The 61,897-nt window shown below is 40.8% G+C and overlaps 1 protein-coding gene across 1 annotated transcript; it reads left to right on the top strand.

The window, feature by feature from the left end:
- Positions 1–30,210: 30,210 nt before the first annotated feature.
- On the top strand, positions 30,211–54,023 carry LOC145402925 (uncharacterized). The gene is made up of 4 exons (XM_080274821.1): positions 30,211–30,327; positions 31,441–31,550; positions 51,798–51,962; positions 53,897–54,023. Exons 1-4 carry the CDS (start codon positions 30,211–30,213, stop codon positions 54,021–54,023), a joined length of 519 nt encoding a protein of 172 aa, XP_080130947.1.
- The last annotated feature ends 7,874 nt before the right edge of the window (positions 54,024–61,897 follow it).

The raw sequence follows: 61,897 nt of genomic DNA on the forward strand, positions 1-61,897 counted from the left end.
TAAATCGCTAAGGAAGAGGCGCTACATTACAGTTTCAAAGGTGCTACATAAGGAAGCTTCAGGACCCCTCGGTTAATGCCCTTCGGTTGATGTCCTTTGGTTAATGCCCTTCGGTTAATGCACTTTGGTTAATGCACTTTGGTTAATGCCCTTCGGTTAATGCCCCTCAGTTAATGCCCTTTGGCTAATGCCCTTTGGTTAATGCCCTTTGGTTAATGCCCTTCGGTTAATGCCCTTTAGTTAATGCCCTCTGGTTAATGCCGTTCAGTTAATGCCCTTCTGTTAATGTCCTTCACTTAATGCTGTTCAGTTAATGCCCTTCGGTTAATTCCTTTCAGTTAATGATGTGCCTAGTGGTATGGTAGTTGTGCGGTGTGGCGTGATGTATGGTTTGGTGTGGTCTGGTAAGGTGTGTTGTATGGTAAAGTGTGATGTGTGGTGTGTGTTGTGGTGTGGTGTGGTGTGGTGTGCTGAGATGAGGCTCGTTAAAATCGTTAAAGTCTACGGGAGTAAAACATCTTGTGTCCGAAATGCTGTTAGTGAAGGACAAACGGACAAGTAAAGCTCGCTCCTAGAGATGCTCCTGTATCTTAAAAAGTGTCATCGCAGCGAAGACACTGTTATACCTTTTTTACTCCAACTTGGCCTAAAATTGCCATATCTCCATCGTGACTGCCGAGTTGTAACGGTAAATTAATACCAGACTATGATGCTAGTCATGAAGAAGTGCTATGGAAAGGATGCAGAGGAATAGCATCATCTTGTTCTGCCATGCAGTTACGAAAACAAACTGCATGAGGAGGAAATCTGGGCCAGGTTAGAGTAAAAAAGGACGATAGTATTTGTTTTGTATTTATTTATTTATTAACGAGTATTTATAACCTTTTGGAATTGGTTGGGTTAGATACAGCCTTCAGTAACCCCTTCACTACTGCGGGGCTCTCATAAGCTGAAGAAAATCGTCCTGTAAAAAAGAAAGAATGACGCCCTGACGGTGAGGGACTTGATGGCATTTGTTATCACGAGCGAGCAAGCGTGGCGAAGCGATGTTAACAGCTGAGAAATGAGCGGCCCGACACAACACGGCCCGACCGCGATGGTTTTCAGAGGCTAATAACTTATTTACTAAGTGGGAAAGAGAAGAGATTCTTTCAGCAGGTAAGAGATACATTCAATAAATTTTGTTCTTAGCCAGCCTATATATTTACTCATGAGACCAAAGAAACCTCTTGGAATCCCAGCTTTCCAAGGGAATGTACCGAGAGCTTCAACTGACATGCTCCACTCTGAAACAGAATTAAAGCACTATGAAAGTGAGATATGCGAGTATGAGTTGTTTTTCACTTCCATATGGTGTGTGTGTGTGTGTGTGTGTGTGTGTGTGTGTGTGTGTGTGTGTGTGTGTGTGTGTGTGTGTGTGTGTGTGTGTGTGTGTGTGTGTGTGTGTGTGTTTGTGTGTGTGTGTGTTTTATCCTTTGTTTTCAGTTGTGTGTATGTAGGTGAAAGTCGTGGGAAGGAAGGCTGTGTGATGAATCCTGTCAATAGCCCCACCGATATGACCTCCTTGCTGGGGGGGGGGGTGAAGAGAGGAGGAAGTGGACGTAAGGTGGGTGGGGGGAAGGGGGGAGGAAGTGGACGTAAGGTGGGTGGGGGTGGAGGGAAGGCGTAGGGTGGGGGTGGGTGGGGGGAACGTAATAATTCTCAAAGGTAGGCGAGATGAAACGCTGGATGGGCGAGGGAGGAGAAAACTGGGGTAGGGAAGGTGAGGAGTGGGGTGAAATGAGGTAGAGAAAAGGGGTGTTGATGGTGCTCTTAAGGTTAGCTGGGAGGAGTGATAGGGAAGAAATATTGGGGTGATGTAGGGGAGCGAAATTTGGGGTGATGTGGGGTAGAGAAATACTAGGGTGATGTGGGGGAGAGAAATATTGGGGTGTTGTGGGGGAAAGAAATATTGGGGTGATGTGGAGGAGAGAGATTTGGGGGAGGGGAGTAGTGGGTTGGGGGTTAGTGGGGTAGAATGGCAGAAAAAAAAACTGAAAATTAAAAAAAAAAAAAATGTAAGTTTGTGGGTGGACTCGCAACCTACAGATCCCGGGTTCGATTCCTGGGCCTATCACGAGACCTTTTGGCGATATCTCTAAATTCCTTGTTCTCACCTGAAATTAAAGTGGGGACCTGGATTGTAAGGAAGATGGTTGCGTGGCTGAGGGGAATGTCTGGGTACTTTTCTTGTCAGTCACCGTTGGATGAGGGTTGATATGGGGAGGGAGAGAGAGAGAGAGAGAGAGAGAGAGAGAGAGGTGGGTGAGCTGACATAACCATTACTCCTCCACCTGTCACACACACACACACACACACACATACACACACACACACACACACACACACACACACACACACACACAGCTGAGATGTTGATTTAGCCCAAGGACCAAATATCTGTAAGCCAAGCGGGTCAAAGTGCATCACTTAACAAGCGTCCAAACCCCTTCAATATCACGACATCTTTAGGCTGTATTCCTGCTACCAACTGCTTTTGTTTAACTGAGGAAGGACTTTTCAAACGGCAGAGTGTATATATACCGGTAGCCTGTAATTACCCTTCACTTCTACGGGGCTTTTTTTAATGAAATAGCCTAGTAGTGGCAAAGGTAACAAAAAAAAGAAAAAAAAGGGAAAATAAAAAGAAAAGAAAAAAAGGGACTGTACTTACAGTAGGTTGTCATTTTCTACCCTACACCAGAAAAAAAAAATAATTAGGCTTTTCCTGTTTCACGCACCTAGTCCTGTATATTAACCTACTAACCTTTGCGAGGTGTACGGGTCTGTGGTGAGACTACTGGAGGCTGGAGTATGGTAGCCGACTTCCCTTTATGGCACGAACAGGCGTCACGAAATATCAAAGTTTGGAGTGTTCATTAAACTGTTTACACTCACATGATGTCTGTTTATATTGTGCAAAAGAACACAGCAGTCCAGACGCTGTTTAAAAGCTTTCTCCGTGAAAAACTACAGCTTAGAGTATCATTGCAAAAGTATTTCCTTTCTGGTTCTTTCAACTTTTGTCCTATGACCTCAAATGTATATTTCTATTGACAGCGCTGATGTGTATCTGGCTGGCGTCCTCACTGTGTCAGGCGGGCATGCAACAACAGGACGACACACAGACGACGACCACTCTAGATCCAAAACTGGACCTAGAAAACCAAGACAACTTGGGTACCGAAAGGAGCCTAAATAATCAAGACAGACTTGGTGACCAACAAAGCCAAGAAGGCACGGAAAGCCTAGGGACTCAGGGGAACCTAGCGAGTGAAAGGAGAAGCCTGGAGAGCCAGTGGAATCCTGAGAGTCGGCGAAACTCGGGAAAGCCAGGTTCAAAACTGACTCGGGAGGATTCCAGTTTCGACGTGAGCTCCTTCTTCAGAACCCCAGTGGCCTCTAACCTGGTCTCCCTCATCACCAACGCCATGAAAACCGGTGATAAGAGCGACGAGGAGCAGGAGGGCGAGGCTGTGTCCACCACCACCTCGAATATCACTGAGGGGGAGGAGGGGGATGAGGAGCAGACCAACCCCCCCACCTCACACACCGTGGAGGGGGAGGAAGCATTCGCACCGGCTTCGGCTGACCAGGTGAGTTGTGCTGCCTTCGTGAGTGTTTGTTCAGGTGTAGTTTTTACGGCGAAGGAATAATTTGCAAAGGTACGGTTAATGGCGCAATCTGGCAAACAAAGTGCACCTATATGTATAAAAACGCCAGAGAGAGAGAGAGAGAGAGAGAGAGAGAGAGAGAAACGAAATACGTAATCGAATTGTAGAAAGTAAAACACTACGTCGGTTAATTATAAAATCAGTTCTGTCCCCTCTTACCTCTGACCACAATTCAAGTTTCTCACACCATCATCCCAGCCGACCTCTTTCGCGTCCCTCTAGCCTCCCATCCATCCATCCCCGTCACCCCAACACTGCTGTAGCTAATTAGTGAAACAGGTGAAGGAGAAGCAGATGGTGGTGTGTGGCCAGGCTAAGTGTAGGAGTGGAGGGTGGGGGGAGTGGAAAGAGGGGTTTGGGAGGGGGTTAGAGGGTGGGGGAGGGGAAAGAGGGGCTCGGAAGGAGGTTAGACAGGAGGGGGGGGGGAAGAGGGAAGAGAATAGCAAGAACCGAGAGGGAACGGGAAGGAGGAATTTGGGAGAGGGATAAATAGGAGGAAACAAAAAAAAAAAAAAAAAAAAAAAACAGCAACAATCGAGAGGGCGAGGTGGAAGTAGTGGTGTTTATTTTTGGAGCCGAACATTTAAGACAGTATTCTCAACCTCTTCAGTCTGAGGATTTTTTTTTTTTTCATTCTTGCTCCTACCAGACGATTTTATTCAGCTTGGGACAGCCCACAGGAAGCGACAGGGTTACTGAAGGAAGTAATTCATCCCTCTAGGTCGAAAAAATCTCTTGTGATCTGAGTCAATACGTCGGATGTAAGAAGGAAGCTGGAAAGACGTCATCGTACTGAAGGGGATAAAAAAAAAAAAAAGATGGCGGTGTAGTCCAGCCCTCAGTGTTGACAGGAATTTGTGGAAAATGTTATGAAAGTTAGATGTCTCTCTCTCTCTCTCTCTCTCTCTCTCTCTCTCTCTCTTTCTCACGTTCCACTATAACAGGCGAGCTGGCGAATCACACCTTCGTTTACTCAGTTTTCAGAACATGATTTCCTGTTGAATATAAGAATGAAGAAAATTGCTGACTATAGGAATTAATTATACATATACCAGCACAAGGCTACACCACTATAGTGTTTTTAACAACATCGATTATTAGGCCCAGTCATTTATTTATTTATTTATTTATTTTTCTTTGTCAGCAGATGTAGGGAAGACTCATGGCCACGGATGTTGCATGATATTTGTTTAAAGTGTGTGTGTGTGTGTGTGTGTGTGTGTGTGTGTGTGTGTGTGTGTGTGTAAAATTCGAGATATATATGTGTGTTTGTTTGCTCGTATACAGTTCGGGTTGCCAGGTACGGGCAGCAAGCTGGTGGAGTACCTGCCTGATATATCCGACTATTCCATCGACGCCACTAGCCTGGCTCCCCTGGCCGGTGCTGGCGCCGTGGCACTCCTGGCATTGGGGGCACTCTTCGCTGTACCTGTGGCTCCGGTTATACTCAGGTCAGTCACACACACACACACACACACACACACACACACACACACACACACACACACACACACACACACACACACACTTTTATACTACTTAGAAGAGACACATTGTTGTGATGGAGTCTGCCTCGCCTCCCTGCAAGAACATAAGACTTTAATTTGCCATAAATCCCGGGAAATTTGACAGCATATCTTGCTATCATCTCCCCTTCCCTTAACAAGGAGGCCAGTCGCAGCATCAGCCAGTTTTCCTGTTATTTGCGCTGGATTCCCAAGCCCTACATTCTCTCGGTAGGCAGACAAAAGGCACTGAAGCAAGCAAAAGCCCCTGGCCGTCACGATCGGTACACAGTCGGAGGAGATGTAGAGCAGAATCGAGCACAAGCAAGCAGTAGGGATGGCTCGGGTAAAGCGTGTGGCTCCATTGGTTTAGTCGACACGCCCGCCGTCAGGGTAAATATTGGCGCTGCACGATTCTATAGGCGAAAACAATGGGATGATGAGGACGGCGGTGACTGCGACTTTCACCATGATTACAAGAGTTATTGTTGACGTGATCAGAGCGTGGGAGGGAACGGATGCTAATGAGACCGAATTATATCAAGACCACATGTACATGAGACAATTACTCACAAGATATGAGAATAATACTGTTACTGGAAAATATCAAGATAGCAAATCGTTCCGTATTCTCATTCATATTTTGTCTCCGTTTTGGCAGATGATCGTTATTTGTTCTTCTTATTCCCGATGATGTTCTTGCTAAATCTACAAATAAACTGAGGAAATATTGCATATATATATATATATATATATATATATATATATATATATATATATATATATATATATAGATAGATAGATAGATAGATAGATAGATAGATAGATGGATGGAGGATGAATTCTAAATAGATAGATTGAGTGATAGACAAACAGAATTTTATATAATAAACTCTGAGAATTAGTGGTCTGAGGCTGGTGTCGGCTTGAACCTAAGTGTATGGCAGGACCCCCATACTGGGACGTTTTAACCATTAGTCCACGTGGAAATAACAGTGATGATAATAATAATAATAATAATAATAATAATAATAATAATAGTAGTAGTAGTAATAGTAGTAGTAGTAATAATAATAATAATAATAATAATAATAATAATAATAATGACTCGTGCCCCCCACAGACGTACAGGCAGCAGTGGGTGGGCTGGCCTGCCAAGCCTCAGCAACCTCTTCAACTGGTGGAGCTCCCCGGATCCTGTCGCTGAGGCCTGGGCAGACGATTACTACCAGCGCTATGACAACTACTACGACCACAACAACCACTACTACAACGACGGAGGGTATATGGAAGGACAGGTGAGGAGTGAGGGCATGAGGGAAGGAGGAGACATGAGACAAAAGGAAAGAAAGGAAGGAAATGCATGCAGAGACGGAGATAGACCTGAGTAAAGAAAGGGAGGAAGGAAGAGACATGGGGAAACTCCTTCCTCTCAAACCGAGACTGCTACATCGACGGAGGGTATATGGAAGGAAAGGTGAGCAGGGAATGTAGAAGGGTGATAGTCAGGTGCAGAAAGATGATAAGGGAAGGAAGGAGGGGCATGGAGGCACTACAACCAATCCGACCACTACGACAACGATGGTGGTTATATGACAGGACAGGTGAGGAGTGGATAATGAGGGATGGGATGGAAGAGGAAATGATGCGTGGATGTATGAGGGAGCGAAGGAAGAGAGGAATAGGGAGAACTACCTCTGCTACAGCGCTGCGACCGATATTACAACCACACTACGAAGATGGTGGTTGTATGGAAGGAGGGAAGAGGAGTAAGGCATGAAGAAGGGGAAACAAAGAGGAATACATTGTAGACGTTTAGATGGGGGGAAGAACGGAAGGGAGAAATGGAAACAACAGCCACATCTACTATAAGAGAGGCTGGAAACGGGAAGACAAAGATGCACGAAAAGACACTAGGGAAAGGAAGGAGACATGTGGCCGTATAGAAAACATTATGGTACCATGATAGTGACGTATATACACAGTTATCAGTGGTCCCAATGTATAGTTTGTTCACCTTAACTTGGTTCAGGTTTTTGTCATTTTGCAGTATGTTTTTCGTAGCTCAATGGCAGAATAAAAGAGCAACGGTTCTACATACAGTACTTTCCACAACATTTTTTCATGAATAGCATCATATTCTACTGTAGACTCAATCCCTTGTTGGAGTTCAGCATTCAAGATGGAAAGATGCCAATATAAAAAGTGAAAATGGACAAAGTACAGCAACAGATCGCAGACACACAACAATTTGGTAACAGGTTAGTAATTGACCACACAGACACAATTTGATGGTACAGCCCTGAGTAAAAATACGCCGACAGTCCAAAGCCAGAGTTGTATCCTCTCACCTGTATTTCTCAACCCTCCCCAAACGACAGAAACTATCACTCATTTTCATATATTTTGGTGTGTGCTTGCTGCTGCTATAATGCAAAAATAATTCGGGTAACACCTTTCATTGTTATAACCTGAAGTGAAATGTCGACGAACTTTGGTAATGGCGTACCTAACAATCTCACTAACTGTCCTTGTTTCCCCCCAGCAGTGAAATGTAGACGAACTTTGCTAATGGCGTATCTAACAATCTCGCTAACTGTCCTTGTTTTCTCCCTAGCAGCAGCAGTACTACCCTTACGACACCAGCATCAGCGGCAGCAACCCCGACACCACGTACGAGGAGCCCCAGCCCCAGCCCCAGCCCCACCCCTACCACAATGAGGACACATCCACCTTCGCCACCCAATCACCACCACGCAGAGCCAACCCCAACCGCAGGCCGGCAGTGTCCGTGGATGGATATGAATACGTCACGCTAGATCAGTAGGTGGAGCACTCCTGTTAGCATGGTATGGGCGCAACACTCTTGATGCTTTCCACACTCTGGCTCTTCAAAAAAATAAAAAATAAATAAATAGAATAATAAATATAAATCCTTGGACTGAAGGAGTGACCCAAGATCATCACACGTCATAATCTGGTTGCATTGTACACGTTGATTCATTACTGAGACCAAAGAATAATCGAAAAAAAAAAAGGTGAAGGAGGAACCGCATATTACTTTACTCATTAATAACGAAAATTATTCAGCGGCCTCAGACTAGTCTATCATCCCGTAGGTGTCTTTCTTCAACCTTTTCAATCCAATGACGTAACTTTTATTGTTCCCCCTTTGAGACGAATTTTTTTTTAGCAGAAACTTTCCGAAATGAAGGGGATCAGATGCAGTCTCTATTTATTTTATTTCGAGTACTTAGCCCCTTCTCTACAAAAACGTTTGCCCTAAATTGAGAAAAAAATCGATAGTAGTTAATAGCATGTCACGTTCTTGAGCTGAAGAAGTTATGAATCATGTTTCTTTATTTTTATTTATTTATTTATTTTATTTATTTATTTTTTTTTTGAGGGGGACGATTTTATACATGCTTATGAAAACCCAGCGACCGTATTTTTTTTAATGGGGGGGGGATATTTATCTAATATAATGTACTTATGAAAATTGCGACTATTGTTCGTTTATATAATAGACATACGAACAGACTGCCAGGAGGTCCCGGAAAGCTTGCACCGTATGAGGCGGGTGGTGATGTGGCCAAATTTCCACATCAATGGTGAAGGAGAGGGGTTGCACTTCCCTCCTCCTGTCTCCTATATAATCATTACTTTTTACAGGATGCAGGTATCACTGCCCCCACCCCAGTTACCAAGGATAGAAATTACTCTGCAGGTGGTTGGCTATTACTATTACCAGCCCTGGATTGTACTAATATAACAGTGATACGTGGTTACATCGTTATTATCTTGCTATCGTAATGCAAGTTACTGAGCCACAAATATAGAAAGTCCAGACCGAGACTCGCATTATTACGTCTTATTATATATCTCATTTTTCTTTCTGGCTGAAAGCACACTAACCCCAATGAAGGTAAATGGTTAAGAACTGGCCATTTTCTGCCCAATGGTGGGTCACTGGTGTTGATGGCAAGACCGTCTTTGGGGGGATTCCGCTGGGCTGACGCTTCTCCCCCTTACTGAACCCCTGAATACTGACCCAGGTAAGCCCTCTGACCAGGGATATGTTGTAGACAGACGGGCCAACAGGTGAACAAGACCGATACGTGTAAACATAGAACACTGTCTCCTAAAGGAGAAAACTGCAGTACAGAATTACATGGACGCCTTGTGGTTCAGTGGATTAAGGTGACCCAACCTTATATGGCTCATGATGGTTCACATCCAAAGGGTAGCAGAGGTTAACTGCTCACATAATGCTGTTCAGGGTAAAACGATAGGCCATTCTCGCTTTAAATATTAGGACTAAAGAACCTAGCTCCGGGTCCCTACGCTTCTAATAGGGCAACAACAGACCGGATGGCTGATAGACAGATAGACAGAAATTTAAAGAGGCGAAAGAGGAAGAAATCTAGCCAACTAAAAAATGCAACAAAGGGTCGGATTATAGAGAGATAAAAGAAATAAGAGGAAACGAATAAAACAAGCGACATGAGAAAGAGAAAGCAAATAAGCTAAGTGAAAAATGCAAGAAAAGACCGAATGAGAGACGACAAAACGAAACAACGATAGAGATGGAAGAGGAACAGAATAACCAAACTGAGAATAAAACAAATGACCGGAAAACAGCCAAATAAAGACAGAGTACAGAGAAACTAGCGAACTGAAAACATACAACAATGGACCGGATGACAGATAAGTAAAGATACAATAAAAGAAATTAAAGACGAACAAAGCAAGCAAACTGAAAGAACCGGATGACAGTGATAGAGACAATTAAAAAAAAATGAAAGACGAAGAGAACTAGTGAAAAGAAGGTAGAAAAGAAGGTACAAGAATGGATCGAATGAGAGAGAGAGAGAGAGAGAGAGAGAGAGAGAGAGAGAGAGAGAGAGAGAGAGAGAGAGAGAGAGAGAGAGAAAAGAGAGAGAGAGAGAGAGAAGACGAACCAAGCAAGCGAATTAAAACTACAGCTCATGAAAATCTACACATATACCCCACATCACACAGAGCATAGCGTAGACGGGGCAACACTGGGCACAAGTTGTTGGTATTGGGGGCATGAGGAGGCTCGCGGGTGGGCAGGGTAGGCGAGTCCGTTAACACAGGGTCGGGTTGTGGTGTCCAGGCTGGGTTGTGTAGTGAGGGAGTATTTGGGATTGTGATGACGAATATACTGGGATTGTGATGACGAATATACTGGGATTGTGATGAATATACTGGGATTGTGATGACGAATATACTGAGACTGTGATGACGAATATACTGGGATTGTGATGAAGAACAGACTGGGATTATAATTACGAGAATATTGTGTTTTACTATACTTCTTTTCATATTAACTTGGTCCAGATTTTCGTCGTTTAGTAGCTTATTTCACGTAGCTCAGTGGAAGAAAAACACAATACTACGACTCTTCTTCCCTCCCAGAGCACTTCTTCGTGACTAGCATCATAACAAAGGGATGGTCTGCTTTTACAGCTCACCAACTGAGGATGGAGATAGCATTTTTAAGCCAGGTTAGAGCGAAAAGAATATAGTTATTCTCTCTCCCCTCCCTCCCTCTCTCTCTCTCTCTCTCTCTCTCTCTCTCTCTCTCTCTCTCTCTCTCGCTCAAGGCTCCCAACAAAGTAGTCAAGGTCGCAAATCCTCATCCTTGCCACGTCACCTTCACCCTTATATCTCTAACCCACACACCCACTCAGTCCACCCTAGTTAAAATTCCACCCACTGTCATAACAACGTCTTTGGAATATGCTGTATAATTAGTTTTTTTTTTCCTTTCATGTCCGTCACTTCCCTTCCCGATGCATAATATTAAAGAGAATAATCTATGGCCAGAAAAACATACCAGGTTTCCCTCAGCTTAGTAATATTAGCCAGATGTGGATGGTGAGAAGAGGGAGAGGTGATGTATTTACCACCGACTGCACACGAAAGTTATAACTGTTTCACCCCTTCAGCCCGACGTAAATTTTATCCTTGCCCCTTCCAGACGATTTTATGCTGATGAGATGTGTTAAAAATGGAAGGGTTTGAGACAGCCTTCACTGCCCTCTACATTACGAATGGTGGGTCCTGAGCTGGATAAAATCGTCTAGTAGTAGCCAGAATAAAAAGAGACGTTATCGGAAGGAAGGCGCTATTCCAGTGGTCAGCTCACTACTTACGATGGAACAGTGAGTGGAATAGACACTGTGGAAGAGTAGATCTTTTGTCCGTGACTGTATTAAATGTCACAACCTTGAGGAGATTTAGTCCGGGTTGCTATAAAACACAGACAGTTGGAATGTACAGAACCATGGACTAGGAAATTACTGTGTTTGCCATCAATGGATTTCTTGAATCCTATGAGTTCAAGCAGCAATATCGCAATGAACAAACACAATAAAACACAGCCTCTCCCGCTGGAAGTTTGTTACTAAAAGGGAAGAAATATTTCAGCCATGTATTCATTTACCTCATTCACACACATGTGAACACATGTTTACATGCCACATACATACATGCTTACACATGCATATACCAGTACTACACGTAAACATATTCAGATTCAAATGCAGTGCAATCACATACTACTCTCTCTCTCTCTCTCTCTCTCTCTCTCTCTCTCTCTCTCTCTCTCTCTCTCTCTCTCTCTCTCTCTCACACACACACACACACACACACACACACACACACACACACACACATAATCTCAGGAGATACCAAACAATTTCATCATCATCATTACCACTGTTCCAAATAATAACGGGGTGGGGCAGGATCCAGGAACAAGGAAAGAGAAAAGAACGAAAGTGGGAAAATTATCATCACACCAATTTCGTATTGTAGTAACGATGACACTAATTCTGTATTCTATCTCATAAAACCCCCTAGTATACGATAATAATTTGTATCGTAGCTGTATGTACCGTAGGGATACTTAGCGATTGTTTAGCGCAGGTAGCCTAGTTGCTAAGGTTCCGTAGCGGGGTTTACGGAACACTGCACATGACGGAACACATAGGGGAGTGAGATTATGGTGAGGGAAGGGAGGGGGGAGGGGGGAGGAGGGAGATATAGGAAAGAGGATGGAAGGAGGAAGGAAGGAAGGAAAGAAGGAAGGAAGGAAGGAAGGAAGGAGAGAGGGAGGGAGGAAGGCAGGATGATGAGTAAATGGAAAAAAAAAACAGAAACAGGCGGTAATACGCAGCCATAGAAGGCGAGGATACAGAGATAAAGAGCCAGAGACAGACAGATAGGGAACGAAATAATTTAGATACAACACAAAAGCGATACAAAGAGACTGAGGTAGGCGGCGCACACACACACACACACACACACACACACACACACACACACACACACACACACACACACGAGGTGGGTATACAAAAATTTAGAAGAAGAATGTTGGGAAAACTTGAGACTGAGAAACAGAAAGTAAATAATTCACTGTACAGATAAATAGAGGGAAGCACACAAAGAAATAGATTGAAAATGCAAAAAGTAGATAAAACCGAGAGAGAAAAAAGATATAGTTAGATATAAGCCAAAGAAACAGACTGGTATACGCGGAAATGCAGACAGGAAAGGAAACTGAGACAGAGAAACAGAGAGAGAAAGACAGATAAATATACAGACACTGAGGATGGAGGAAGAAAGACCAAGAAATTGAAAGATGCATGCGGAATATTTTTATGCATTACGTAGAGAGAAAGAAGCAGAGGAAAAAAAATAGGGAGAGATATATAGAGTAGAGGAGGGGGGGGGGGAATGAAACAAAGAAACATGTAGAAATGAAGGGAAGAAAAATGTACAGAGACAGTAGGCAGGGAAAACATACAAACAAACAAATAGTCAAGTGGGCAGGTGATCAAGGAACAATCATCAATATTATCATCATCATCATCACCACCGTCATCGTCGTCATCATCATCATCATCATCATCATCATCCGGACCTTTTTCTTCTCACACAAACAGGCATAAAAACTGAATGAATAACAGCACAGAGGGAAAGAATGAGACAAACTGCTAATGTACAGAGAGACAGACAGCAGGAGAGAGAGAGAGAGAGAGAGAGAGAGAGAGAATGTGGTGTCAACATGCTTCCTAACAGATGGAGTGCCTCTCATCCCGTTATCTCTCTCTCTCTCTCTCTCTCTCTCTCTGAACTGCGTGAAATAAGCTTCGAAGGGACGGAAATCTGGGCCAAGTTAAAATGAAAGAAGCAGAGTATTTTTTTTTTTCTTTTTTATACGAAATTTAAGAGACCAGCCATAACCACTTCAGTCCGATGATGTACAGGGTGGTGCATAAATAGCGCTCCACCAGAAATTTAGCTTCCGTGTTGTGGGGGCGGCTCAGTCTGCTGGTGTGGGCGTGGAAGCAGGAAATGATGTGATACAGGACAAGATGCGATACAAGTAATGAAGTGATACAGGTAATGAAGTGATACAGGTAATGATGTGATACAGGAAGTGAAGTGATACAGGTAATGAAGTGATACAGGAAGTGAAGTGACACAGGTAATGAAGTGATACAGGAAATGAAGTGATACAGGTAATGAAGTGATACAGGTAATGAAGTGATACAGGTAATGAAGTGATACAGGAAATGAAGTGATACAGGTAATGAAGTGATACAGGTAATGAAGTGATACAGGAAATGAAGTGATACAGGTAATGAAGTGATACAGGTAATGAAGTGATACAGGTAATGAAGTGATACAGGTAATGAAGTGATACAGGAAATGAAGTGATACAGGTAATGAAGTGATACAGGTAATGAAGTGATACAGGTAATGAAGTGATACAGGAAATGAAGTGATACAGGTAATGAAGTGATACAGGTAATGATGTGATGCAGGTAATGAAGTGATATAGGAAATGATGTGACACAGATAATGAAGCGATACAGTAACCCAACCGTCATATGACAAATAAATCCAGTAGACTGCAGCCTAAAGTTTTCCTCGTTCTGCAATCCACTATCCTGCCTTTAGGGAATAGGGAGGGAACTGAGGGACGTTTACATGACCAGGCAGTGGAGTCGCCCAGTTATATCGGTGCCACCACGTGAAGGCGTCCCTCTCCAGCACCATCGAAAGGGTTAAATGTGCAAGACTAAGGTAGCCTAGCCTCGGGACCTTACACCTCGCAGGGGGTAATGCTGGGCTACCTGTTACCGTTACCCGTTACTATAATTTCTGTTCTCTGTGACGTTACATCAAGCGGTGTCCTTTTTCGTAACATTTGTTCTCCCAGCCGTTAACAAGCGGGGCAAAGATTCACAAAGATGTCAAAAATTCCATGTTATAACTGTGATATTTTTGTTTGAGGGGAAGGGTGTGTGTGTGTGTGTGTGTGTGTGTGTGTGTGTGTGTGTGTGTGTGTGTGTGTGTGTGTGTGTGTAAAAACCACTGCCCGTATTCACAATATTTCTGGCACTTCTATCGTTCACTTACACACCTACCAAATATTCAACAACCATGCTAGACTGAGCACTATATATAAATTTTGCATAACATATATTGATTAAGAGCCTTTATGAATACCTCCCAGGGGCCAGATTCACGATTACAATTATTTTCCAGTCGTAATGAGACTGGATTTTGAGAGAGGAAAAGGAGAGGAGAGTGAAGGCCTCCTGTATTTTCCTATTCATGGTACAAAGACAAATCTTAATTATAAAAAGAAAATTTGCTAGTCTTTTATTATTTTTTTTACATTTTCATACTTTTTTTCCTCCCTCACACCTACAATTTCATACTTTTTTCCTCCGTCATGTCCACCTTTTCATACTTTTTCCTCCGTCATATCTACATTGCCATACTTGTTTCCTCATCTATATTTTCAATCTTTTTTTTCTCATCTAAATATTTCATACTTTGTTCCCCCCTCATATCTACATTTTCATACTTTTTTCCTCCCTCAGATCTACATTTTCATACCTTTATCCTCATCTTAATTTTCATACTTTTTTCCTCACTCATATCTATATTTTCATTCTATTTTTCCTCCCTCATATCTACATTTCATACTTTTTTCCTCCCTCATATCTACCTTCTCACACCTCTTACGTCGCGGGTCATATTTGTTTTCCGCAGGGAGAACAAGGAAAGGTCAGTATTGAATGTCCCCGAGTCTCTAGTTCATCCTCAAAAAAATAATAATAATAATAATAAAATAAAAGTCCAGCTTACGAATGGGAATAAATCGTAAACATCACTGAAAATCCCGGGCCAGAGTAGTTATCAAGGAGGGTAAAATATCTTAGTTACGACTGGAAATAAATCGTAAGCATCTTTGAGAATCCCTTGCAGGAGTAGTTACGACGAAGGGTAAAACGATCTAAGTTACGTGAGGGAATAACTCGTAAGCATCTCTGAGAATCCCCTGCAGTAGTTACGAGGGAATAACTTGTAAGCATCTCTGAGAATCCCCTGCAGTAGTTACGAGGGAATAACTTGTAAGCATCTCTGAGAATCCCCTGCAGTAGTTACGACGGAGGGTAAAATGACGCGTTCCTCGCCTCGCCTCCCGCCCGCCACCCAGCTGTCACGAGCAGGGTGGGAGTAGCACCAAAAATATCTTGCTGTATATTGGTTACTATGTCAAACTGTACATAAACACCAGCTACCGTGTTCTATGGCACTTGCCGTGTTGCTCATGCACGTAATCAGCTTCTACTCCAGTTATGATTGCTTGATAACAGCTTGAAGGTGTATACATTAGGTCCATTTTAGCTTGGCGTGCAACTGCCGTCTCTCCATCTTGAATGCTGAACTATAACAAGGGATTAACACTAGAATATGATACTAGTCGCGAAGTGCTAAGAAAGGGATCCAGAGCCCAAAATCGAAATTATCATACTCGCCGTATTATCATATTCGCATTATACAACAGAATTATGGGAAAAAACTGCAACAGGACGAAAATCTCCACAAAGTTTAGGTAAACGAAGTATAGCTGAACTGCTCACCCAAGTCAAAGTGAGCTAACCAATCCCTACATACTATACATACACACACAGTGTATATACCTACATACATAAACATACATACACACATACATAAACACGTATATACATACATACATGCAAACATAATCGTACATATATTTTGACCAGTTCAATGCTACGGAGTCTCTCTCTCTCTCTCTCTCTCTCTCTCTCTCTCTCTCTCCCAGGCCTAGCATTCCAGGACGCACGTAACTCAAAATTAAGATCCTCGGCCTAAGGATCGTCTTCAAAGTTCAGGTGATTTCTTAACACCTCTTTACCAGCTGTTTATTATTTGCATTACACCTGAGCATCCTATCATATACTACTGCTGCAAATTGTCAAAAATGATGTGACAGAAACAGGGTTCAATGGCCACTTCCACTTCCTGAAAATAAGTTCCGGTGACATGAAATTCAGTGGCAGTTATGAGGTAGGAATGAGTCTCCTTGGTTACTAATCATATCGACCCCCAAATATAACTACACGGCAATGAACTGAACTGGAAGGGTTAGTGATCTTTGTCAGGTTAGAAAATATGCGCTAAATTTAAAGGAAGTTAGCAAACGCCTAGCCCCTCCCCCTTCCCTGCTACTGGTTTGGTCTCGTGTCTCCCCCGTTATTTACACCCCCCTCCCCCTCTCATCTTCTCTCTCTCCCTTCTCCCCCACCCCCTTCCTCTCCCACCACTAACGGACCCCCCCTCCCCCCACCTCCTGACCAGTTGACGCCTCACTAACTACTCCGGGCCAGCCAAGGGGGGGGGGGTATGGGAGATAAAGAGGTGCTCATTGGAGGGTAAGGGGTGCTGATGGGGGGATGGGGGGAGTTGTTTGTTGTCACTTGCTCTGTTTATCATGGTTTTAAAATGAATATGAATTACAGCAAAAGTTAGTTTATTGCATTTACTCATCCCTTACATCTGAACTCGGATATAAATTACCGGAATGTATCAAGGAGTATATGCCGTGTGTGTGTGTGTGTGTGTGTGTGTGTGTGTGTGTGTGTGTGTGTGTGTGTGTGTGTGAAGGCTAATCCTATTATTTCAAGTAAATGGAGTGAGCAGGACACATACAGGTGGCTGAAGATATAAATGTACGAGAATTATCAACAGAGTGCCAGGCGAAAGAAAGCATATATCATTTCACTACATATTCAACCTTTTCAAACATATATCATTTCACTACACATTCAACCTTTTCAAATTTTATCTTGCATCTTTGAGGGAAAGTATCCACACATGTTCCTTTTTTTTTTTTTAAATGCATTTCTCAAACGTTTATGTGGCTTTTTTTATACTCTGTTTTCTCATACTCGATTTTCACATACTCGATTTTCACATACTCGATTTTCCCATACTCGATTTTCTCATACTAACTTTTCTCTTACTCGATTCTCTTACTCGATTTTCACATACTCGAAATTCTCATACTCGATTTTCACATACTCGATTTTCTCATACTAACTTTTCACATACTCGATTTTCTCCCTCGATTTTCGCATCCTCATACATTCATATAATCATCCCATTTATAAAAATAAGGAATAAATGATGAGAAAGATGAATACAAGGATTTTACAAACACCCTTAGAAGGATGTCGAGGAGAGTTTAAAAGGGGGCAGAGGAAATTTGGCAGCGTGAAATCATGAAAAAATAAAAACACCAGTATTTTTTTCAGGCAAAGAAAACCATTAACTCTAAAAACAAAGGTATGTTATCAATGTGTACTTCCTATTGTGCCTCTGAAATCTTATCGTAAATATTAACATTAAAGATGAATTATGCGTGCCCTTGATGTGAGGTTCTGCTAATATATTTCCAATGATAGAATGTTTGACACTTGTTCACATATATGGATTTAACGCCTTTTATACTTGCATCCCTACTGTTATATTCTTATCTCTATTGTTATTTCGTCATTCTACTGTTATTTTGATATCTCTACTGTTATTCTGTTGTTATTTTGTTATCTCTTTTACTATTGATTCTGTGGTCGTACCGTATTGTTTGTCGTGTCATATCTATCGTTTTCCTATATAATTCACTGTCTCTTATACCACACATTTTCATACCACATCAGATTCTCACAGTTCCACATCACATCAGATTCCCATAGTTCCACATCACATCAGATTCCCATAGTTCCACATCACATCAGATCCTCATAGTTCCACATCACATCAGATTCCCATAGTTCCACATTTCATCAGTCTCACATTTCGGTGGATTCTCATAGTTCCACATCAGACTCTCATTGATTCTTTCTCCACAGGATCAATCGCATTGGTGATGATTCTGTCCGGTTCCTGCAGCAGCTGGCCCAGGGTGATTACACAGTGGAGGAGCTGTATGGTTACCGGGATGGCGGGGACCAGCTTACCAGACGCCGCCTCCCCGTCCGCCAGTACAACTCCGGTCACCAGTACCAGTCCAGTCAGTCAAATCAGTACCAGTCCAATCCCAGTCAGGCAAACCAGTACCAATCCAATCCCAGTCAGTCAAATCAGTACCAATCCAATCCCAGTCAGTCAAATCAGTACCAATCCAATCCCAGTCAGTCAAATCAGTACCAATCCAGTCCCAGTCAGTCAAACCAGTACCAATCCAGTCCCAGTCAGTCAAACCAGTACCAATCTAAACTCAGTCAACCTCACCAATACCAACCCAGACCGAGCTATCACGAGGCCAGCACGTTTATCCAGGAGCCAGAACACCCTCAAGAGCACGCCGGCGATGAACACTACGAAGAACACCCGTACAGAGAGGTGTTCAGCATGGTGGAGGACGAAGACGAGACAAAGACCCCTCATCCGTACCGCCACAAATACAACTTCGGTGCCGCGGAACTCTCGGAACCGGACCACGAAGACCCCGAACCGCAAATAGTGTTGGATTTTCCCTACGAGTTCGATAAAGAGGAGTAACGATAATACGGTACGGTAATTATTAGGGTATTTATTGATTAGGGTATTTATTTCTCCATTACCTGTTAGAGATGACGCCATTTTAGTTGGATATTTATTTATGAGCCGAATTTAATGACAGTAATTTAGTAAATGTGACTGATAAGGATATTAATTTCTCCTTTAGCTGTTACCATAGACGTTAACACATAATTTTAGAGGAATATTTCTTTATTTAGGAGAATTTTGAGACCACAGAGGTAAAGGAAATAATACGCAAACACTTAGGGAAATAATACACTAACACTTATCAGGGAAATAATACACTAACACTTATCAGGGAAATAATACACCAACACTTATCAAGGAAACAATGCGCTAACACTTATCAAGGAAATAGTACGCCGAATCATATCACGGCAATAATACGCTAACTCTTACGTAAATAGTACGCTAACACTTATCAAGGAAATAATACGCCAACACTTATCAAGGAAATAATACGCCAACACTTATCAAGGAAATAATACGCCAACACTTATCAAGGAAATAATACGCCAACACTTATCAAGGAAATAATACGCCAACACTTATCAAGGAAATAATACGCCAACACTTATCAAGGAAATAATACGCCAACACTTATCAAGGAAATAATACGCTAACACTTATCAAGGAAGTAATACACCAACACTTATCAAGGAAATAATACGCTAACACTTATCAAGGAAGTACTATGCCAACACTTATCAAGGAAATAATACGCCAACACTTATCAAGGAAATAATACACCAACACTTACCAAGGAAGTAATACACCAACACTTATCAAGGAAATAATACGCTAACACTTATCAAGGAAGTACTATGCCAACACTTATCAAGGAAATAATACGCCAACACTTATCAAGGAAATAATACACCAACACTTACCAAGGAAGTAATACACCAACACTTATCAAGGAAATAATACGCTAACACTTATCAAGGAAGTACTATGCCAACACTTATCAAGGAAATAATATCTAGGAAATAATACACCAACACTTATCAAGGAAATAACGCGCTAAACTTATCAACAACTGCTTAACTCATCAATAACCGCTTAACTTATCAATCATCGCCAATCCTCTGTACAGAACACTGGTACAAGTTGCTCTCAAATGTACAATTCTTCATTAACGCATTAGCCCTGTATTTTTTCCCGTATATAAATGCCGTGTGAAAAGGATAATTGTAATAATGTACTGTAATTTATTGACTTGAAATAATTAGTTGTTATTATCTAGTGTTAAATATTCTAACGCATTCTCATCACAGACATTACAGTTTTGGTTTTAGTTTTATTTATTATTTATTTTTGTCTACGTGACGAGTTATCTTGTTTTTATTTTTTCTTGGAGGGAACGATCTTGCGAGTGTCTGGCCTTTGGTTCCTTCTTCCTTGCATTAAAAAAATAACTTTATACATAGTCAACAAGAGACGTACCGAGACCTCTACGTTCTATCAAACTGGGAGAAACAGGCATGGATTTTTTTTATTTTTTTTTTTTTGAGGGGGGGATGTGTAGTCCTCCCCCCTTTTTTCTGAAGATCAATTACTAGTTACAAAAAAAGAACATTGTTATTCATCAAAGTATATGCGATAAATAACTTACACATATGTTATCAAAGAGTTATTTATATGAAAGGGGATTCTGGTCACAAATTTGAAGGAAGTTCGTAGTGCCTCGGCATGAATTCAAAGTTTTGGATTCTTATTCCACAAAGAATACAGTTTGTTTTGGTCCTCTGACAGCATGGGTTTATTTTAGTTGAACAAATCCTTCTACTTTGTGCCAGAAAAATTAGGCTACTGGAAGGGTAAATTAACCCCTGCCCATTTTTTTTTTTTTTAACGAAGTACCAGATCAGGCCCTAATCACTGTAATGGTTCTTGTTTCTAAATCGTACCTCACCTCATCGTTAGAATTAAAAAAATAATAATAACGAAATTGAGGATGAAAAAAATAACGAAACTGAGGATGTCGGAAAAACGAAAAATAACGAGTGAGGATGACGACGATGAAATTTTTGGCATGTCTGATAATTCTTAAAAAAAAAAAAAAATCAAGTTAACTACCATTTGTTACTTTAAAAACAGACGATACGATACAGAAATACGATATACTGTATAGATTTTAAAAGCCTTCGTCCTGTATTTCAATATGTATAGTACACCAGAAGTCTCCTTACTTTTCTGTTAACTCTGCGATAAGTTATTTATCCTACAAATGCCAATTATCTTTAACATATCGATTTATGTTGCTTATATGCTGTTGTATGTTATGTTGCTTGTATTTATCAGTACGTTTGTCACCGCTGCCACCAAATGTCATAAAGACTTTGTAGTTACTTGTAGAGAAGTATATTTTAGACTTGTGGTCGAGCGGCTTTTATATCTTGTAGTAGTTTCCCCACCAGATGTCATGTAGTGACGGGAGAGGTAAAGAATAGTATGGGACTATTTTTATTTGTCTTGGAAATATTAAACAGGTATAATAGTATAAGTCCTGGGTAGCTACCTCCCTGTCTCGCTATCTCTCTCTCTGTTCTAAGGCTAATCTCCGTCTCGACCTCTCTCTAGGGTCGCTTGTCTCCTTCTAAACTCTCTTTCCTAACATCTCGTGTAGTAGGGTGTGTGTGTCACGTATGTTCCTCATGGCAACAGAACTTTCTCACGAGAGGACTGCTGACAGCTAACTGAATCATCTCCTTACTGGCCGCTGTCGTCAGCTTTCCTCCGTGTAAGCGTTTAGCGCTGCTAAGCTTCGCAAACACAACACCTTCTCATCATTTGACTTCCTGCTTCTATCTGTCTCTCTATCTATCTATTTATCTATCTATCTAGTATGATTTGCAATTATAATATGGAGACCTACCACACGTTTTTAGTGTTAAACCTTTGCTATAATGTATGTGTTTATTTTTAACAATTACCTGTTTATTCTGTTAAATGCTTGTTAAAATTTGTGTTTATTGTTGACGATTTTTTTCTTTTTTTACTGTACAACGTTTGCTATGATGTATATGTTTATTGTTACCGATTATTTGTGTTTTTCTGTTAAACATTTGCTATGATTTAAGCGTTTATTGTTAACGAATATTTCTTTTTACTGTTAAACATTTACTGTATGTTTACTCTAAATCATTACTTGTTTTTACTGTTAAACGTTTTACTCTAATTTATGTCTAGTGTTAATGTTTACTCTTATAAAATGTATCACGTGTCACAATTAATCTAGTAGTATATCACATCTGAGACCCTCGCAGGCAGAAGGACAAATCAATTAAGAGTGAGTGTTAAGGAAGGGATGGTAAAATGTTTAGCCTATATTATGTCTTGAGAGAGACGCCTTCATGTGCTGGCATTGATACAACTGGGTGTGATAGCTGCCCGGTTATACAAACTTCCCATAACTCCCTCCCTATCCCCCAGAAGACGGAAGGTGGACTGCAAGAGGAGGATGACTTCAGCCTGCAGTTCACTGGGTTCACATTTCACATGAACTTCAGGGTACAACAACAACTACTACTACTACTACTACTATTACTACAACCATGGCTACTACTACTAACTACTACTACTACTACTACAGACAGCATTACGATATTTTTACAGATCTGGTCTCAACTGAGGAAATTTTACTCTCTGACTGTCTTTGCCATTTTTCTTTTTTTCGCTTGAGGTGTACCAAAAGGGAAGAAAGGATTACGCAATAGTCTTTAAATCCCATGACAACAAGGATTTATTTTAGCTGAACAAATCCTTCTAGTTTTAGCAAGGAAATTGACTCAAAGAAATGTTTAATCATTCCAAAAAAATATATCACCTGGTTAATCTCTTGATCGTTTTTTTGTGACTCGAGGTCTTCATTATTTCTCCTCTCTCTCTCTCTCTCTCTCTCTCTCTCTCTCTCTCTCTCTCTCTCTCTCTTTAAGGACAGGAGGTTTCTGATGAACTGTGCCTTTCTATAAGTTGTCGTTATTTATATCATCAACCCCTTCAGTACGTGGGAGTCTTTCTTGAATTACATGAAGGCGTTTAGAGTTAGCAGAAAGTTACAGGAAAATATATATGTTAGTGAAAACTGTTTTACCCCATCGTCCAGAGGGAGAAACAGTTAACATAAATAATAATAACAAAAATAATAATAATAATAATAATAATAATAATAATAATAATAATATGCATACATAAAGAGTTACGAAGACTGTTTTAATCCCTTCAGTACGAGGCCCTTCCTGAGTTAAAAAAAATCTAGACGTAGCAGTAATAAAGATATAAATTAATTAATTAATTAATTTATTTATTAATAAATAAAGACTCCATCGTACTGGAAATTCATTAGTTTATCTCGTGTAACCTGGGCTAAGATTCGCAAACAATACTTACGATAATTTTACGATATTGACGATAATTCTCCTCTCGTAACTCTAATACGTTTTATAGGAAGGCCTGAGGAAATGGGGAGATGAGGCACTGTCCTTCCTACATATCTATCTGGCTCTCAATGTATCTGTCTATCGACCTATCTAGCCACCTGTCTATATATCCATCTGTCTATCTATCTGTCAATCTACCTATCTATCTACCTACCTACCTACCTACCTACCCCCCCTATTAGTCTATTCATTTCTCTATCTGTCCATCCATCCATCTATCTATCTATCTACATATATATATATATATATCCATCTATCTATCTATTTATCAGTCTACCTGCCTAATTGCCTACCTACATTTCTATTTATCTATTTATCATAAGTTTTCAATTTCATCTCTATTCCCTCATTCACAAATTTACCATCAGTTCTTTGGCATAACTAGGATTTTTTTTACAGGACAGACATTGCAGAATAAACCCACGTATCGTTCTTCCTGGATATGCAAATCTTACTTAGGATGGAATTTCGTCTTAAGTTTGTTTATGAATTTCAGCACTGGAGAACAAGCAGACATCAGCCATCTCATCTCGTTAGCTCTCTAGTTTGTAATGCTTAGACTAGTACCGTATTAGTTAGATAAATCATGTACAAATGTTGGTAGATGTGTAATTTATTGATGAATATATTTATTACTTCATCTTTTTATTTTCATTTACCTCAATGTATAAATTTGTCATGTTACGTTTGTCGTGGTAATTTTTAAGGTTATTCATAACAGGCACAAAAATCTGGGTCTAATATCACGTATTTCTGTTCTTTTCCACAAAATATATGTTTGTACTTTATATATACGAGTATCTCTTATGATGCTTCACAATACGTAACGATGGTGTACTGACAAATTAATGATCTTTTGTAAAACTGTCCTTTCGTTCTCATTCAGGGATGACCCCGCGCGGGCCACACACACACACACACACACACACACACACACACACACACACACACACACACACACACACACACACGAGAACTTACGTGAGATGATATAAGGACTTAGGGACGTTCATCACGAATCCCACTGATCGTTTCGTGGTGTGGGTTGATATACTGATGCTCTCATTTCGGATGTTCATGGGTGTATCAGCAACCAATTATTCATGTACAGTTTATACTGCTGAAATCCCAAACAGTCGCTGCCATATTCGACAGACTGATGAAGACTCAGGGAAACAATCGATGGACAGAAGGGCCTAGCACAAAACTGATACAATTCATAATCCACCCTAAAAGCTAAACACTCTGAAAAATTCGCGTGTATCAGAAAGTGTCAGTAGTCATCTTGCAGGTCGGCCAACGGGAACACGTAGAGTTTGGGTGTAGGCGGAGGCAAACCTGAGCCACCGAGACCGTGTATTTTACAGGTCCAAATGAACGTGTTGGCAGTCCTCCGATCTAGCAGCAAGCTGTCGTTCTCTACGTCTCTTTTCAACACTTCAGAAAGGCGTGACAGGAAGATCTTGTCTGTTGTTCTCTCCATGATGCATGTAAAACGTCTTGTTCACATTCTCTTCAACCTCACCACCATCGCTCTCAAGTTCCAGTGGACCAAGCTTCTTACCAGCCAGAAAGAACGCCTTGAACATAATTACAACTTCCTTCTGGAAAAAGACCGTCTTCCATGTTCAGAGCAAGACGAGGAGTCGTCTACTCGGGAAGTACTGCTTCTTGGAGATGTCTTCCGTCTTTGGCGGCTGTCCGTCCTTCAGGTTATAGCAAATGGGCTCGTTATTTAGAGGCCTAATGCTCCTAACAATACACGTGCTTAGGGGTCACGGTCACGAAGGGTAATGTGGTTTGTCTGGTTGCGTGTGGAATGTGGCCAGCTGGGTTCTCACATGGGTAATTAGCAGAATTGTGACGCTACGCATGTCCTAAGATCCTCTTTGCACATCAGCTGGGAGAGGAACAGAGGTTGCTAAGTTGCCTAACAACAAACAATACTCAGTTTGTTTTTACCTGATGGAATTGGTCGCTCCCACAAATTGAATACTAAGTAGTCAGCATGTGTTAATCCACTGCACGGACAAGGACCCTCACCCATCACTCTGGATTATCGCTGTTCGCTTGTTTCATTGCCACCCGCCATAGTTACGGAATTCATTTCTTCATCTGGCAGCCTACCTCTTTCTCTCACTCCATCTCTGGCTGCCATCTGTTATCTGCCGTTCGAACCATGACTTACCTATGTTCATTATTGCTTTTTAATTGCAGTCATTTTATCTTCTACTTTCACTTACTGTCTGAATCCACCAAGCAGTATTCCTCCATGTGAGGGTAAACCTATACCTGTTTCCTCCTCTCACGATTCCAAGTTTCTGATCCCTAAATGAAGACAGAAAGAACAAAGCAAATAACTGGTCCATTGCTAAGAGTATGACGCTTTTTTATCTTTTTTATTATTTCTAATTTGATGATTTTCTCTAGTTTAGGAAGTCTTTTCAAGCTGGGCGAGTTACAACCAACATTAACTCGCTCAGTACAGGAAGTCCCCTTTAGGCAACTATAAACGTTCGGGGCTGACAAGAACAAAACAAACACGACGTCATGGTACTTAAAAGCGTTAATCACCTATTTAAAAAAAAAATAAAAAAAAAAAAACAGTTAATTCATCAGGATGGTGACGTGTTTACCAAAAGCGATCAATTCCATTCCTATTTTCCCGTTAACTACTGGAGATCCAAGAAAAATGAAAATTTTTAGATTCTTAACCGCTCCCACCAAAGATGTCCTTTGTATTTTTTGCTGTCTACACATTACTCTATACTGTGTAGGAGACTTTACTTGAACTGAAGGAGTTTGATGTAATCTATATTAACTCCTTCAGTACGAAACTCAGTGAAATCTTAAAATGAATAAGCTCACTGGGGGAAGTAAAACTAAACGAAAACAATACATCATTGTAGTGAAGTAGCTAAATGTGCGGGAGGCTGGATATTTATGTGTATGCCGAAAGTTACTGCAATTGGTATAATTACTCAAAAATACACACACACACACACACACACCTATGAATAATTCCCTACCTACTGCAGCGTTTTCCTAATCTGAATAAAATAGTCTGGAGATGCAAGATAATGACGCCACCTCATTCAATAGTTAAACCGCTTCACTCCAGACAACCTACAGTATTTCCTATTACATTATTACTACCACGAAACGATTTTATTCAGTAAAGGAGGGATTTTTCGAACGGGAGGAGTTAGATATGGCTCTCATTAATCCCTTTACTACCAGAGGATTATTTTAAGGTGAAATATAATCGTCCAGTCGTAGCAAGAATGTAATTTAAAAAAATCGCCACTGGACTGAAGGGGTTAAGGATTTGTAAGAAGCCTATACCACTTTCACTCTAACATGGATGAAAATTACCATCTCCCCATCTTGAATGCTGACTTGTAGAGCTGTACTAACACTCGTATATAATGCTAGTCAGGAAGAAGTGCAATGGAAAAGATGCAGAGTCGTAGCACTGTCTTCCTCCACTGAGTTAAGTGCTGAGTTGTAGCACGGGATTAACACTATATATGATGCTTGTCATGAAAAAATGCAGTGGAAAGGATTCAGAACCATAGTATTGTCTTTTTCTGCCACTGAGCTCCGTGACATAAGCTTCAAAAAAGACGAAAACTTGAGCCAGGTTAAAGTGAATGAACTCTAACAACCATATAGGTGAATTTCTATATGAGTTCCATTTGTGACGCGACAAACATCAAGCCATACTGAAGATCCTGTTTGAAGCAGCTTTGGAGATTTCGCAGCACGTGTTTCTTCGATATTTATTCCGTATACAGCACCCCAGTATCCTCTTGTATTTTACTGATGCGATAAATGTTGATATTAAAATGATATAATTAAGATACGAGAAAATTTGTAATATGGAAAATAAATCGCTCAGATAATATGACTATAGCAATGTCGCCGTCTGAGTTCCATGGTTTAAAAATTTTCCTGACAACGTATGATATCTATGACTTGTGGTGAACGTGTTGGCATCCTCTGAACCAAGTATTTGTGAAAGTTTGTGAAATTTTGAGCTCTGAACTAAGTATCTGTGAAAGTTTGTGAAATTTAGATTATATAACTGATGAACCACATCTTCGCTATAATTTAATGCCGTAATGTAATCTTGCTATGATTATGTTATACTTTTACTTTAACTTGGCCCAGATTTCCTTCCCTTTTCTGCTTATTTCACGTAGCTCACTGGCAGAAACAGACATTGCTACGACTCTACGTCATCTTTACAACACTTCTTCGTGATTAGCATCCTATTCTAGTGGTAATCTGGTGTTACAACTCGGCATTCAAGCTGAAGAGAAGGACATTTTTGGCCAAGTTAAAGTAGAAGGAGTAAAGTAGAGAGGCACAGATGGTGTGGGTGAAGAGGTTTATATATAGCAGTGTGTGTGTGTGTGTGTGTGTGTGTGTGTGTGTGTGTGTGTGTGTGTGTGTGTGTGTGTGTGTAAGACAATGTGAAGTAAACAAGAGGGCGTGGCGTGAGGACACTTTCACTGCCGTACCTCCCATCTTCCCCCTCCTCTACCCTCCCTTCCTTTTCCCTCACTCTCCCCTCACCCTTCCCCTCCCCTCCCCTACCCACCTGTACCCTCCACTCCCTTCCTCTCATCCTCCTCTTCTCTCACGATAATTTAACCCTCAAGTTGTTGCCCTTTCACTTTTACCGACAATTATTTTTACAATCACTCCACTTAGACGCTGTTACTGAAGATAGCTATTAGAAGAAAACACTGTAACTACCGTAATGTTATCCCGTTACATGTTTACTGATCTGAATATCGCAATCTGGTTACTAAAAAAACAGACAGATAGATGGATTGAGACAGAAGTAGATAGATAGATTGATGGATAGACAAACAGATCAAAAGAATTGCACTTTGTCCAGTTTCCCTTATGAAAGGTACGATACGCAAAATGGCAGTTCAGTCATGATTTGTGGGTGTGTTTGTGCGAATACTTACAAAATAAACTAAATACTTTATAAACAAATGTAATGGAGAACAACAAGAGGTGCGACAATAGGATGCTTTGTATGGAACCGTGATTCAAGTCTGATGACAAAGCAAGAACCAGCTCCAGCCACCTGCCGTGTGTTGCAGCCGGCGTTTTTTGGCAGGCAGGCAGGTAGGCAAGCAGGCAGGCGGGCAGGAAGGCAGGAGGAAGAGAAGGAGGAGCAGGAGGAGAGAAAAAATAGGTGAAGTAGAGAAACGAGGAGATTACAGTATGTAGGCAAGAGGCGGCGAGGACGGGACATGGACGCAGATACAAGAGCACACTGTGACCGAGGCTGTTACATTTACGCGCTGGAGGAGGGAGTAATTTGGCAGTATAACCTTTTGCGAATGGATAACAGGCAACGGATGCCATATAAATAATTAGGGCCACAACACCAAAAATCGCTGACGTGAACGGAGACAGAAGTGAAAGGATGTGTTTGTTCCATGTCTCTGATGAAGATGGTGGGGAGAAAGGGGATATCAGTTCCTGAAAAATGTTTGAATTGGATTCTGCATCGCTCACCCCCTCTAGCAGTATATTTTGAAAACTTTTAAGACTAGTAAATCAACTCGCTGTCCTTTGATTCCGCGGTATAAATAACTAAAAATTCTCATGTTATACTCAGCTCTCGTAATTCCGCTGAATGTGGTCATATCTTTTATAAACTTGTGATTTTATCATTAATATGGAGAGGTAGATACAACTAGGCGTGATTGCTCCAACCTGACAAAAGCCCCTAACACCCTTCGCATCAGCTGGTGGTCAAGTGCGGACAGGCTGGTGGATCTTTTTGACTAGTAACCAAGGTGGGTCATTCGTACTTCATAACCAAGCAACGTCGAATTCATGCAACCAGAACTTAGTATTCAGGGTATGGGAAAGTCCACTTCTGTCATATGAAAACATGTCGACAACTGGCAATCTCTGCTCGAACGCTCTACGCCTCAAATTATTTCTTAAAAGTCTGAGAGACAAAAAGTTAAGGTTTATACAAATTTCTTTTGTTTGTCTTTCCCTCTGCCTATGACTAATTTTAAAAAGCATCACAGGTGGCCCATATACAACTCTCCTATTATACTCAGCCAAGTAATTTCCCACGTGGTGCGGGGGCAGCTCAGTTAGCATTATCAGTGTCCGTTCTGTATCATTTATTCATTTCCCCCACTGTAACGCCCATACCCACACCAGCAGACTGAACCCTGTCTGCAACACATTAGGTACCGTCAGGTATGTGTCTAATGCGGGGCTATTCACGGGCCACCCTGTATGTCCTTGCCTCTGCCACCTGAACGAATCTCGTTTCTGGCCTGCTTTGGAAGAGACAACTTTTGCAGGTTTGCAGCACTTGGTTTTTTCTTTCTTTCCTATTTGTTTTTTCTCGCATAGAAAGGGGCAACCACATCATTAATAAAGTTATCACACTAATACACTGCATACAAAAGGGTATTTAATCTGAACATTCTTTCTCCGTTCAAGAATCTGCCTATTGTTAAAACTGTCAACCAATGCCTGAGCCAGTAAGATGAAGAACCACAAGTACTTTTACTTAAGAATGAACCCGTGTGTACTGTGCAATTAGCCTGAATGACTGGTGATTACGAGCCACAATCACCCAGCCACTCTCACCTCCTGCACACCAACGCTATTCAGACCACGGGTGCTTCAGCTTTCACAATTCCGATCGTTGGAGCAGTTTTCAGGGTGTGCCGCTACCGTCTCAGCCTAAGGACATTTTTTTCATTTAACGCTGTCTCCTGACGATTTTATTAACTTGAGATAGATTTCAGACAGAAGGTTGGATATGATGAAAGGTTCTGGATTTTTTTTTTTTTTTTTCAATTTTGAGGGTTTTAAGTCTTTGGTACTTTCATAGCAATAAAAAAAAAAATCAGTCTCTTCGATATCAGACGACTTTCCATGGTTGAACAAAATCATCTGTCAGCAGCAAACATATACCATCTAGGGCGTCACAGGGATTCTAGAGTGGCACGAAGGGCCTTTATTGAGCTACGTAAAATCATTTAAAAGCAGAAAAAATAATACAGTGTCATTATAGTCAAGGAGTTAGCGAAGATGCGGTGACAAGCAACACCTCGTCCATCACCTGTACAAAGGAAAGTGTGGGAGGCAATTCAAGCTTTCCCTAAGTTGAATTATATCCTCTGGAGGAAACAAGAATATTTAAAAAAACACAACCTCCAGGTACTGAAGGGTTATTAACGACACAAGAGACAGCAGCAGACCCTCAACCCTCACCTGTCTGGAGAAAAGAAAAATGATCTGGCGCGTCAACTAGTAAACCTGTATGAAGGAAAGTAAGGATGGCACTCCCCTTCTCCCTGCTCTACCACTACCCACATCAGCTCTCCCCTCCCCTCCCCTTCTGCCCTCCTCCCCATTCTGCCATCACCCCACCTGCTCTCCCCTCCCTCAGTCAGTCAGTCGGCACCCAGCAGCTACAGACGCCATTGCTTGCTCAGAGGCGACCGGACACACCTCACGGACGGTGCATCGCAGTGCAACACAACACAACACATCACATCATTACAGTGGTCAGTGAACTGTCTCGAAAAATTTGTACAACAGATATTTTTTTTAACTCTTACACTTCATGAGGTTTCCCAGAGGCGAATTAAATCGCCTGGCTCTACCCAAACTCAAATACATTGTTCTTATACTGCATAAAAAAGTATTTACATATTATCCGACGCTCGTGCATATTTTGAAATGAATGAACATACAATGAACTGATGTAATTTTGTTTTTTCTCGTCCTAACCAAAAATTTTTTATACATATACATTCTTACACGCAGAATCACGGAAAGTACACAAAATTCTTTACTCGCCAGGAATCTGAGCAAGATAATAGGAGGAAACCCCAAACATCAAGGAAGACACAGGTGCAGACAATACAGCAGTCTGGGTGAGTTGGTTTGTCACCCTAAGCACCTTCACTTATTAGAAAATGCTTGTCTTGTTCCACATCTCTTCAGCAGAATTAATGATTCTTTTAAACCACGACAATTATGTGTCTTTTGTAACAATTTTGGGTAATATGACATTGTTCTCTACATCATAAATTATGACTATTTTCGGTGTTATTCTCTCTTATAACAATTCACACTAAACTGAAACTGTCCTCTGTATAACAAAACGTTGGTTTACTCAGAACTGTTATTCTTCTCTGTATTATATCAGGATAAAGTGACTTTCTTCTTAATCACCAAATGCCAGTTCACTTGCATTATTATTATTATTATTATTATTATTATGGGTCTGGTTAGCACTTGTATGGGTGACCGCCTGGGAACACCAGATGCTGTTGGCATCCCTACGTGTCAAGTGGGGTTGGTGGAGGATTAGTGCCCCTCCCTGTAAAACAATTAACTCTAAGCCCTTGACCACCCCGTTTGGGATACATGGCGTCTGGCAATGGATGGATGGATTATTATTTCAATAATTCAAGGCAGGGGCGTATGCAAGACTGTAAAAGACGGGCTTTCTGGAACAGAATATAGACTGGAAGGGGAAGGGAAAGGGATGAAAGGGGCAAAATCGAAATAGTTTTATGATTCTGAAGGAACCTGTCCAAAAATTTGCTGATGTTTCGAATGATCTGTCAAGAAATACGAACTTATATCTGTACGTTATGTCTAAACAGGGGAATAAAGAAAATAAATGAATAAATAAATAATACTAGATAACCCCTGCATGGTAACCGACATTTTTCTTTATGTCACAAAATATTTTCCACTTTTCCAAGGCGTGGGAGTGAGGAAGCGTGGGTGTCGGGGTGGCCAGGCAGGACGCTCCATCTGCCTCCTTTCCCACGTGACTGTCTTCTGATTCACCATGGTAAATATGAAGACTTTCTCTCTAATCCCCAACCACCTGTTATGTGACAAACGGATTAACACACACACACACACACACACACACACACACACACACACACACACACACCAAACTCACGCTAAACCCAAGCAAATTTCGTTACATTATATTTAAAAGGAAACAAAGCACTGCAAATCAACCCAACATCTACATAGGTGCCCAGTCAATTGAAAGAGTGGACAGTATAAAATTCCTTGGTGTTATAATTGATGAACGTTTGTCATGGCATTTACATATCCAGTATCTCCATACAAAGATTAGCAAACAGTGTGGTATCATGTACCAAATTCGTAATCAACTAACAACACGGTCTTTTAAGCTCATTTATTTCTCGCTGATTTTTCCTTTATTGCTTTATTGTAACAATGTATGGAGTGGTGCTTATAAGACACAGTTAAATCGCTTATTTATAGCCCAAAAGAAATCGGTCCGTATAATGGAAAACTTACGCAAATATGACCACACTAATCCATCTTTCAAGAAATTGGGTATCCTAAAATTGCCTGATATAAAGTCCTACTGCACTGCTTTGTTTGTTTACAAGTCTCTGCACAACCTGTCATTTAACAGTTACTTTGATTTTAATATGAATGATCGGTATAATCTCCGAAATAACTGTAATCTAAAAATACCGCTCATGGCTTCAACCCAGTCCCAGTCACATATCACTTATCAGGGACCCAAAATTTGGAATGGTATCCCAATGGCCATTCGGGAACTACGCGAGGCTGTATCTTTCAAATCTGCTTATAAATCCTACTTACTATCAAAGTACTAATTTTTTAAATTAGTTGACTTTCATTATTATTATTATTTACTATTATTATTGTTATTGTGGTAGTTATTATTATTGTTACTATTATTACTGGTATTAATATAAAATTACCTCCATTTTGTTGTAGTGCTATCTTGTATATACCCTTTATTAAAATCTTAAACTATTGTCATTCGCGAATGACCATTATTACTTAAAAGTCATACAGCTGATTTAATAAAATCGTAGTTTTAGCCTTACTGGACAATTGATGTTTACCAAAAGTGCAAGAAAAACAAGGTGCCTTTTAAGAGAGTTCCTAGACTCTCAAAAGGCTCAGCCGCTAGTAGACTAAGTGTTATGTCAACTATTGTAATCTCTATGGCTAAATAAACATTTAACTTTGACTTTGACTTTGACACACACACACACACACACACACCACACACACACACACACATCTCACTGGTAGGGTAACTGTGATGCTATTAAGGAGCTAAGTTTACATTTCTCACGGCGTTTCCCATCACAAAGTTGATATTGCCATTACATATATAAACTAGTGCTGTTGATGGCAAATCCTGAACAAAGCTTAAGTACCTAAATATGACACAGATAATTTATTGACGGTGACACTAGAAGAACGGAAAGAGAGAGAGAGAGAGAGAGAGAGAGAGAGAGAGAGAGAGAGAGAGAGACAGACAGACAGACAGACAGACAGACAGACAGACAGACAGAGACAGACAGACAGACAGACAGACAGAGAGTGGATGCATAAAAAAAAAAAATCAGATGAAACAGGAAATATACAGACAGCAAGTAGTGTGTGAAGAGAGCAGAAAAGAGAAACAGGAAGACAGTAAATGAAGGGTAAGGAAGAACAAAATTAGTACAAATATTTCTGACAACAGGAAACTGATCTGGAAAGAGGGAAAAAAAATGAGGAATGAATGCTGGGGAAAAATAATTGGAATGAAACTGGAAGAATGCTATGAAATGGAAGCAAAATACGGGACAAAGAGAAAGACGACTATGAAAATATTAATACACGGGAATGGTTGAAGAAAGAAATATAACTGGGATGGAAGGTGCACAAGGAAATAATATGGTGTCTAGGAATGTGTCAGAGATGTGTAAATGTTGAAGAATGGGGCTGCAAGAGAGGTTAATGAGGTATGTGTACTAATGACATAAGGTAACACAGTCCATTACTTTATCTTTATTCATTTATTTATTTTTAAGGGGGTTTATGCCAAGTAACCTGGATGAGCGGGATAGGGGAAGGTTGGATAGGGGAAGGTGGTATTTGTGTCTCTGTATAGTAACGTAGATGATGGAAGTGTAAAAATAATCATGGAGTAAGACTTCTGAGTGTCGTGGGTGGCAGAGGCAAAAAGACCAACACAAAAAGGTAAGGCAAGCGTCACAGTATCAGGCGAGATGAATAACACTGTTTCTAAAATGAAGGGGTCTGAGGATCAAACACTTGCAGCAACACAGAGAGGGGAGAAAGCTTATGAAAGGGAATGAATTTAGTACTCGAACTGCTATATCTTACAGTACAACATATGGGATTTGTGTATCTGGAAAAGCCACATGACCGCGTGAACTGGGAGGGATTATGGATGATGTTGTGTGCGCCTGGTGTGCAGCATAAACTGATAAAGGATACAGAAAGTTCTTAGGGCGGTAGTAAACCATGCGTAAGAATACATTAACATTTTGATATGTAAATGAATATCGGTCTTGGTGAGAAGGATGGGTGTGTGATGTTTTCATAGTTGTTGAATAGACTGACAGATAGACAGATAGGTAAATAGACAGACAGATAGATAGATAGACAGACAAACGTACGTGTGTGTGTGTGTGTGTGTGTGTGTGTGTGTGTGTGTGTCGTTAGGCCTGTATAAAGAAGCTTAGGTTTCGCACAAGTCCTTGAAGTACACAGTTACTGACATGTAAACGTAACAGAATAACTGTGGGGAAAAAAATCGGGTTACAGTGGGTACTCATCTCGGAATATATGTTTGTAAAGAAAAGACTTCCTAAGGTGTACTTCTGCTATAACCACTACAAATACTTCGATTATTTCTAACCACTAAGGATGTGTTCAAAGTCTAACTCTTGCCTGTTTACGAGGAAGAGCCGACGCACTTTCTTTTCCTTATGTGAGTGCTGTACTGATTTACGGTCGTCAGTTCGCCTCCTGACTGTTGCCTCTCTATCGTTAGCATGGTGAGAAAATTGAGTCTAGTTGCAGAGGGAAGAGTTAGGATGCGGTACCTTTCACTCCCCGGCTTGATACACGGCTCACAAGCACCCGAGTACCGTGACTAATGGTAAGGGAGAGTCAACTGCAACCCACATTTTTCCTTGAGTGTAATTACCACCATCTACATTACCTAAAAGGGTACGAAATATATTTGTAAAAGAAAACAAGATGAAGAAAGAAAGAGAGGAAAAACAAAAAAAAATGGTTTCATTGTCATACTCTTCGCTTCAGATCGAGGACGTCTTTTTATTATTATTAGTAGTAGTAGTAATAGCAGTAGTACTAGTAGCAGTAGTAGTAGTAGTAGCAGTAGTAGTTGTAGTAGTAGTAGTGGTTGTAGTAGTAGTGGTGGTGGTGGTGGTGGTGGTGGTGGTGGTGGTAGTAATAATATTAGTTATTTATATTTTACTATTGCTATCCGAGGATGATTTCGCTACACTAGAGAAGAGTTTTTAGTACTGAAGGGGACAATAAAGGCTGCATATACTTTCCCCGTTCAAAAAAATCTTTGCCAAACTTAATAAAATCGTCTGAAGAAAGCAAGAATAAAAAAAAAATATGTGATTCAAAGAGTTAAAAATAAGCTATTGTAACTCACTCTTAATAAACAAATGCGCAAAAGAGAAACATACCATTCCAAGCTTCCTTCATTAGTATGGAATCCAGTCTTACAAAAAAGGTTCTACAACGCTAATTTTACTTTCTATGTGGGACCGCAAGCCTCCCCGCTGTTTTATGTTTGTTCAGATCGTGTTTTCCTTCAGCCACACGCACCCTCATTTAGTCATTTTCACTTGGCATAGCAGTAAACTTCATGCCACCTCTTCCTGAAGCGCTAAATATTGGATATTATACCTTTCTAACCACTGTCACGCTATTATCGAAAACTCTGTCGATATTGCAAAGCTGTTTATGGCATAACTGATATTAAATCATAATAATTATGAAAAATGAATGACACGGGAAGAAGTACAACGACTTTTCCTGCGTCAACGAGCGTACAATTTATGAGACATTTTTTTAAAATTATTTGCATTAGAAACAAGCAAAAGGTTACTGAAGTGTAATGTGCAGACCGAATCGCAGAGGAAAAGGTGTTGCGAAATCTCCCAAGACATTCTAAATACGATCCTATAATACAACTCCCTCCCGCCTCCCCCAGCGTGTGTGGTGGTGCCCCCTGGTGGTGGTGGTGGTGGTGGCAGTAACACCCTCACCACTCAGCGCTGCCACCACAAAGCTAAAACAACACAAGAAGCCTACCATCAGTAAAAAACCCGTGGGTGAGTATACAAGCTGATTATTGACGGGAAATTACACCTAAATTTAAACCAGACAAGCTAACTATTGACGGGAAATTGTGCCCAAATTTAAACGCAGACGAGCTAACAAATCAATGGAAATTATACCCAAATTTAAACGTAGACAAGCTAACTATTGAAGGGAAATTACACCCAAATTTATACGTAGAAAGGATAATCTTTGATGGGAAATTATACCTAAACTTAAACGCAGACGAGCTAAGTTTTAACGGGAAATTATACCCCAGTTTAAGCCTGCCTTAATTTTTCATGTGACAGAATTCTACCCACATACAGACACTGTGTTTCTAAAGAATACAACAGTTCCGGCCTGACTTGCCGAAGCAGCTGAATCTTCGAAAAGCAGAACAGAGGAAAGGAAGAATTAGAGAAAAATGAGCATGGCACAATATTTTTAAACATAGCCAATAAAAATTAAAAGACCAAAGAGACGCAGGAAAGGCCCAACCTAATGGAAACTCTTCCTGATCGTCAGGTGAACTGAACTTAAAATTTTTTTTAGTATGATGTATTTCTTCATATGTGAATCTTATTTATATAACAAGCGCTTTAATCAAGGTCATCTTACGAGTCCGTAGACTCAAACTTGAATAATATAATAAAACACCAAATGCTAGAGTATCACTAAGTGATGATTCCAACAAAAATTAACAAATTCTTTGAAGTAGAGACGCACAGAGAAGTTGTAAAACAGTCATTTAATGATAGTGTGAGAAGGACTTTACAGCATCAGCCATTCTGTATCTTGGTATCCTGAATTTCGTTCTCTCATAATATGTTTGCATTTTGGTTATATGCAAATACTGTTTTTATCTCATAATCCATAAACCTTATGTCAGTGACATCAACGCCGCAACAAACACCAATCTTACTTTAGTGACATCAATGCATCTTAGTGATATCAACGCCTCAACAAACACCTATCCTACCTTATCTCAGTGGCATTAACGCTCCACTAAGTACCTATTTTACCTTATCTCAGTGAAATCAACGCCCCAACAAATACTTCTTGGCCCATCTCCGTGACATCAACGCCCCAACAAATAACAATCTCAGCTCGTCTTAGTAACATCAACGCTTCAGCAAGTACCTATCTCAGAGTTGTTTCATGATGTGTGAAGAGTTATTTCGTGCAAATTACAAACATAGGTAGAAAATTGCGGGAAATTTCAAGCCTGAGATGACAGATTGTGAATGAACCCAATACTTCCTACAGCGTTAAAATTTATAGATCAGTGTACGATGAAATGCCATTTTCTCTCATGTGGTTCCTTTCATGCGCAGAAAGGAACCATTTTCTTTGCCATGTATAACTTTCTTAGTCTCTGCTACCTCGATCAAAAATAATTACGTGATGCTTTGCTGGCTGTAACAATATATTCAAGTACAATTTTGGGTATATTCTCAGTTTCGGAGAGTCAGTGTTTTTCTTATTTCTTTTGTCCTGCTAACTTAGCCTAAAATAACTAGAAGATATTACCTGATTAATCAACTCTAACCAATTTAACTTATCTAACCCAACCTAACCAACTTAACGACGAGGCGTGACTAACCGTAACTGCAAAAATACCCGTTTCTGAGACGTTTCCACAAAGCTTCCGTTTTCAAATTAGGTAAATACTGATGAAAACAGTCTTCTATTATCCGCAGAAAATGAATGTAAAATGTTGGCCCATTTTCGGTGTGTGTGTGTGTGTGTGTGTGTGTGTGTGTGTGTGTATAATTCACCGGGTCCGTCAGGATCACTTGATGGTCGTGATCGTCAGCTTTTACCCTCCCGGAAGGGAGCTGAGAGCTCATATAGTCCGATCTAAGGGCAAGGCTGTGACCTTCACACACGCACACACCCGTCCCCTTGCTCAAGGGGGACAGTAACCACCCACTTCGTCAGTGAAACGTTTCGCAACCTGAGCGAGGCGCGAACTCCCGTCCACCAGTTGGCAAGCGGGAACGTTACCACTGCACCAGCGAGCGGTGTGTGTGTGTGTGTGTGTGTGTGTGTGTGTGTGTGTGTGTGTGTGTGTGTGTGTGTGTGTGTGTGTGTGTGTGTGTTCTTACCTAATTGTTCTTACCTAATTGTATCTTTACAGGAATGAGTCAAGCTCGTACTGTCCCGTGTCGTAAGCCATATTTATCGTACATATCCTTGAATTTGTGAATTGTTTTGGCACACTTTATTTCATTCGGTAGTGCATTCCATTGATCAATTGCTCTGTTTGGGAAACTGAATTTCCTTACGTCTTTATCACCTCTCTTCTTATGCAGTTTTTTGCAGTGTCCTCTTGCTGATGCTTCTCCATATGTTAAGTAATCATTTATGTCTATTTTCTCCTTCCCTGATATGCACTTATAGAGCATTATCATGTCACCTCTTTTCCTTCTCTCCTGTAGTGTTGGTAGATTCAGTTTATTTAGTCTTTCTTCGTAGCTTAGGTCCCTTAAGCTTGGTATCCATCTTGTAGCGGCCCTTTGAACTTTTTCAATCTTGTCTATATGCTTTTTGAGATGAGGACTCCAGACTACTGATGCATATTCCATGGTTGGTCTACGAGTAATGAATGATGTTATTATCCTTCTTAGCATGTCTTCATTTATGTATGTGAATGCTATTCTCATATTTGCAAGCAGTGTATACATGTTCCGTACCTTCTCGCTGATGTGGTCAGCCGGAGATAGTCTGTTATTGATAATCACACCTAGGTCCTTCTCTCTTTCTGATGTGTACAGGGTTTTATTTCCTAACGTATAATCCCAATCAGGCCTTTTTCCACTTTTACCAAACTTGATTACATGACACCTGTCCACATTGAATTCCATTTGCCATGTACTACTCCATTCATGAAGTTTATTTAATTCTTCTTGTAGCTCTTTACAAGAGTCTGTGTTAGTAATTCTCCTTTGTATTTTTCCATCATCTGCAAACATATTCAGATAGCTTTCATTTCCAGTGTTACTGTTTATATCGTTTATATATACTAAAAACATGACTGGTGCCAGCACTGAACCCTGTGGTACTCCGCTAGTCACTTCTTTTCATGATGAGTAGTTTCCCCTTAGTACTGTTCTCATTTCTCTTTTTATGAGAAAATCTTGTATCCAACAAAGCAGTTTGCCTTGAATTCCTCCTTGATGGTACAGTTTCCATAAAAGTCTTTGGTGTGGTACTGTGTCAAATGCTTTCTTGAAATCTAAATAGATACTGTCCACCCATCCTTCTCCTGTATTGTGTTTGTTACTCTGTCATAGTAGCTCAATAGATTAGTAACACATGATTTTCCTTTTCTGAAACCAAACTGTCTTTCTGTTATCATACTGTGTTCTTCTAGATGATTTACCCAAGCTTTTCTTATAAGTTTTTCTAATACTTGCTTACAACACTGGTCAGTGATACTGGTCGGTAGTTGAGAGGATTTTGTCTATTTCCTTTCTTGAATAAGGGGACTATATTTGCTTTTTTCCAAATATCAGGTAGTTTCCCTTGACTCAAGGATTTCTTGAAAATTAAAAATAATGGTTTACTTAACTCCTTTGCACATTCTCGTAACACCCAACATGAAATTTCATCAGGACCACTTGCTTTTCCTCTGTCTAATCTACTTAACTCCTCTTGTATTACTTTTTCTGCTATTTGTATATCTGGTAGTATGTGTGGACATGCGTGTTCCACATATTTCCTCTCAAAATTTTTTTCTTCTGCAAAAACTAATTGGAAATTCTTATTTAGTGCTTCACAAATATCTTTCTCTTGTGTATAAGTGATTCCCTCGTCCGTGATGGATTGTATTATATCTTTTACTTTGGTTTTGCTTCTGATATAGCTGTAAAACAGCTTTGGTTGGTTACTACATTTATTTATTTTATCCTCCTCAAACTATTTTTGGGCTTCCCTCCTTATTCTTGTATAGTCGTTTCTTGCCTGTTTGTAATTATTATACGCCCTTTCACTATTGTGTCTTCTGTATCTATTCCACAACAAATCTCTTCTTTCTTTTGATTTTTTACATTCTGTATTGAACCATTTCTGTATTTTCTTATCTGCTTCTTTGTGCTGTGGGATGTACTTCTGGACTCCTATATCATAAAAATTCACAAAATTTTTTATATACAGCATTTAAATCTTGTCCTCTAAGCTCATTTTCCCAATCAACTTCTAAGAAATACTTCTTTAGGTCTTGATAATTTCCCTTTTTATAGTTTAGTCTCTTTTTGTAACTGTCATTGCTGTTTACTAAGTCATATGCTATCCTGAAGTTATAATTTAGTACTGCATGATCGCTTTTGCCGAGTGGAGGGTGATATATTAAACTGTCAATGTCATTTTCTTGCCTAGTAAATATTAGATCTAGCACTGAAGGTACATCAAGTCCTCTTTTTCTAGTGGTTTCCCTCACATGTTGCGTTAAGAAAAACTCTTGTACGAGATCCAGGAGCTTTTGGTCCCAACAGCTTTCTTGGCTATTTATATCTAGAGTATTCCAATTTATATTTGTATTGAAATCCCCAGTTAGTATAATTCTTTCCGATTTCTCTTCCATTTTATGTAGCAAGGATCTTATACTCTGAATTGTACTCTCTGCCAGGTCCTCATATTCGTCTCTTTCCCATGTGTTTGATCTGGGTGGCATATACAAATTGGCTACAATTACTTTACCTTCAGATGTGTCGATCTCTACTGCAATCAGTTCTACTTGTGATGGTATATCTAGGTTTATTTCCTTGACTTTTAGATTTTTCTTATTTAATATTATAATTCCTCCTCCTTTTTTTAAATTTCTGTCTCTTCTCCATATATTGTATTCCTCTAAGTTTAGTATGTCATTGGATATCCTTGGTGTTAATTTTGTCTCAGTTAGGCATATTATTTGTGGTTCATTTTCTCTGACATAATCATTCATCTCTAGTAATTTAGATACCATTCCATCCACATTTGAGTACATCAACTTTATCATCTTGTTTATATACTTGTCATGACATGGTTCTACTAACTTCCTCCTTTTTCTTCCATCCTGTTTGTGTACCACTTTCGTACCTGCAATCCTATTACTTTGTAAAAAAAAATTTCTTCTTGTCCTCTTCTGATCTTCCCTCATTTTTTGTCTTTGCTTCCTCCCTTTTCTCTTTCAGTAATTCCAGTTCCTCTTGTGTTAGACATCTTTTTATCCATACATTTTTGAACTCCTCTTTTTTCCATAAGATTCTTTGCATTTTTTAGTATCTCTTCCACAGTGTTTACACTCTGGAAAGTCACCTTTAGAGGTCTTGTCTTGCTTTTCTCGTATTTCCCTAACCTTTTGTGTTCCTCTATGTCTTTACTACAGATTTCCTCTGATACTTCTTTCAGTAAGCTCATTACATTTGCCATCTCCTTTTTGTCTCTAGTGATTTTGTTTTTAATTTCTTCCTCTTCTATACCAGTGATTACTATTGATTTATTTATTTCTACTGAATCTCTGACTAACTTTGGATTGTTTTGGATTATTCTTTTCACTTCCTTTTTAATGTTTTTTTTCCTCCACCCTTGTTTCTCAGTCTTTCTTTACTTTCACCATTTCAGCATACGTGATTTCTACATCATTTTTGTAGCTTTGCACAGCTTAATTCACCTGTGTTATCTTCTCCTCAATATCACTGCTCTGGTCCATAAGACTGCTTGCTTGTCTAATTGTCTCTGTGTCATTTTTTAACTCTTCCATAACACTCTCGTGATTAACTACTGTACTTCCCATTTCACTCACTTTCTTCCTAAGCGTATTCAATTCCACTGTTAGTTCACTGATGGTTGTGTCTTTCTTATTGGCCTCCCTTCCCAGTTTTTCTATCTCTTCCTTTTGCAAGTGCATTTGCTTCTTTATTTCATCAATTTCATTTTCGAAAGCCATTTCTAGTTTGTGTACACGTTCAACCAGTCTATTGTGAGTCTCCACTTCAACCAGTTCTTGGTAGAAATCATCATTTTGCTTTTTACTTTTATCCCTTTTCTTTTCCAAATTTGTTTTACTGAAGTATGTATCCATTTTGTAAAACTAAATGAACAGAGTGTGTATTTACAAAGTATGCACGCTTTCCCCGTCTTGCTGTAGTGTGTGTGTGTGTGTGTGTGTGTGTGTGTGTGTGTGTGTGTGTGTGTGTGTGTGTGTTCTTACCCAACTGTTTTTACCTAATTGTATCTTTACAGGAATGAGTCAAGCTCGTACTACCCAGTGTTTTGAACCATTTTTATCATACATGTCTTTAAAATCCTTTAAAAGGAATAAAAATTAAGAAAGATGTTTGGGGGTATTTGGCTATGAAACAATTGCAATAAGTCTGAAGCGAACTGGTGAAGAAATAAAGGAACGACATCAAAGTGAAAGGTGTTTGGGGGTACTTGGCCAAGAAACAATCGCGCTAAGTTTGATGCGAACTGGTGAAGAAATAAAAGATTGATAGCAAACTGAAAAGTGTTTGAAAGAAATGAAGAAGTAAGGAGAAAGGAAATGAAGAAATACAGCAAGTCTCCACCACATTGTAGAGACCAACAGAGATTCCGTTCCCTGTTGGTAAGTAGCACTTAATTTGTATACACCACATGTGAAGGGCTCAATCCCCCGCCATTCATTACCATCTTCTCTTCATTCTCCTTAACTCACACATTAACCTCATCCATAACCCTTTAATAACAGTCAAGAAGTCGCCCACCACTGACTCATCTAGTACTGAACCACTCACGCAAACAACCACTTACTTTTACACGTGCTTCACTACCATCAGAAGAACTCTGTACAGCATTTAGCCATTTACCATCCACACCATAAGCACAGACAACACCTTCCATAACCAGTAAAACGCCTTTGTCGGCGAGGCACGAGCGAGGCCATTTAAGTCCGAATGCATTAAAATGTCGCCATACACCCCAAGGATGCCTAGAGTATATTAATGGCTATCTACCTACCAAGTTTCATGTCTTTTGAAGATTTTCGACATGATGCACTTGGTGCGCGTCATGTGCCACGTGTACCGCCTGGGTGCGATGAAACCTGTCAAAAACAAATTTTAAAGAATTGGTTTATCATATGGTGCAAAACACGCAGTGATTGGCCCTGTGGTTGCTGAGATACAAGCTTCTCAAAAGCATTACGGTCGGGTCGGGCCGGGTCGGGCTGGACCGGGTTGGGCTGGGCCGGGTCGGGCAGCTCATATGCGACAAAATGCCACTACTTGACGAGGGACTCGCGAGGGCTTCGCCCTCACTCGTAATCAATGCCTAATTATTCTATTACATACTTTTTCCAGATCAACAAATGCCATAAATATCTTGTAACCCTCCTCATTAAGCTCTTTCCAAAATTAGCATTAAGGCGAATAATTAATCCAAATTATCCAAACCATTCCTAAAAAAAAAAAAAAAAAAAAAAAACTTCACCACTCATCACGTATTCTTCAATATACCTTACCCAAAACACTCAACAGACTTGTTCCACGATATTTTTTGCACTCACTTCGTTCACCTTTGTTTTTGTACAAGAAACAATCGCAGCATTCTACCTCTTCACATGCATACTCCCCACAAACAGTTCACTGACCTCACCCCTTTACAATTTATCATTCCTGTATATTCTTCATTCATACCTGCTGCCTTTCCATTCTTCCATCTTTTCACAGCATTCTTCACTTCAGCCATTGTGATATTCTCGACCGATGCATTTCTTTTTTTTTTTTTTTTTATGCACCCCAACACAATCATGTTCGACACCGCGTTGTCTTGTTATTCTTGTTCTCCTGTTCTGCCGTTCAGTCCGCCCCTTACTTTCCATCCACTTGTTAGTATTCTTTCATTTTCACCCCTTATATGTTCACACATTCTTCTACATTCATTCTAACACTTTTGTACCTCTTCCCACCAAAGGTTCCATTTTTTCAGAGAGATTTACATTCATTAGTTATCTTCTACTCCATGTTTTGTTTACTAATCCCCTTTCATACTTTTGCTTCCAATATTATCACCCATTCCTTCACCTGAACTCCACTCTTGCATCAACCCACATCTACTTCTTTCTTTTCTCTTTCACTGCTCTTTGTACTCCCACATCCCACTATGTTACTACGTTCGTCTCTTACCAGCACACACTCTTGCGCCACCACACAAGCTTTTGTCCATCCTAATCAACCCCAGATTAAGGAATATGGTATTATAAAACTGTCTGCATGGAGCGACCAGTATGAGATGAATGAAATGTTTTGGCATACTGAATCATTCGAAATTAAGTAACGATAATATTGGAGCTACGTGGTGAAAGATTTATATTATCAAAATCATCTGCTACACAAACTTAGCCACTACAACACTTTGACTTTCACGTACATTAAACTTCCTACAAACATTCCTTCCCCATTCGTATTTCGCCAGCTTGGGGAAGGATTCATTACTCTCCCTCCGGCGGGAAGGTCCAGTCTTGCAGTGGACCTACTATTGGTTAATATACATACACATACAGATTCACACACACACACACACACACACACACACACACACACACACACACACACACACACACACACTTACACATACACACACACACACACACACACACACACACACACACACACACACACACACACACACACACACACACACACACACACACACACACACACACACACACACACACACACACGGACTATTAACTGGTGTTACCCAGAATGGAACGTGGTGAAAGGATTAATATAAAACCGGCAGAATTACTTATCATATTACTAATAATTATGCTGAGAGTGTGCAGGACCTCGAGTTCAATAATAATACTAATAATCTGAATATAAAATGGCATTATATGATTACCAATACACCCGAAGCCTTTACTAGAAAGTAGGAGTTTTATTGTTCATAAAACCCGAGTTGTTGAATTAAAAGTGATGGGCTTTTTACAACATACTGTAATTGTTTTGCATTGCTTTGGTCCAAATTTTTGTATTTTATTTCACATTCCTCAGTGGCAGATACAGACAATGGTACGGCTCTGTATATTTTCCATAGCACTTTTCCATAATATCCCGCTCTTAACGTATTTTTACAACTCAGCATTCAAGACTGAGGTGGGAATTGTAGGCCAAGTTAGAGTAAACACAATAACGTTACTTGCATTTCCTTCTTTTCTCACATCCCAGCATCATCTGGTACGTACACGATAGTTGCATGCAGATGGATGAAAGCGACGCAGATAAGAGTTGTAGTGCTGTGCTTCATCTTAAGGGGATATTGTACTACACTGTACATGTTCACAGCAAATGAAACATCCTCGTGATAATTAGGGCACTGCTAAACCTTTCATTATCATCATCATCATCGTTTTCGTGTCTTAAGGCCTACTTTCGATAGACACAATTTACAGCTTCTGGATACAAGATAAACTAAGTTGTCTCAAAATACTGTACTGTGCACAAAGGTTTCCTATGCAGTAACCAAAACTGCTACGTATACACAAACTAAACAATATGTCATTATTTTTGCGCTCATAAAAACCTTGCGCCGTAGTTATATCGTCAAGCCTCCAGCAACAAGTCAGTGTATGCAGTGGCGGCCATGACACTATTGCTTGCGTGTCACCTGTTGAATTTGTTGTTATTGTGCTGTATTCACGCTGCCTCAGGGGATTTCACAACACCTCATCCTCGGTTAGTTACTCTGCTAAACACAACACCACCCAGGCTCCTGTGACTCAGCTGAATGCCACCGCCTGGCGTTGGCTCCAACACAATAATCAAGATGTCCCGATCATGACAAATAAATGGTAACACTCAGGCTCTATGACTCCAACGTCAGCTGGAATGGAATACCTGAGTTGTCCCGACCATGAAAGGGCTATTATGCTATTGTATATTATCGATTAAAACTATGCCTGTATTGAGAAAGATAAACATAATAAAAACTATGCCAATACTGAGAAAGATAAAACATAAAACCACAAATAAAAATTCATTTGAGCCCTGACAGAAAAATAAATCCCTAAGAAAGATATGCCATGAAGCCTATTAGGCTACCGAGTACAGGAGGTGCTGACGAGAAGCCTACACGTGGTGATGCTGTGCACCTGTGCAGAGACATGTGAGGAGCCAAGCCTCCTCATATTGCTCTGCACTTCGCCCTGAGAATGACTCTGGCCCGACCCGGGTGAGGTGCTGTTTACATATTTCTCTGCACCTCGCCATGGGAGGGTCTCAGATCCGACCCTGGTGAGGCGCTGCTTACCACAAAGGCAAGCCAGATCCCTACACGGTGTATGTACCGTACTGTACCTGTAGGACATTCCCACAGAGGCAGTTGTTTACCTATGATAGTAGATCTGCTCGGCCAGACAGACCAAGTTAAAAAAAAAAAAAATGAGTATACGACTTAGTATAGTGCAGTCCATAGTGTCTTTGTTGCGATGTTTTTTTTCTACCTGTTGATCTGTTGCTTAGGATGCTTATACTGTGTTTTTATTCGTTTGTCCTTTGCTGTGTTCGTTGTCTTGTGCATCCCTTGTTGTTTGTGATGGCAGATGTTGTGGAGGTTGATTCATTGTTGTGATATTTTCGTTGTTGTTGCTTATTACATTTATTTGTAGAAGTGGTAGTCGTAGTAGTGGTATTAGCAGAAAAAGAAATAGTAATGGTAATAAACCCAACTGAAATAACATTAACAGCAGTAATAGCACAAGTACTAATGGTAGTAGTATTTGCCGCACTTACTTGTCACTGCTGTTGTTGTAGTTGTTGTTACATCTACTTCGTTGTGGTTGTTGTGGCTGTTTGTGTTGCGCTGTTGCGGTTGTGGTGCTCCATCAAGGCCGCCTCATTTATATTCTGTGGTGGGAAGAAAGAAGTAATTTCCACATTACAATAATATTTATATTCTTGGTCTGGACGCAAGGCCACCCATTGTTCCATCACACACACACAAACACAAACTTTTGCCAAGGTATGTGAAGGAGACTGAAGAGGAGCAGTCACACACACACACACACACACACACACACACACACACACACACACACACACACACACACACACACACACACACACACACACAACACACACACACACACACACACACACTCGCTTTCCCTGGTATGTGAAAGAGACTAAGGAAGAACAGTGATGAGGCCGTGAGGGTTGCAAGGGTATGCAAGGTGTGTCACTACCAATATTACCAGTAGAATGTGAGACTCTGGAATGACATGAAAGTGACAGATATGAGCAGTGGAAATGAAAATGCTAAGAAATGTGTGTGGAGTGTGCAAAGTGGATAGGAAACAGTGTGATTCACGAAAGTTGTGGCGTAGGAAAGTCTGTTGGTAATAAGGTAGAAAAGAGTGTGCATAAACGGTATGGTGTACGGAAAGGCTGAAAGAGTGATGGATTGGAGTGAGTGAGCGTGAAGGAAGAAGGAGACATGGGCAGGCTATGAAAAACAAAAAAGTAGTTAGAGATGGTGAATGAATAGCTGAGAAGGCGAGGTATGGGAAATTAAGGAGCCAGGGAATTTAAAAGGGCGAGACGGTTGGATTGTTAGGCCGAGTTACAGTAAAAGAAGTACAAGAGACGATTTCATTCAACCTGAGATTTTTGGAAGAGAAGTGAGATACAAACCCGTCTTCTCGTCGATTACGGAAGCTCCCTAACACCGTTTCCTAGGCGATTTATTTTGTTTACTACACCTTGTCGTCCTCTTCTGTGTTACTTAAATCATTCTAAAATCACCACGCTCAGCAATAATAACGAACAAAACGATATCAACCAGCCGTACCCAAAATAAATCGCTACGGAAGAGGTGTTACGGAGTTTCCATTAACCTCTCCTCTAACTTCAAGAGCCTGTCCTGAGCTGAATAAAATCGTCTGAAAGTAACATGAATAAAAATATATAAAAAAAACTACAAATATATATACGACATCGGAGTAAAAATCTTAATCCTGCATTCCCAGACGATTTCTTCAGCTTAGGACTGGCCTTCAGTGGAGAAGGGATTCAGGCAGACGATTTTTAACCCCTTTATTGCCACACGTATCTCCCAGGCTGAATGAAATCGTCTGGAGGTTGTGTAGGATGAACGATTTGGAGGGTGTAGTAGTGGAAGGAGTAATAGATTTGAGTTAATGGACAGGATGAGAGATAGAGGGCGTGGTGATAGATGGATATAGGTAGGTAGATAGATAGATAGATAGATAGACAGATAGGAAGATAGATAGAGAGATTAGACAGGAGGTAGACACACACACACACACACACACACACACACACACACACACACACACACACACACCCACACACACACACACACACAGATAGGTAAACAGACAGATGGGTAGATAGCTGGATAAAGAAAGACTAGATAGAAGGTAGACAGACAGACAGATGGATACTGTAGATTTATAAACAGACAGAAAGAGACATATTAGATAGATAGGAGGTAGACAGACAGACAGACAGACAGAGACAGACAGATAGACAGAAAGATAGACTTACAAAAATGATTAACCTCTTCACTCCACGCACCTAGTTTTTTGTTCAGTCTAACTTCAGGCTAATTTATTCATTTCAAGGAGACGCCCTCGAAGTGAAAAAGTTAATGAATAATGTACAGTAGACAATCCCTATAGTTCAAAGTGTAAGGAAGGAAGGAAGGAAAAGTGCATGGAAGGAAGGAAGGATGGGGGAGAGAGAGAGAGAGAGAGAGAGAGAGAGAGAGAGAGAGAGAGAGAGAGAGAGAATATCTTGTAGCTGAACGGGTTAACGAAAGGAAGGAAGAAAGGACGGAAATAAAGAATGGAGAGAGAGGAGGAGAAAGAAAGTAATCAAGAAGGAATGAAAGAGAGAGAAAAAGAAAGAAAGAAAATAATAAAAGCCATTCTGTGCCTGAACGGGCTAATGAAAATTTACGAAGCAATTAAAAAGTTTCAGTGATACGTCCACAAGATGATGACACGAAACTCTTAAATCAGTTCTCCTCTCACTCATTGTTTCACGCCATTCTTCAAGACAAACAATCAGTCATTCACCTTCCAAGTCAATCGGCCTGAGACTTGATAGATTAGCTCGTTGCTGGAGACTACGATTCGTGTTGTCATTAAGATTTTAGACGTAAATTAAAATGGAACTCAGATTAAAATATTTACGTTAATCACTGTTTACATGTTTTACGTATGGGTTTTAAATACGGTTTGCATACTGGTACATTCTATATTATTTTTTCGTAATGCGTCACAAAATCGCCATAAATCTCTGTTGCTTTATCGTCATACAAGACAAACTTAAGAATAATCACGGCCGACCGACACAACTGAGGTGTATATGGAGTTAGAAGCCAATCTCGTCTGCGAAACATGAAGTTCAATTAACTTTATTTCCATCCTTCCATCCCTGTCCTCTCGCATTTCTAACTTCCAAAAAGGTATCGAATTCTAAAGACAGTCCCCACTTCTGGCTTTCTTTTACGTTCCACAGCGTTTCAATTGGTCATATCGGCTGTTTGATGGGACACATAACTGTACATCTGGTTTCAAAAGTGGCCAGTTAATTTACTATTTGTGTCTTATACAACAACAGTTTCGTTAGCCTACTCTAGTGAAATAACAGACTAAATTTGGTTCTTACTCTAACATCATTGCGTGTGTGTGTGTGTGTGTGTGTGTGTGTGTGTGTGTGTGTGTGTGTGTGTGTGTGTGTGTGTAATTCACCGGGTCGGTCAGGATCACTTGATGGTCGTGATCGTCAGCTTTTACCCTCCCGGAAGGGAGCTGAGAGCTCATATAGTCCGATCTAAGGGCAAGGCTGTGACCTTCACACAGGACACACCCGTCCCCTTGCTCCAGGGGGACAGTAACCACCCACTTCGTCCTTGAAACTTTTCGCAACCTGAGCGAGGCGCGAACTCCCGCCCACCAGTTGGCAAGCGGGAACGTTACCACTGCACCAGTGTGTGTGTGTGTGTGTGTGTGTGTGTGTGTGTGTGTGTGTGTGTGTGTGTGTGTGTGTGTGTGTGTGTGTGTGTGTGTGTGTGTGTGTGTGTGCGTATGCGTGTGTGTGTGTGTGTGTGTGTGTGTGTGTGTGTGTGTGTGTGTGTGTGTGTGTGTGTGTGTGTGTGTGTGTGTGTGTGTGTGTGTGTGTATTTTATGAGGAAACATCTCCCTGACCATACTTTGAACTTATACATAGGCTTAATGCACGATCCGTTGTTAAAACGCCATTATTTCCACATCAGCCTAGTATTCCACCTACAGTATAAACACAGCTATTTAAAAATCGCTCCATCACAAAAACACAAATGGCTGGGGAAGATAAATATTCCTCAGTACAGAAATAAGTTCCATATCAGGCACTGAGTACGTCCAATGTTTATTTCCTCTCCGACCTCCCTTCCTTTCTTCAACATACGCAGGTACCCCATCAGGTCCTTCCTTCTTGTTCTTTCTAACAGTTGAATGTTTCGACTCTATTTCGCACGTCGTGTTCCGGGAATCACACCAATGGGAAGTCTATGAGTGGCGTAGTAATATCAGAATTATTCCTTCCTTATTGCAAAGTCATATTACAGGTATTTTTAATTAGTTGTCCTCAAGAAACTTTTGCCTAGTACCTGAATGTTTTATAATGAACGTACATTGTTGCAAAAGTTTTAACCCCCTTCTTTCTCTCCCCATCAGTAGGAAACTCCACTCCCCTCCTTCCCACCTCCAGCGTGAGCATCAAGCTGCCAGTGCCTCCCTGGATCCTGCCTGACCCCCTCAACCCCTCCCCTCCCTCCCCACTCAAACCCTCCTCCCCTCTCTCCCCACTCAAGCCTTCATCCTCTGTCTCTCCACTCAAACCTTCCTCTCGTCCTTCCCGTCCTTCCCCAGCAAAACCCCACAAACCATCCCCACCCAAACCGCAGCCTCTCTTTCCCTCCCCCTCTAAGCCCTCCCCTCCCAGCCGTCCCCCCACTTCGGCCTCCACCCCCCCAGGCGTGTGCGTGGTGCGGGTGGGGAGTAAGCGTCGTGTGATGAGGGAGGGGGAGTCTGAGCAGCTGGGAGGTGGGGTGTGTGGGGTGAGGCACTGCAGGAAGTACGGCGAGGAAATGGTACTCGAGGAGGAAACGTAAGTTACAGCACAGACTGACACACATCCATAACTCCTTTCAGATTAGTTGATGGCCAAGTGTACTCATATGGGAGGGTTAATCTGGACTATACTCCGTTTACAATAATTTGGCCAAAAAAATACCTTCTTTCCATTATGAACGCTGAGTTGTAAGAATACATTTTCACTAGAATGTGATGCATGTCATGAAGAAATGCTATGAAAAGGGTATATCCGTAGAACTGTCTTTTTCTGCAACTGAACTACGTGAAAGAAGCTGCAACAGGATAAAAATCTGGGCCAAGTCAGAGTAACAAGAGCACTGTAAGCAAGGAATCTCGCACCTGCCTCAAAACTAAACCGCATCGAATTTCATGCACCCACGATTAAGTATCAAACTGATGACATTTAATACAGGTCCAGTTCCCTCATGTAACAACAAACCGCCTACGGTCAGTTGTTGCAGACAGTGTTCAAGGGGAAGGTTGCGACTTAGGCCGTGTGCTCAAATAAACGAAGAGAAAGGAGGCCACTAATTTGTGACAGATATTTAAGCAACACCTGTATTAAATGTCATCAGCCTGCCGTATTATGAATAGTTGCAGTTCAAGGTTCATCTGGAAGTGAACCCGGTGGACTGCAGACTGAAGATTCCCTTTTCCCACAGTCAACCATCCTCAGTTCGGGAGACAGGGAGTTGACGGACATTTGTACAACCAGACAACAACTGTATGAAGACGACCCTCTCCCTTGTCAGCCACATAACACAGTGCAGTCAGCAACAACACAGCAGAGGCCAGACGTTCCATCTTCGTTATGAGCTTCAGAAATTATCGTAAACAAAAAAAACAAAAAAAAAAGAAATCGAGACTTTCCAACTCCTTCCCAGTAAAATCTGCTTCTTTGTCAGCCTCTTGAAACTAATGACGTCATTTAATGCTTTATCTTGCTGACTTCAAACAATTTCATTCAGCTTAGGAGGGACTTTTCGAAATGGGGGGATCAGATTTAGTCATCACGGACTCCTTCATTATCAGGGGGCTCTCCGAAACTGAATAAAGTCGTCTGGTAACATGAAGGAAAAACACAGAAAAGGCATTAGGTTCTTGTTGTTGCTTAACCTCGATCTATCTGGCCCAGCAGACTCGTCGACCACAGGTAAGCAACTGCCTCTGTGGAGCCGTTCTACAAAAACAGTACAGTATATACACCGTTCAGGGATCCGGCGTTCCCTTGTAACAAATAGTGTTTCACCAGTGTCGGACCTTCTCATAGCGAAGTGTAGGGAAATACAAGATATGACTCCAGAGCGGACCCAACAGCTGCTCCACCCAGGGTGCACAGTACCAGCACATGTAGGCTCCTAGTCAGCGCCAGATAGGGGTGAAGAGACTGAGGACTCACAAAGAGTCGACAGGCATTTGTCAGTCTTTCTTTTGCAACAGGAAAGCATCGAGACATTTCCCCTGACAACGAGACGCGGCTTCTTTGAGCATTTCTAGGCGACTTTTTAACCCTTTTAACCCGAGAACGTCCTTTTTATTTTATTCATGCCATCTCCTGACGATTTTATGCAGTTCAAGAATCTTTCTGACTGAAGGGATTCAGAATAACCTCCATTACCACTGCACTTCCACAGGTTTCTTACTAAATTATGTAAATTCGTTGGGTGATAGCAAAAATCTGGCACTAAATAACATCATCTTAGCGAACAGGTATACGAGACACAGAAATAGTAGAGTTACAGACAGCGTTGAAAATAATAGGAAAGGTTAGATTGTCTTCAATCTTAAAAGCTGAAAATGCATATAAGACACACACTAAAGAAAATTAGCTCATTCATGCTTATTATCAACTGGGGATTTGCCTTACTGACCCTCATGTAGGCAACAGGAATAACTCTAAGTTTTTTCTTAATCCAGAGTTGACCCGTGACCTGTGACCCTTTCCAGATGCGACCTTGAAGTGCACAACCCCAACTACACGTGCCTACACATCGAGGACCTGAGTCAGCCCTTCCCACACTGCTGTCCCAGGCTTGAGTGTGACAACGTGAGGCTTCCAAGGGCGCTGCCATAGCCTCAACACACCACACATTGCAACGTCTCACCGCGGCTATTTCAGTGTCACCTAATTTGTTACTTCTGCCTACTCGTCATACCTGTTCCCATCTACTCTTACACCATACCCACTACTGTCACCACACTTACTACCATCTACTATCTCACCACACTTACTACCGTCTACTATCTCACTTACTACCGTCTACCATCCCACCACACTTACTACCGTCTACCATCTCACCACACTACCGTCTACTATCTTACCTCACTTACTACCGGCTACCATCTCACCACACTACCGTCTACCATCTCACCACACTACCATCTACCATCTCGCCACACTCACTACCGTCTACCATCTCACCACACTACCATCTACCTTCTCACCACACTTACTACCGCCTACCATCTCACTTCCTACCGTCAACCATCTCACCACACTTACTACCGTCTACCATCTCACCACACTCACTACCAACCCCATTGCACTTAACAAGGGGATCTGTACCATTAAAAAAAAAAAAAAAAACTAATTAAACAGGCTGCACTTTATTACCCAGCGCTCTTGTACGTCGAGAGGTCATTTAATCTCAACCCCTTCTTCACAATCGCCTCAAAGTGGTTAAAATTATCTTGAATTTACAACAGATCCTCATCTATAAATCCTTAAGCCTCAAGAAACAATGTATCTACTTATCACTAATTACCGAATGACTTTTTATTCGATATCTGAAAAACAATGGCGGTCTAGGGAAAAAAAAAATCTATCGAGTATTAAATCATCCATCTGTATATTATCAGCGTGTTTTCTTGTTCCCCATATTCCCCTCAATCAGATGTTAGGTGATGTTTGAAATAATGTCTGATGGCAAGGAGGCTATCAACAGCATATATAACACCTTGATAATGAAAATATTGGAGAGGATACATAAAGCACTGTCAAATTATGCGATACCCAAACTCAAAGCCCCTCCTCTCCACCCCACTGTCAGCCGAGCACGTTTAGTCACTGTCACTCCCACGGCCGAGGTTTAGTTGCAGAAATATATTGATTCTCGTATAGTTTCAAGTTTTTTTTTTTTTTCTGCGATCTCGTACAGCTCTCACAAATATAATTACTCTATTTCACTGTACACCTTCCAGACAATCACTGTTATTCCCAGTTTTATACAACATTTCACAGCACAATTTCGGCGTCGTTTTGTGTATATCTAACTTTCCACTACACTTTACAGGTTCAAAGTAACTTCCTAGCATTCAATAGTCTGTTCACATTATCTTGGCCTAAAACTGTCATCCATTCATCCATCTTGAAATGCTGAGGTATAACAATAAGATTAACACTAGAGGGAGATTCAAGCCAAAACGAAGTGCTACGGAAAGTATGTACAGCCGCAATATTGTCTTTTCCTGCCACTGAACTAAGTGAAATGAGCTGCAAAAGGATGGAAATTTAAAGTGAGTAAACTCTGTACACCAAATATCCACCACATCCCCCTTCCATATTTCCCTGATCCACAGTAACTCTCTCAGACATTAAGTTCAAAATCCTAGCAGAGACGATGGGGAGGGAGAGGAGGAGGGGAAGGCCGAGAAAGAAGGTTGGGGAGGGGACAGATAAAGGGGAAGGGAGAGTTGGAGAGAGGGGAAGGCGACCAGGAAAGGGAAGTAACGGAAGGGGGAAGAGGAAGGAGAAGGGAAAAACAGAGAAGAATAAAGGGAGAGAGAGGGATATGTAGAGAGGGGGCTAGGAGATGAAGAAGGGAAGAAAGAGGGGAGAGGAAAAGAAATAAGAGAAAAAGAAGGGAAAGGGAAGGTGAGAGGAGAGGGAAGGAGGAGGGAAAGAGAGTGAGAGAGTAAGAAAATGAGAATGAAAGGACGAGGAAGAGGATGGAAAGAGAGGAAGATGAAGGGAGAAAAGAGAGGAAAGGAAGGGGGGAAAAGAGAAGAATGGGAAGGGAGAAAATGAGTGAAACGAGAGCGGGGAGGGAAAGAGGGAAGACTGAGGGAAGGAGGTGGAAGGGGAAGAAGAAAAAAAGAGAAAGAGAAGAGAGGAGGGGGAAAGGAAAGGAAAGGAAAGGAAAGAAAAAAAATAAGGAAATGGGAGGCCGAAAGTAAAAGGAAAGAGACGCGGGCATGAGTCAGGGAGAGAGAAGGGAAGGGAAGGGAAGGAAAACTAGGGAAGGGAGAAGGGAAGGAGAGCTGCATGTGGGAGGGCTCCCCACATACAGTCCTTCTCAAAAGGATGGAGTCAAAGGCATTTAGTCTCATCAGCCCTCCTCGTCTTACTGACTCCCTTCAACCTTTGTCTCTTCGTCGCAATGGTGCTTCTTTATCTCTTTACTAACGCTACAGCAATGGTTACTGCTATTCTGAACTGTATGCTTGCATTCCTCCTCCATTACGGAGGGCGCGTTGCACCCGTCTGGCAGCAAATTCTCACCGATTTTCTGTCCAACTTTATAATGCAAAAGTCCTTCAAGTAGGCAACAGATCAGCTATGGAACTGTCTTCCTCTGTCTGTATTTCCTTCTGCCAATGACCCCCAGTCTTTTAAAGGCAATGAGTCCAGACATCTTGAAATAATTGGGTCTTGAATTTGGCTCTCTTATTTATTAACTAATCTTTTCTTACATGGAATAGTTTTGCGGGCTTCCAGTCTTTGGTTGTTTGTACCATGAATTAAAAAAAGGCTGGAAGAATCAAAAAGGAGACGGGAGGAGGTGGGTGAGTGTAAAAACAAGGGGAAAGAAAGACTGTGAATAGGGAAGAAAGAGGAGAGGGGGAAGGAGATGAAGAAAGAAGAATGGTAATGGAGGGGGAAGAAGGGGAGTGAGTGTAAGAGGAAGAGGAAATGCTAAGGGAGAGGGAATGAGGAAAAAAATTACAAGAAGAATGGGTGCGGAGAGAGAGAGAGAGAGAGAGAGAGAGAGAGAGAGAGAGAGAGAGAGAGAGAGAGTGGAGGAGAAGGGAGGGAAGGAAGGAGGGAGAAAGTTCTTTAGAGAAAGCTGTATTGATCAGCCGCTAAGTACAGAAAATATATCTACAAGTTATCATTGTCTTCACCCGGACTCTCTCTCTCTCTCTCTCTCTCTCTCTCTCTCTCTCTCTCTCTCCCTCTCTCTCTCTCGTCTGATCATTCCATTTTTACAACTGACCAAAATACCGTAGTCTCAGCATTATTATTTTCTTGCATTAACATTAAATAAGTGTAGTTTTTTTATATCTCTCCTGGTCGCTTCATCTGTACTATTTCATTCCACTCGACGCCAGACGATTTTATTCATCTGAGTCTGTCACAGGGAAGGGAGGAAGAGTGAGTAATAAAAAGGGGAAAGGTAGAGGAGGAAGAGGGAATGGAAAATGAGAGAGAGAGAGAGACAGACAGACAGACAGACAGACAGAGACAGAAACAGAGACAGACAGACAGAGATGCATGCATAAATCCGTCTGTCAGTAGTAAGAATATAATAATAAATCAATGAAGGCGATATCGTAAAGAAATTAAAGACAGTGATTCTATATAATGAGTAATGCTGTTCTTTTAACTGTTAACTTTCTTTAGTAAACAGAGCGGCACAGGCAACGGTAATGCACACTCGCGTACATACACAGTACACACATACGCCTGTAAACACACACACACACACACACACACACACACACACACACACACACACACACACACACACACACACACACACACACACACACACACACACACATCTACATCTAGATGACACCATCTATGTAAGCATACGCCCAAACATTCGTACAAACTTCACACATTCCGACACATCAAGTTTTTGAGATGATGATGATGATGATGATGATCATGATGATGATGATGACTATGATGATGATGATGTGGAATGGCCAAAAATAAGTTGGTGGGATGGGCTAAGACGGTGAGGCACACCCTGTGAAGATGAGCCTCCTGTGATGGGCAGCGTTGGCAGTGGGTACAGATTCCTATTAGAAGTTCGCGAGGGAGGATGGGGGTAGAAAAAGGGCAGGGTGGGTTGAAAGGAGTGGGCGGGATGGGCGGTAATAATGATGCAGAGCAAAGTTAACACATCATCATCATCATCATCATCATCATCATCATAAAACATGAAAAATACCTCAACAAATGCAAAGAATACAGAATGGCGGTGAGCTTTATTAGGGAAGTTGTAAATAACTAAATAAATAAACAGATAAACATCGGTACTAACACTTGACATTAACCTTAAAGTTGTGTGACAGGGAAAGCGATAAAGACCAGCCCCGCCCTCCTTCCCTCCATCCCGCCAAAGAAAGTCATGGTGAATCGCCGAACTGCCGAATCACGCCGAAACCACCTTTGTTTACACCACAGCATCTCTCTCTCTCCCTCTCTCTCTCTCTCTCTCTCTCTCTCTCTCTGCAGTTACGGGTACTGATGCATATTATTCAGTTCGCTTTAGGCCTCACCTCTAAAGGACCATATGGACTGTGTGGTCTATGTACCTGTGTAACAATCTCCGTCTTTACTATCACCTCCAGGTCCAAAAATCTATCTTAAGTTGAGCGAAACTGTCATCAGATACTGAGACTAATATAAAGGGCAGTCCGTAAATAGGGCTGAACTACAAACTCACCTTGAAGTACCATATATGTTGTGGCGTGGCTCAGGCAGCTGGTGTGGGCGTGGATGTAGTAGTGGGAGTAGGGAATGACTAACTCCGCTGACTGATCCGACCCCCCATCGCACAAGAATTCGTCTGAGGGAGTGAAAGAGGAGCGTTATATATGGATTACCCTACGTAGAGGTGTGTATTTTCAGTTCATAATAATAAAACTAACACTGAGGTTAACCTATACTGTCCGGTAACGTCTTGACACCGACAAGAAATTTTAGCACCAACAATCGACCCGTTAGTTCTGGCAATGGAAAATATTCAAATGACGAAACCGGGACGGATAAAACTGTTAATGTTCTCTTTGTATCGGTATTTTCAGTAGAATATCCATGCTCGATCCCTTCGTCTTCAGTTATATACGTAGATGAAGCTGGCTTAATTTATGACATCATAGTCAATGAGAAAAATATATTACTTGCAGTCAATAAACTTCAGATCAACAATTCACCGGGCCGGACAGAATATCTCCAAGAATTTTAAAGGAACTGAAAACTAGAAAAATCGAAACCTTCAGCACAACTATTCAACTTATCACTCAGGTGTAGCACTGCAGCCTACCACATGACCGGAAACCAGCAAATGTAATACTAGTATTAAAAAATAGGTAATAAATACAACTCGGAAACTGCTGTCCAATTAATTTAACATCACTTTTATACAAGTTGTTCGAACCATAATTAGGGATAAATTAGCTCAGCATATTCAACAAAACAATTTTGTTAAAAGCTCACAGCATGGATTTAGGGAGAATCGCTGATGTTTTATAAATTTCCTTGACTTTTTAAATTACATTAGTGATATGTATGCTGAAACTAAATCAGTCGATGTAAGCAGTCACGATTTCAATAAGGCGTTCGATAAAGATCCCTATAAGAGGCTTGTTGAGAAAATGAAAGTTTAAGGTATCAGAGGCAGTGTTCTAAGGTGGATCAAAAGCAGACAGTAAAAAAAAAAAAAATGCTATTAACGAGAGGGAGTCAGGCTGAAAGAACGTTACAAATGGAGTTCCACTTTCGGTTCCTGTGTTATTCCTAATTTATATTTATGACACTGATGATGATTTGTGTCGTAAAATATCCAAAATCGCTTATGATACGAAAATTGGTAACAGAGCAGATACCCCTGAACAAAGACTGATGATTCAAAAGGATCTTGATAAACTGTTCACTTGGGCTTAAACGTGGGAAATGGATTTTAATATTGACAACTGCAGTTCTAAACACTGGAAGTAAAAAAGGAAAACTTTAGTCACTCGATGAACAGAACTCAACTTGGTTGTGTACACCATGCAAATGTTTCAGGAATAATAATATTTACTCTCAAACCATGCCGTCAGTGAACCAACGCAATAAAGAAAACTAACAAATTAACTGGATTTATAGGCAGTGCGCATCAAATCATATCTTGTACAATTCCTTAGTAGTTCCGCATCTGGAGTAGTCACCATTCTGCATGAGAGATAAAGGGAAGCAAGAAAGAGTGCGGTGAAGAGGAACCGAAATGTTACCTAGACTGGAAAACAAACCATACAAGGGCGTTTGGAAGAAATGAAGCTGCCTGACTTATCAAAATGCAGGATGCGAGGGGATTCAAGAATTCTAAATTTTTAAAGGACATGATAATATGGTAGTCGATAAGTACTTCACAGTAGACCGTTCTGATTATCTCAGAGGTAACGGATAAAAAATTATTGGCAAACGTTTCCCGTCAAATGATGTAAAAACAATCTTTAACTGCCTACAAACGTGGTACACAATAGTACAGTAATCATATTTAGAAGTCGCTTAAATAAGTATTTTACTATGAATCCCCAGTTTAACACATTCATGGCTCAATATTACGAAAAACTGAAAGATGTTTTCCTCTCAGATCATGGTGAATGCAGCAACAACACTGTAGTTTGAAGTTAATGTAACTTTTCCCTTACAGATTACGACAGTGTAGAATAATTTCATCTTCCAGTATTTTCTATGTGTTTCATGACAGTACTTCCATGCTAGATGGTGGTCCTTCTCACTTTTTCTTGTCGGCTTCGGCTGGAGAGTTTGGTGGGCGGGAGGTGTGGGGGGGCGGGAACTATCTTGCTTTCCCATCATTATCTTCTACTCATATACGAGAACAGTAATTAGATACTGTATAGTCAGTGTATTCTCTCTAAGGAACAGCCCCGAGTGGACCACTTCGTCTGCTGTTGTTTGTATTCCTTTGTCTTTGGTGTTTTATTCTTAAATCCAGACGGTGGAACTGCAGGGTTATATAACCGTCCTTCAGTCCTCTCCTAGTCCCAGAAAAGGAGGACGGAGCACTGCACAAGAAGGGCGACTTCAGCCTGCAGTCCACAGGGTCCACGTTTAGATAAGCCTGGGACTGTATCTTCTACTACTACCATACCATCACTACTACTACTACTCCTACTACTACTACTACTTCTACTACTACTATAACTATTATTACAGTACTATTCTTTATCAGCCAACATTCATTCGCTTTTATCCAGCTTAGAAGTGGCCCTACATAATGAAGGTATTAATGTAGCCTACAACAAACCTCTGTGGTTCAAATAATGTCCTGTAAGATATATAAAAGCGACAGAAGGTAGCATAAATAAAATACAGGGTGGTCCATAAATAGCGCTTCACAAACGCTCTCCTGTGCTGCAAGGACGACTCAGGCTGCTGGTGTGGGCGTGGGTGTGTCAGTATAATCTAATCTATCCTAACCTAACTTAACCCAATCTAACCTAACCTAACCTAACCTAACCTAACCCAGTCTACCCTAACTTGACCCAGTCTTACGCACCCAACCAGCCTTTTATATATATTTTTAAAAGAAATATTCACTCACGCGACACAAGCCATGAAAGGTATGCGACCCCGGAACCAGTCAGAAAATGGATCGCCAAAAATTAAAAAGAATGATCCAGTAATAATGTCAGTAATGGCCAGGGATTTTCTCCGACTTAATATATCTTGCGGTACCGGATAATTCTGAAAGCTTTTTATTTTACAACGCGTTCTTGCCTGGCACACTTTTAAGCAACTTTATTAAAAACTTTCAGCCAGCTCAAAGATTTTATTACTATTATTATTATTATTATTATTATTATCATTATGGTATATCCAGACAATTATACTTTACAAAGCCAATAGTGCTGTAGGGAGTTAATGAAGGCAATAATCTAACCTATGCTGAATAAAAACACGAGAGAGAGAGAGAGAGAGAGAGA

Source organism: Coenobita brevimanus, chromosome 59 (assembly GCF_032717465.1).
Source record: "Coenobita brevimanus isolate Jiangsu-jjx chromosome 59, ASM3271746v2, whole genome shotgun sequence".
NCBI lineage: Eukaryota > Metazoa > Arthropoda > Malacostraca > Decapoda > Coenobitidae > Coenobita > Coenobita brevimanus.

What these genes read in the sequence shown, in the direction of transcription:
- LOC145402925 (XM_080274821.1), top strand. Translation starts at nt 30,211, where the DNA reads ATGACTGGTGATTACGAGCCACAATCACCCAGCCACTCTCACCTCCTG. An exon ending in CAGACAATACAGCAGTCTGG is followed by an intron (nt 31,551 to 51,797) that starts GTGAGTTGGTTT and finishes CTCCCCTCCCAG; the next exon opens with CCGTCCCCCCACTTCGGCCT. An exon ending in ATGGTACTCGAGGAGGAAAC is followed by an intron (nt 51,963 to 53,896) that starts GTAAGTTACAGC and finishes GACCCTTTCCAG; the next exon opens with ATGCGACCTTGAAGTGCACA.